Consider the following 62,148-nt stretch of genomic DNA (forward strand, 5'->3'; position numbering starts at 1 on the left):
AACTTGCTAAAGCCATTGAAGAAAGCCTTGAGTATTCAAACAGCAGGTACCCTTAACGTCTTTTAGGGTGTTATATGTGTAATATACATATATCTATACAAGCTGCACACACACACACACATATATATATATATATATATATTATCATTATATATCATAGTTACGTGGGAGTTTCTGGCTCCATATATCCGTTTCTTTACAACGTTGAACAATGAACATATATGGCAAGAGGTGGAAGATTTGGCCGGGATGAATTAGGTCCTGAGTTTCTCTTCAATATTTTAGCAGAAGATGCAAATGTAACTGTTCGAATTTAATTTCTAATAAATTTTTATCTTTCGAAAAAAAGAGAGCATATATGGCAAGAATTGAGTTCTTGCATGCCCCTTCCTTCCTCTGAAGATACATAAGTCACAAGTGAAGGGATAAACATGAACTTTTTTAATTGTCTCCATATATACAGGTTCGTTCATCAGACTGACATCATTTTCTTGTTCTTGCTCCAGGAGTCCTGCTCAACAAAATCAAATAGATAATGATAAAATTGTAAGTCAAATTTACTTTAGTTTTGATCATCAGCTTCATCACTTTAATTTTCTTTGACGCCAAGTTTTTTGGTCCCTGTGGTTTTGTTGAGGTTTATTGTTGGTCTCTGTAATTTGGACTGGTCCAACTGTGCTCCTTTTATGTTATTTCGGATTGTAAGAACACTATAAACTACTTCCGCCATGAAAATTTAATTGAAATTGAAAGGTGTCCTTGAATTACAACAACTTAATTACTAAACTACATATACAAACTACAGGCACCAAAAGTGAATCTTGAACAAACTACAAAGAGCAAAAGTAAAATTTAGCCTTTGTTTAACTTAAAATCGAAGTTATAAATGGTGATTCTACACCCTAGCTCCTCTGCGCGCCAATCCATTGCCTTGGGGGTAACATGCCAACCTCAAGGCAATAGATTGGGAGAGAGGAGTTATAATTGTGTTGGTTAATTTCCGATTATATAATTGTTTTCCAGGATCAACCTGATGATGTAGTTCTTCCTGTTGCGGCTGAGGGAGCATTGGGGCAGAGTTCTTCTAGCCAATCACATGGAACAAATATTGGGAATGTGGCAGCTGAAGGCTCTATTGGTTATGATTCTCTTGACTCAACCGTGGAGGTTGAGAAACCCTAAAAAGAAGTGGTGGCATAATGTCATGATCGAAACTATTGGATTGAATTTCGACAAAACCAAAAAAACTATTGGATTGAATAATTTTGGAAATGTTTGCGAACATATCGTCAAATTATTGATCAAATAAAAAACCCACATTGTTTTTTTTCTTTCACATTTCTCAGTTCTTTATTTCACATATTTTTTGCAATATTCTTTAACTAAATAGAAAGAAAAAAAAAGGAGAAATTAGGTTCTCATCCTTTTTTTTTGCAACTCCATTGATTAAAATTTATTCATTTTCAATTTTTTATCAAGGTCCTTGGGTATTAATAATATCATTAATTATTTTAATAATAAAATATTTTTTTATTTCTAAATATATTCATTTAATGTTAAAAATGTTACAATTAGTATATTTATATTTATGACTAAATTTTTTATCATATATTTTTAGTTTTAGTTTGTACCCATTTTTAATTTGTATTTTTTTTTAATTTGTACCAATTTTCTTTTCAATTTTAATTTGTACCCATATATTAATTTCTTTTTGTGCCCATATTTTTTAAAGTTTATTTGTATTTGTACCCATATAGTTTTTTTATTTGTACTTTTTATTTTGCTAAATGTACCCATACTAATTATATGTACCCATTAATGTAAAACTTTTTAATGTTAAAATGTACTCATTCTTAAATATATCAATTTTTTATATGTAAAATGTACCATTTTTTATATGTAAAATCTATTCAATTTTTTTCTAATCCATTTTTAAACTTATATAGGTGCATTCTTTTTTCTTTGATTTTAAAATGTATCCATTCAAGTTTAATCGAAGAAATTTACTAATGTTATTAAGCCTAATATCTTTTTTTTTCTTTTTTTTTTTGTGATTTTGAAGCATGTACCCATGTTTTGATACAATAATTTTTTTGGTTAATTTTGATGAATGTACCCATGTTTATATATATACACACACACAATAGTGTATTTATATTTTAATATTTTTAATCCCACAAATTATGGTTTTTTTATTTAAAATCTCATTTATATAAACAACTAAAATTTCTAATTTTTAATTTAAAAAATTGGCAACATACATAGAAATAAATTATCACATTAATTTCAGGGACCTCGATAAAAAATTAAAAATCAATTAGGTTTCAATCAAAGAATATTCATAGTTAAGTACCGTATCCAAAGGCTTCCTAAAAAAAGTAAAAGTTGGGACTCCTACGACCAAAAGGTAAACAGTTTCAGAAATCAATTCGGTTTCCAAAATTCTAAGAATTTAAGACCTATAAATATTTGTGTATGCTAGCGCAGTTGCGTCTATTGATATTCACTATTGCTGCTAGCTTTTTTTATTATTTTCTTTTTAATCGTCGGGTGACTTGCGATATGGAAGACGTCTTTCACGAGTCCCAAAGCTTTAATTACTGGCACGTTGATCCCCTTGACACACAAGTACTAGACCCCCTCGGCCCTCATGAGAAATATTTCCCTTGTGTTCCCCTGGAAATCTACTTTGAAGTCTCCAGAAACTACAGCTACTTCGACCGCGATCTCTCAGAAGACGGAACCCTAACCCTGGTGCACCAATCTGAAGTACAAGTGAGAAGTTACAAAAGCAAAATAGTTGATGCGTCCTGGTTACAAACAAGAAACGCATACGTCAGACCCTATCTTTCTCGGGTGCTGTCCTTTCTTAAAATCCACGAGGACGTGCACAGTGGTATGGTAGAGACGATTATAGAAGGGGGTATCCGAATTAGAAACTTGGATTCCAAGAAAGGTCCTAAAGTCCTGCGCCTGAGGGTTGGCATAAAAATATACCATATCCAGATTCGTTGTGAGGACTGCTCGAAACAAAGAGAACTCGAAAGGGATGCGTTGATCAAGAAGATGCTAAAGAGGGTTAGAGTGGTGGCTGATGCCGATGATGTTAATGAGGAGGAGAGAGGTCGAGGAAGAAAAAGACAACCCGTTGTGCGTGAAAGTGAGGTTTGCCCTATTTGTCTGGAAAAGTTTGTTGTGGGATCAGAGGATGTAACATCCATGCCTTGCACACATATGTTTCATGAAAACTGCATATGGAGATGGTTCAAACAGAGTCACCTTAATTGCCCTGTTTGCCGCTTCGAGATGTTTATTGAACTTGGATCACAAGGGGAAGGAGACATTAGGATTTAAGCTAGTCTAGTTAGCTGTTTTAATTGACACTTCGTGTTATTGTATTTTGTACAAAATATATCATTGGTTTCTTTCTTCTAAATATGAGAATGAATTTTCTGGACATGGTTAGTTATGTCACAGTATTTATTTAATTATGTGTGTATAGAGGATTCAGATCAAGGAACAAACATTTTGACAAATATTTTTATACTTTTTATAGGCTACTGCATACTCTGCATTTTCTGTTTCATCCAGTAGGTTATTAGCGACACATAATTAATCCAGAAAAAAGATGAGGAGTGATAAGTCAATACTTTACCATATATTTTACTCTAATCTTTGTTGTAATTTATTGGTTATTTTGTATGAATTTTGATACTTTGAATTATATTTCCAATGTAGGACATTCAACTTCAGATGAATTTTGAAGTGATTCCAATTGGAGGATGTACGTGAGTCTTTCAAGATGATTGTATCAAAATTTCAGATTTTTCTACTTAGCCGTTTGACTGTGGCAATGAAATAAAGGCCCAGCGCGCAGCTTTCTTAGATTTACGTTTATGGACGTTTTGTGTATTTTGAAGGTCAAGATGGCATATTTTGAGGAAGATTTCTTCTGAGGATTTGTTAGGGACGTCTCAAGCTTTCAAAAGAGACCTTTTAGGACCAAATCCGAGTTTATTTGGTTGGTCAAAAGTCCAATTTTCTGACAAATCCGAATTTCAATTTAAATAGGAAACCTTTTATTTCCTAGTTATCTTGTTCTATTATGTTTCCTAGTTTTTAGAAGACATTTTCTATGAGGGTTTTAATTTGGAGTAGTATTAATATGGCTTTTAGCCATTAGGGTTAAGAGGGACTACGCAACATTTGGAGAATTTAGCTAGACTTTGAAGTTTTGTATTTCAAGGTATTTTCTATCCTTTTTTCTATTTCAATAAAATTCCTTTTGTTTTATAGTTGTTCGTAACTAATTTCCATTTGCTAGGGCGAAGCATGATCCTTAGCATGAATATGTGATTTTATTAATTTTCTTATGAATGGATGCATGTTTGTTTTGAATTATTAATCATTGCGATTAAACTATCTAATTGTCTTAATGATTCGCGCCCATTAGGATTTTTAGACAAGTAATTTGATGCAATTTTTGTTGGAACATCACCCTGAAATTGAAGAGGGCTTCTAGTGATTAGTAATTGTAAGTTCACTTAAGGCGAACATCACGCTCTTAAAGGTTGCATGGTTTTTCAAAGAGTTTACACAAAGCTTAATGAGTCTTGAATGTTTATATTTGATTTGAATATCATAGACATATTGCATGTTAGATATACGTTTTCGCTTGAACATCACGAGGAAAATATGCATTAGGAAATCCTAACCTTCAAAGCATGTATTAGAAATTCATAAGTAATTGGTAAAATTGCATAAGATTGTTAAGGGGATGACAGAACCCTAGGCTTTTACAATTTGGTTTTCAAAACGTTTTCCTTTGTTTTCTTTACTTTGCTAATTTCTTTAACCTTTTTAATTAAATTCGTTTTTATTATTTTTAAATTCAAAATCAACCTTTTCGAAACTTTGTTCTAAATAATTAGCTAAGGATTAGTTTTGTTGATGTACAAAATCAGTTAGGACTTTGGTACAACATAAAGTGTTAAGTTTGTGACCTTCGCTAGATTACTCCGATCACTAGTGTGGATAAGTATGTAAATGGATAGTGACAGGGAAGCAAACACAAGATGTACGTGGTTCACCCAGATTGGCTACGTCCACGGAGTAGAGGAGTTCTCATTAATTGTGAAGGGTTTACACAAGTACATAGGTTCAAGCTCTCCTTTAGTGAGTACTAGTGAATGATTTAGTACAAATGACATTAGGAAATATTGTGGGAGAATGAACTCCTTTTATAGAAGAGAGCTTCTAGCTTTGTTCTGACATTGACACGTGTCGTGTTGTGATTGGCTTCCGATGTTGACACGTGTCGCGCTATGATTGGCTTCTAATGTCGACACGTGTCGCGCTGTGATTGGCCTCCTGGTTGGAGGGAAACTCTTCTGGGTCCTTGACGGTATAACATTGACTGGTGCTCGGTAGTTTCGAGATTGGTCAAGTATGGTGCAAACAGTGCTCCTCTAAGTTCCCGAGTGAGGGAAGCTCCTCACTTGGGGACTTGCAAGATCCAAGCCGCTAAGTAATCACAAAACTTCTAAGTACCGAAGTGTGGTATCGTCTTCACTTGCCTTATCTGTCAGATGTGGCATCTTTTCTGGAAGTACTCTTCCTTCATCCAGGGGTGGTATCTTTAATCGGTGGAGATGTACAAGGTAATGTATCAATTTCACTTGAAGCTTACTTGTAGTTTCAGGCTTGGTCAATCGCGATACAAACCATGTAATAGGAGTCCCCCAAGTCGCTGAGCTAGGAGATCTGCTAAAAGAGGTGACAGACAAGGTAAGCAATCAGAGCTTCAAGCAATCAATCCTAGATCAGAAGTTAGATTTCGAGTTCTGGCTGATTGTTCTCATTCTCCCTATCTTGTAGGCAGCATGAAGGATAAAAAGAAGAAAAAAGATAAGAGATGATATGAGATACTTTTGCTTTTGAAGAAGTAACTTTCCACAAGCTTATTCTTGAAATGGGCTGAAGGGTTTTCTAGTTTCCTCCAAAGTATAAGGCCGACTCAAGAATTTGAAGGTCAAAACAAGTCCATCAAATCAAGAGTTCGTTTGACCTTGATGATATGGGATACTTTTGTTGTTGACAAAGTAGTGGATGTGGTATGGCGAGGCTTTGCTCTTTGGCGACGTTGCTATCGAAAGGTTGTTGAAGTTTCTTGAGCTCTTCGGATAGAGCAGCGATCCCGAGCTTGGATTTGACTTAGACTCATCCGTCTGGATTATGCGGTTCTGTAGGGAGGGCGTCATGCTATAGTGATATATTCTAGCTCATCGTTGAATCTTCTGCTTCAATCTTTTGCATCGCATAAGTGGTGCACAACCTTTGCATTTGAATGGTCCTTCAGAGCACTACTTCTCAGCGACTCATCCATGCTTGGCAGCTTCAGTGTAAAGAGCCAATATTGTATCAACTGTTCTGAAGTATTTGTCGAAAGGATTCGTGACCTTGACAACAGTTGAGGATGAGTACTCAAGAGCAATGCTAGGTGAGCAACCAGGCAAAGGTTCCGGGCAATCAGTTCCAGATCGGAAGTTTGATTTTAGGTTCTAACGGATTGCTTTCTTTCTCCTTGTCTTACAGGTAATAGCAAGGGCAAAGGAAAAGACCAGGAAAAAGCATGATATGGGATACTCTTGCTTTTAACCCTGATGATATGAGATACTCTTGCTCTAGTGTGGCTTGTTTGCAGAGGTATTATCAATGGAATGGAAGATGAGTATTTCAAAAGGCTTCATTGGGAGTGCCCTCTCAGATATGAGGAATGGTTGAGCATTTTTGCAGGTCTGCCTGTCCGTGGAGGGTGGAGATTGACATATATAGAAGTTTCCCCAACAACAAGTAGTAATGCTATTCCTTTACCCTTCTTGGTCATAGCAATGTAGTGGGAGCTGCAAGTTTCACGTGTTTTAACTTTGTCAGAGCATTTTGACAAAGTGGTTTATGGTATCTGGAAAGCTAATGTTGTGTGTGAAGATTGTAGACAAATTTTATCCAAGGAAATTTGGCTCTCGAAGTTCGGAGAGCGGTGCCTTTTCGATTTTCGAACAAGCAATCCTGTTGGGGATCTGGCTCTCGAGATTCGGAGAGCGTTGCCTCTTTGATTTTTGAACAAGCAATTCTATTAGGGATCTGACTCTGAGATTTAGAAAGTTGTACCTCTTCGATTTTTTAGAAAGTTATCCTGGTAAGAGTCTGGCTCTCGAGATTCGGATAACGGTGCCTCTTCGATTTTTGAGAAAGTAATCCTGGTAGGAGTCTGGCTCTCTATATTCAGGGAGTGGTGTCTCTTCAATTATTAAGAAAGTAATCCTGTTGGGAGTGTTTTCTCGATGTGAGTTAAGGTTGGGCATTTTTGCCAGTCTGCCTTGCCACGAAGCACAGAGGTTGACACACACAAGGACTTTCCAGTTATCAAGCAGTGGTGCTGTTCCTTTACCTTTGTAGGTAATGGTAGGGTAGCTGGACCTTCAAAATTTATGTGTCTAAACTTTGTCAGAGATCTTTGGCAAAGTTATATGTCGTACACGAGGAGCTGGTGTTGCGTGTGGGGATTGTCGACATATTTTACTCAGGAAAATCTGCTTCTTGAAATCCGGAGAGTGATGCCTCTTCGATTTTTGAACAAACGGCCTTGCTGCCCTTTCTTTTATAGGGGTACCAATTGTGTGCAAGAAGTACGTTCAGAGAGTTATTGCTTGTAGGAATTTTCCCCTTATTTTCGTACTTCAGAGATTTATTGGACATCATTTCTCCTTCATCATTTCTGAAAATGTCTGGCCCATCCGACCGTTGTTTTGACTTGAACTTTGGTGAACAGGCAGCCATACCTCATCAAGACAACATATGACACCCATCATTCTTATCCCATACTGGTCCTCTTACCGTTGGGGACTCCGTGATGAAGAATGATATGACCGTTGCGGTGGTGGCCAGGAACCCTCTCACTTCCAAAGATAACAAACTACTTTCCAAACGGTCTGATGAGTTGGCTGTTAAGGATTCTCTAGCTCTCAGTGTTCAGTGTGCAGATTCTGTGTCTAATATGGCCCAACGCCTATTTGCTCGAACCCGCCAAGTTGAATCATTGGTGGCTAAAGTGATAAGTCTCAAATAGGAGATTAGAGGGCTCAAGCATGAGAATAAACAGTTGCACAGGCTCGCACATGACTATGCTACAAACATGAAGAGGAAGCTTGACCAGATGCAGGAATCTAATGGTCAGATTTTACTTGATCATCAGAGGTTTGTGGGTTTGTTCCAAAGGCATTTATTGCCTTCATCTTTTAGGGTTGTACCACGTAATGAAGCTCCAAATGATCAACCTCTGATGCCTCCTCCTTCTGGGGTTCTATCCAGTATTAAGGCTCCAAATGATCACCCTCCGGTGCCTTCTCTTTCTGGGGCTTTGCCTACTGCTGAGACTTCTCCTGAGTAACCTTTGTGAAGGCTCCTTCTTGTTTGTTTATTTTGACTCATGTATATGCACATATTTGTAACTTATCGGAGTTATCAATAAATAAGCTTTGCTTCATTTCAACATTTTGTGTTAAATACACCAAAGCCTTCTTCACTAAGTTCTTTGAATTTTTTTGTTTTGTTGAAGCTTGTATGTTGAAGCTTTGTGAGTGAAGCATGTAGGTTGAGGTAGTGCTCCCTTAATTTCCCGAGGAAAACTTCTCGATTGGAGACATGAAAAATCCAAGTCACTGAGTGGTCATGAGACTTCCAAGTATCAAGGTGCAGTTGCATATGGTAAGAGTCCCCCAAGTCTCTGGTCGAGGGAGTTGACAAATGAGGTGTCTTGCTAGTAGTCAAGTTTCCAAAGTAACAAAATTTCACCATTTTCCTTTCTAAATGGTAGCCCAAAACTCCTCTTTCATGTACATTTGTTATGAAAGTTGTTAGGCCCAAAGAAGGGGAAGTCTAGGCTCTCCTTTTTCTTTTTCTTTTTTTTAAAATTTTTGTTTTTGAATTTTCAAATTTTCAAATTTTGGAATTTTTTATTTTTTATTTTTTTTGAATATATATATATATATTTTTTGAAGCTTTGTAGGTGAAGTTTTTGGGGTTGAAGCTTTTGTAGGTGAAACTTTGGAGTTGAAGCTTTGTAGGTCAAGCTTTGTAGGTCAAGCTTTGTAGGTGAAGCTTTTGTACGTGAAGCTTTGGTGTTGAAGCTTTTGTAGGTGAAGCTTTGTAGTTGAAGCTTTGTAGGTGAAACTTTTGTATGTGAAGCTTTAGTGTTGAAGCTTTTGTCGGTGAAGCTTTGGAGTTGAAGCTTTGTAGGTGAAGCTTTGATGTTGAAGCTTTGTAGGTGAAGCTTTGTAGGTGAAGCTTTGATGTTGAAGCATTGTAGGTGAAGTTTTTGTAGGTGAAGCTTTGGTGTTAAAGCTTTGTAGGTGAAGCTTTGGTGTTGAAGCTTTTGTAGGTGAAGCTTTGGTGTTGAAGCTTTGTAGGTGAAGTTTGTAGGTGAAGCTTTGGTGTTGAAGCTTTTGTAGGTGAAGCTTTGGTGTTGAACCTTTGTAGGTGAAGTTTTTGTAGGTGAAGCTTTGGTGTTGAAGCTTTGTAGGTGAAGCTTTGGAGTTGAAGCTTTGTAGATGAAGTTTTGGTGTTGAAGCTTTTGTAGGTGAAGCTTTGTTGGGTACCATGAATTGATTTTGCTTCACACTATCTTGATCAAGACAATGTGAAGCTTTTGAGAATTTGTAGTTGCCCTCCATTTGTTGACGTTTTTGTTAGTGAAGCTTTTGTGGTGAAGCTTTGTAGGTGAAGCTTTGTTGAGTACCATGAATTGATTTTGCTTCAAACTATCTTGATCAAGATAGTGTGAAGCTTTTGAGAATTTGTAGTTGCCCTCCATTTGTTGGAGCTTTTGTTGGTGAAGCTTTGTTGTGTACTATGAATTCATTTTGCTTCACACTGTATTGATTAAGATAGTGTGAAGCTTTTGAGAATTTGTAGTTGCCCTCCATTTGTTGAAGCTTTTGTTCGTGAAGCTTTGTAGGTGAAGCTTTGTTGGGTACCATGAATTGATTTTGCTTCACACTATCTTGATCAAGATAGTGTGAAGCATTTGAGAATTTGTAGTTGTCCTCCATTGATGTAGCTTTGTTGAATTTCCCAATTTTTTTTTTTTTAGGAAACTAGAAATTTGAAAATGTGGGAGAGACAACATATACAAATTTTGCTTCCACACTGTTGAGTAAGAGATTGTGATGCAAGCCACACCTTGTAGTAGTCGAAGGTTTGGATGAACCATATAAATTGAATTTGCTTTGAACAATCTTGATCAAGAGTGTGTGAAGCTTTCTACGAGTTGTAGTGTTTGCATTGTTATAGAGGTGAAATGTCTGAAGCAGATGCAAGAGGGCTGAAGAGCTTGATCTTCGTATACCATGCACTGAAGCCGTTGTTGGCTTGCAATAAGACTTTGTTGGTGACTATAACTCTTGTTAGGCATAAGTGCTCCCCTAGTTGAGTTGTAAAGCTTGAGGGTTTTTTATTATTTGTGAATGCTAGGAGTTCACATGTACAAGTTGTACCACTCGTCTTCTGGTTGGTGGAATGAATGGTAAGTTGCTTTCATCACTTGGTTGGTGGTACGAATGTGAGTTCCTTCACCATTTTTCATCACATTTCATCACCTGGTTGGGGGCATGAAGGAGAGTACGGGTTGTACATTTCATCACCTAGTTGGTGGCATGAAGATGAGTTCCTTCTTCACCTGGTTGGTGGCATGAGTGACAAGTTACCAAATGATATTAGAGTACGGGTTGTACATTTCATCACCTGGTTGGTGGCATGAAGGAGAGTACGGATTGTACATTTTATCACCTGGTTGGTGGCATGAAGATGAGTTCATTCTTCACCTGGTTGGTGGCATAAGTGGCAAGTTGCCAAATGATATCAGAGTACGGGTTGTATATTTCATCACTTGGTTAGTGGCATGAAGGAGAGTACAGGTTATACATTTTATCACCTGGTTGGTGGTATGAAGATGAGTTCCTTCTTCACCTGGTCGGTGGCACAAAGATGAGTTCCTTCTACACCTTGTTGGTGGCATGAGTGGTAAGTTACCAAATGATATTAGAGTACGAGTTGTACATTTCATCATCTGGTTGGTAGCATAAAGGAGAATACGGGTTGTACATTTCATCCACCTGGTTTGTGGCATGAAGATGAGTTCCTTCTTCACATTTCATCACCTGGTTGGTGAGAATAAGGGCAAGGTCTCGAGGCACATTGTAGCAAGTGTCGAATGACACAAAGTATGTTGAACCCTTTCGAAGCACAATTGGCTTATGTATGGATGTGTTGGAATGTATGATATTTATGTATGAATGTGTGATTGACATAAGTGATGCTTATGAATGTTTTTCTATGCATGAATGGATCCATGCTTTCGATATGTGAACCATGTTGGTTGTAACACTTAGTATCACATACTATGTGTCAAAGTACACATGTTGAAACTCTAAGTTGGAGTATAGGGGTAGGTCAGCGTAGACCAAGTGTTCCAGTGCTAGGAATGCAAAAGACTCAAGAGAAGTTGTCTGAATTCCCTCTTCTTTAAAAATTTGCCGAATGGCTTGTGTGACAAAAGATCTCAAGCGGTTGAGAGTCAAAATATTTGTAATGTGTATGCCTTCTTATAATAGCATTTCCTTTAGTACCTAGTCATCCACTTTGAAAGAGTGAGGCTTGGCCCCATAGTCATAATAGTCGACGATACGTTCACCCCTGGTTGTCTTGATACAAACTTTTATCCTTCTTGTTGTAATAGGCTTGCTGAGAGTAAAAATCTTTCCTCTTACCATGAGACAAATACGTTTGATGACTTAACGAGTAGCTAAATGAGGCAGGAGATGATGCAATGGGTGTCTAAATGGTCAATATCTCTACACTTGGTAGAACTTGACTTCCACTTCCCACTTGTTAATAGGGGTTAACCATATGAGGGTTCCCTTGGTATGTCATTACTTTGGCGGAGGTGTGGTTGTAAACATGTATCATCACCTCAGAGTAATTCCTTCAAGTGTTGGCATTGATCATGTACTTGAAGAAACAATCACGTAGGCCTGCCATGAAGGCCTTGAGGGCGGTTTTGTCATCTACCTCAACGCAGCGAGAATACTCATGGCTAAAGTGACCAGCATATTCTCGTAGTGACTCGTTTGGCTTTTGGCTAATAATGTACAAGTCATTAGTTTACATTTTCGCCAGAAAGGGTGGAAAGGAAGAGAAGACATCGCTTTTTGTCGGTGTGCATCTGATATGCCATGGTGGACTCAAAGAGGTTAAGGTGTTCAATCGGGTTCTCCCTTCCAGTATAGAGTTGTAAACCAAGCTTTTGTTTTATCTTCGCTTAAAGGGGGTGTCGAGGATCCTCCTTGTGAGAGGGCCAAGCCTGGGTTGGTTCCAATTAGGTATCTCGGCCTGACGTTCGGCCTTCAACTTGTTTACTTCCTCAATGAGATGTAGGACAATGAAGTCTTGAGTGGAGTTATGTACCACTTGAATTTTCTTCTGTAAGTTTCCATCGCCTTTTGGAAGTAGGAAAGTTTGAGCAAGAACGTGTGGTTTTTCCTTGAACTTGCCGTACTGACTTCTAGGGCGAGTCTGTCGAATACCTCCAAGTCCCCTGTACCTTCATGTTCCTCTGGGACATGTCATTCCTTCCCTAGATTGGCAGCTGGCCTGGGTTATGGGAGGGGACCGAGTCTTTTAGAAACCCTTGGGTCATTGATCTTCAAGCTTATGTGAAGGGGATTCTCTCGACGTTGCTTTAGGAAGTCTTGACAGTCACGATAAACGGCTTTCGATCCTTTTAACCCTTCTGCAATGAGGTGTCTTCCTCCACTTCTCTTGCTTCGGGTCGAATCAGCTGGGTTGAGAGAAGTCTCATGTTAATCAATGTTTTGATGATTAGCTCGCTCCTCATCAGGGATACCCATGTCGAAGGAATGTGACCCTCCGTGTTGGGGGGCACCCAGATGATGGTTGATGTCCATAGAGGCAACAAACTTGTGTGTTTAAGCACGCCTAGTTTTGTGGAGCGTCTCGAAGAGCTTCTCTTATTATTCCTGAAGGATCTCATTCTTTATTGCTATCTTGTTGTTCTGAGCCTCCAGCTCATTAACTTTAGCTTGAAGAGCAACTCTCTTTCCTTCCTTCTTTCGTTGCTTCGCACTAGGTGCAAGAGGGGTGTCATTCTGTATGTTATGGCTTCCTTCGCTCCCCATGTTGGGAAGGGATGCCTGGTCAAAAGAGAGTGTACGAATGGTGGAAACCAACTTGACAAAGCTGAAGAGAGTGGGAATAAATGTCGTTTCCCACAGACGGCGCCAAATGTTGATGCACAAAATCAGTGAGGACTTTGGTACAACAGAAAGTGTTAAGTTTGTGACTTTCACTAGATTGCTCTGGTCACTAGTGTGAATAAGTATGTAAATGGATAGAGACAGAGAAGCAAACACAAGATGTACGTGGTTTACCCAAATTGGCTACGTCTACGGAGTAGAGGAGTTCTCATTAATTGTGAAGGGTTTACACAAGTACATAGGTTCAAGCTCTCCTTTAGTGAGTACTAGTGAACAATTTAGTACAAATGATATTAGGCATTATTGCGGGAGAATGATTTCCTTTTATATAAGAGAGTTGTTAGCTTTGTTCTGACCTTGACACGTGTTATGTTGTGATTGGCCTTTGATGTTGACATGTGTCGCCCTGTGATTGGCTTCTTAGTGTTGACACATGTCGCGCTGTGATTGGCCTCCTGGTTGGAGGGAAACTCTTTTGGGTCCTTGATTGTCTAACGTTAACCGGTGCTCGGTAGTTTTGAGATTGGTCAAGTATGGTACAAACAAGTTTAAATACAAACTATTCATTCAATCCATGTGAAAAATGACATTGCTTGAGCTGCTACAATAACCTTGTACTCAAGTATTTTTAAGTGTTTTTATCCCTACTTTTGCAGATGGTAAAAATCCTATCAAGGAGCTTCGCACAAGGCATCTGTAAAGGGCTGCATGTTTTACAACTTTTTTTTGTCAAAGCATGTTTTACGCCTAATCCCAACAACTTGTGCTAGTTCTGACTTACTCTCTAAATATCGAACCAATCTGGTATTGTGTACCTTACGAGTTTGAGTTTTCTTGCTTCATCCTTTTTAATGGGGTTCCTTCTTTGCAAAATTTTTGCTTTTCTCACTATAAGTGAACTCCGTAAAAATTGAATTTTCAGAATGATTTTTTTATGAATCTTCTGTGTGTATATGCATCTGATTTTCTTTAACTCGTACTCATGAGAATTTTAACTATTTTGCAGGTCGCACTGGTGGCAACGGCAAGCCATGCGGCTACTTTACTGCTACCTCAACTTATTTACCACTGGAACTTGATTTATCAAGACACACCAATGCGAAGAGCTCTCAGTCAACTTGTCCAACCAAGTTTGTATTTACAATCCTGACCCATAGAGCTTATAACATCATGTTTTACTAATACGAAAGTTAAAAGAATAGAAAAGAGTGATTTGATTCTTTGTGATGGGATTTTAAAGGGATAGGGATAAATTGAATGAAATTGGAGCTGTCTCCATAAACACTAGCAATCTCCGCACCTGCTATGCATGTGTTTAGGAGAAAGTTATTGCAAGATAGAGAAAAAGTAGCGAGTGGGAGAGAAAGTGGATATGAAAACGTATTGAATTATAATAATGCGTTTGATTGATTTTATTTTTAATTTTAGTAGAGTGATGTTAGTGGGTAAAATAGTTAGTTGTTAGGGGAGAGAATTATTAATGGGGATCAAATCTGCATCAAAGTGCACAGACATTGCTTTTGACCATTGTGGTAAAGCATCATATTCATGCCTTCGATTTTTTTTAACAAATTTTAAAATAGTCCTAGAGAGTTCTCTTAATATGCGGTCTAGATAGAATAATTATTTTGAAATGTGTGTGCTGATCAAGAACATTCCAAAGAACCTCCTAAAGCCAGGGCTCAATAAGAAAGGCAAAACATATTTCCAACGTCCGATGTTGCACTACTGTATGATGAATCAAGTGGTCCCTCCCGGTGTATTATTTGAAAAAGAGTGACAATCCCATTTTTTTTTTTTGTAGATCATAGGTTGGTCCAAAGAAGGAGAGTCGGCTAGATCATTGATCAGGGAAAGAGTTGCTTCTCCACGCATGAGTAAGAGTTGCTTCTCCACGCATGAGTTTTCAATTCAAAAATGGGAAAGGGCTATGTTAGTAAGCCAAGCAGGCCGCGTTAGTAAGCCAAGCAAGCCAGGTTCCCGGACACTACGATAGGACGTGGATCGATCATGACGAGAATGGACTTCTCCGTAATGTAATAGAAGAGTAACAGTCCAGTTCCCCGGGCTTTCTCCCTTCTCTCTTATTTGGGCATGTTCATTGTATTTTCTCTTAAGTTGGGTTGTGCTTTTACTCACTATTCTAAAAATCAGCCTAGGTTGTGGAGGACCGATGGGATTTATGCCAAAACGTGGAGAAAATTGGGTAAAGACTAGGCGGGTTAGGTGGGCTAGGCTCATAGGCAGAGGCTAGCTAGTTCCATTGTTTTCATTTTTTTTTTAATTAAGTTAAAGAGTTTTCTAGGTAACCTAGTAAATAAGAATCCACATTATGAATTAGTGAGTTTTTTAATTTGGTTTTTGGTTTTGGGGTTTTCTTATTTTTGCTGCATTAGTTTGTGATGATGACAATGTTATAATGGCTGAAGTTTTAAGTTTTTAACCTTCCCAAATTCTCAATGCAAGTATACTTTTTATTTTTTAGATTGCAAGTAGCGCTTATTCATATGTTATATTATAAATTTAATTAAATCTGCTTAGTCTGCCTAACCACTAGGCCCAGCTAGCAACCCGACTAGCGCCTAGTTTTTTTTTTTTTTGAACAAACGATATTATCTACACTAAAAGGGTAGGGGGAGTGGTTAGACTTCATAATGAGCTAGCAATAATGTGCTTCAAATTCACCTATAGCGAGAAACAAAACTAAGGGCTGGTTTGATATTGTTGTGCTTTGAAAAAAAGCTGCTGTGGGAATAAGCGGCTGTGCTGTGAGAATAAGCGGCTGTGAAATAAATCAGCAAAGTGTTTGGTAAACTTTTTTGTAAAAGTGCTTTTGAAAAGAAAAAAAAAGCAGTCTGATAGTGGGTCTTTTCATTAAAGGAGCATTGTAGCTTCGTGTGCTTTGAAAAAAAACCAGTTTTCCAAAGCTGCAAATAGCAGCTTCAGCTTTTTCCTTTGATTTCAGCTTATTCTCACAGCAGCTTCCAAAATAAGCCATTTTTTTTTTCAGTTTACCAAACACCTAAAACCCTCACAACTTTTTTTCATGGGTGCTTTTTTTTTTAAGCACATCACTCCCAAACCACCCCTAAGACCTCTCAAGGCATCTTCCAAGGACACATGGTGATCTTTGAGCAACCTATTTAGTCTCACCTGTTCGATATTTATTGAATAATTTAATTTCGCATCTAAAAGTAAAAATAATAATTGTCATGGAGATTCTTGCGTGGTGAACACTTGATAAGTCAATAATTATCCAGCGTGATTAGTAACTGCTCTAGCTTCCCCATGCCCTTTGCCATAGCAGAACGGATGAACTTGCTCTTACCTGGGCTTTTACTTACCTTTTCTGGTTTCTCCGCTCTCAAAATCATAAATTGAACCAAAAGTCCTCTAGTATCACATGTAATTGAATTAAAATTTTAAGCGATTTGTCATTAATTTTTAGTTAATCTGTTTAGGGTTATTTAAGACCATTTTTGAATGAAAAACTCTTACACTATGTTTGGATGAGGGAAATAAACTTGAAATTTGAATTAAAGACAGAATTTATAAATTGACATGCACCAATTCCCTTATTTGGATTCATAAACATAGAAATTTAGAATTTCCGCATGGAAAAAAACTTGGAATTTGGGACCTCCAATTCCCAAGTTTAAATTCCATGTAAATAGGTGTCATTTTCCAATTTATATGATTGAGTGTTTAAAAACAACAAATTCTGTATTCAATTCCATTGTTCTTTTAGGTTACCCAAACAAGAAAATTTACAAATTCTATAGAATAAAATTTCATTATTTAAATTTCCGTCATTTTAAAATTTCTTAGTAATTTTAAATTTCTTCATCCAAACATAGTGTTAGATCAACCCCCTTTTGCGTTTATTGAGAAGCCCTCGAAGTCAACTTGTTAGAGTGGGAAGCAACTTGTTAGAAGAGGAGTGAGGAGTTGAAATGTCTGATATAACCTGAACACAAATCATGTGCAAGGCAAACTTATTTTGAATGAAAACTTAAAGAAGTTAAGGTGAGATAAAATATTAATGATTTTGATAAATTAATATGACAAATTGCTTAAAATTTTAAATCATATGAGAAATTAAAAAATGTGTAGACATTTAAAAAAATTCCCAAAGTATTAGGAGTGATGCTATTTGTATAAACAAAATTAGCGCACTTGTTGGTGTACTTTGTGATAAAAGTGAATCCTATAATGATATATCTATTAGAGAGTAGACCATTAAATATGTCAGATTTGTATGTCTAAATAATTTTATTGATTTTAAAATAGTTATCATGCAAATACTAATGTGAGAGCTTTTCCGCATGAAATTTAGATTTGGTCTCTTAATAACTCTTCATTTATATATTTCCAACATGCTTCTTATCATGATCTAACCTATAAAAATATTTCTTTGGACCAAAAAAAACCTATAAAGATTTCCTTTGCCAGTACTCTTCACTTAGCCTATAGTACTACTCGATTTGAGTTTTTCTTTCGAATATCTTGCCACACCGTTTGTCTAACTGATCTAGTGGTAATGCTCGACTGCTACTCTCATGTTTTCTCATATTATTTTATTGGGTAATGTTATAGAAATCAAAATTTTTTTCCCACCCTTATTTTTTCTTCTTTTAATTTCACTCATTTTATCCACTTTAAAATACATAATTCATTGTGGCAAGACGAAATTGATGATATAGAGTGTGCCACTCGACTTTCTCTCTTAGTTTTACAAGATAAGCGCCAACATATTGAAATCGGTGGGGCTGATTAAGCCTAATGATCTAATAAAAGCATGTTAACAATGATTCAAATTAGGTACTCTCTTTTTCAGTAATTCATGAAATTAACTATTGCAAAATTTGTTACTTTTAAACTAGAGAATGAATCTGGGTGCTATGATGAACAATATCGTAAGCAACTTCCTAAAGCCATTGAAGAAAGGGAGTTTTAATGAAAAGTTCGCGGTACTATTCACTTTAATGAAAAATCATATTTTTACACTAAAAAGTCAAACCTGGTACTATTCACTTTACCCTTTATTTTGTCCTTATCATTAAAACTCAAAGTTTTCAAGCTCTTTTCTTTAGTTTTCTTTTGAAGAATGAAGTTTTAACGAAAAGTCCGTGGTACTGTTCACTTAACGTCTTTTTGGGTGATATGTGTATATATACATATATCCATACAAGCTGCGCGCGTGCGCGCGCGCACATATATATATCATTAGATATCATTAGATATCATTGTTAAGTGGGAGTTTCTGGCCTCATATGTATCCTTTGCTTTACAATGTTGAACAATGAACACATGGCAAGAATTGAGTTCTTGCATGCCCTCTCCTTCCTCTGAAGATACATAAGTCACAAGTGAAGGGATAAAAATGAACTTTTTAAATTGTCGTCCAGGTTTCGTTCATCAGACTGACATCATTTTCTTGTTCTTGCTCCAGGAATCCTGCTCAACAAAATCAAATAGATACTGATAAATTAACAGTAAGTGAAATTGCCCCATCTTATATGGTAATTAATCCTATCCTATGGTACATAATTTTCATTTTTTGGGTCCAAGTATAGTAATTTTCAGAATCAGGCATCAGCTACATCACTTTGATTTTTTTGACGCCGAGTTTTTTGTCCTCTAGTTTTTGGACTGGTCCAACTGTGCCGCTTTTATGTTTTCAGATTGTAAGAACACTAAACTACTTCCGCCATGAAAATTTAATTGAAATTGGGAGGTGTCCTTGAATTGCAACAACTTACTAAACTACATATACAAAATAGACACAACCAAAAGCGAATCTTGAACAAACTACAGAGACCAAAAGTAAAATGTAGCCTTTGTTTAACTTAAAATCGAAGTTATAAATGACAATTCAACACCCTGGCTCCTCTGCCAGTCCATTGCCTTGGGGGTAACATGCCAACCTCAAGGCAATAGATTGGCAGAGAGGAGCTAGAGTGTATTTGCTGAGATTGTGTTGGTTAATTTCCAATTATATATCATTGCTTTCCAGGATCAACCTGATGATGTAGTTCCTCCTGTCGCAGCTGAGGGAGCACTGGGGCAGAGTTCTTCTAGCCAATCACATGGAATAAATATTGGGAATGTGGCTGAAGGTTCTATTGGTGATGATTCTGTTCATTCAACTGTGGAGGTTCAGAAACCCTAAAAAGAAGTGGTGGCATAATGTCATGATCGAAACTATTGGATTCAATTTTGGAGATGTACGTATGCGAACATATTGGCATGAAATTATTGATGAGATAAAAACTCCACATTGTTTTTTCACATCTCTCTCTTTCTTTCACATATATTTTTGCAATATTCTTTAACTAAATAACAAAAAAGTTGGGACTCCTATGACCAAAAGGAAAACAGTTTCAGAAGTGAATTCGGTTTTTAAAACTCTTTAGGATTTAAAACCTATAAATATTTGTGTGTGCTAGCTGTTGCGTCTATTATTCACTATTGCCGCTAGCTTTTTGTAGTTTCTTTTTGATCGTCGGCTGACTAGCGATATGGAAGACGTCTATCACAAGAAGAGCCAGAGCTGTTACTGGCACGTTGATACCCTTGACACACATGTACTAGACCCCCTCGGCCCTCATGAGAAATATTCCCCTTGTGCTCCACTGGAAATCTACTTTGAAGTCTCCAGAAACTACAACTACTTCGACCACGATCTCTCAGAAGACGGAACCCTAACCCTGGTGCACCAATCTGAAGTACAAGTGAGAAGTTACCAAAGCAAAATAGTTGATGCGTGCTGGTTAGAAACCAGAAACAAATACGTCAGACGCTATCTTTCTCTGGTGTTGTCCTTTCTTAAAACCCACGAGGACGTGCACAGTGATATAGTGGAGACAATTATAGACGCTGCTATCCGAATTAGAAACTTGGATTCCAAGAAAGGTCCTAAAGTCCTGCGCCTGAGGGTTGGCGTAAAAATATACCATAACCAGATTCGTTGTGAGGATTGTTCGAAACAAAGAGAACTCAAAAGGGATGCGTTGATCAAGAAGATATGCTAAAGAGGGTTAGAGTGGTGGCTGATGCCGATGATGTTAATGAGGAGGAGAGAGGTCGAGGAAGACAAAGACACCCCGTTGTGCGTGAAAGTGAGGTTTGCCCTATTTGTCTGGAAGAGTTTATTGTGGGATCAGAGGATGTAACGTCCAAGCCTTGCACACATGTGTTTCATGAAAACTGCATATGGAGATGGTTCAAACAGAGTCAGCTTAATTGCCCTATTTGCCACTTCGAGATGTTTATTGAACTTGGATCACAAGGCGACGGAGACATTAGGGTTTAAGCTAGTCTAGTTAGCTGTTTTAATTGGCACTTCATTTTATTGTATTTTGTACAAAATATATAATGGGTTTCGTTCTTCTAAATATGGGAATGAATTTTCTGGACATGTTTAGTTATGTCAAAGTATTTATTTAATTATGTGTGTATAGAGTATTAAGATCAAGAAACAAACATTTTGACAAATATTTTACACTCTTTATAGGCCAATGCACGCTCTGCATTTTCTGTTTCATCCAGTAGGTTATTAGTGACAGATAATTAATCCAGAAAAAAAAATTAAAAAAAAAATTGAGGAACTTCACACAAGGCATGTGCAAGGGGCTGCATGTTTTACAACTTTGGCACTTTAGTTTTGATTTCCTCTATAAAAATCGAACCAATCTGCAATTGTTTACCATACAAGGCTGAGTTTTTTTGTTTCATCCTTGATTGAAAAAAAATGATTCCCTCCAGAAAAAAAGTAGTTCTTTTTAATGGGGCTCCTTCTTTTCAAAATCTTTGCTTTTCTAACAGTAAGTGAACCCCGTATAAATTGAATTTTAACGATAATTTTTTTACGAATCTTTAGTGTATGTGTATTAGATTTTCTTTAGCTCGTACTCATGAGAATTTTAACTATTTTGCAGCTCACACTGGTGGCAACGGCAAGCCATGTTACTACTTTACTGCTACCTCAACTTTACTACTGGAACTCTATTTTTCTAGACACACCAATGCCAAGAGCTCTCAGTCAACTTGTCCAACCTGATTTGTATTTACAATCTCTGACCCATGGAGCTTATCCATCATGTTTTGCTAATACGAAAGATATATAAAAGAATAGAAAAAAAAAAGTGATTTTATTCTGTGAAGGGTATTTAAAGGGATAGGGATGTATTGAATGAAATTAGAGTTGTCTCCATAAACCCTAGATATCTCCGCACATGCTATGCATGTGTTAGGAGAAAGTTATAACAGGATACAGAAAAGGTAGGGAGTGGGAGAGAAAGTGGATATAATAATTATAATAGTGCATTTGATTGATTTTATTTTCAATTTTAGTAGAGCGATAGCATTCGTGAGTAAAATAGTTAATTGGTAGGAGTGCAAAATGAGATTTTTGAAGTGTCAATAATAATTTCCATTTTAAAATAATCATTTAATTCTAGAGAGTTCTCTTAATTTGTAGTGTAGATAGAACAATGATTTTGAAATGTGTGTACTAATCAAATGAATACCACAAACAATATTATAACAATCATGAGCAACTATTAAAACTGCAATTCTCTTTGACTAGCCTCTGTACACGCGCTCACACGCATGCGAGGGGCCATTTTTTTAATCAAGGGCGCTACGCGTTCCTAAAAATATGTTGCAATAATTGACTTTTTAACAAACTGTGCTACATACTAAACTTTTTGATTATCAATCTTTTTTTTAGTTAACATCTTTCTAAATAAAAGAAAGTGAATGATAATAAAAGTTATGAATCTATCACCAGATTTGCTTGGAGTATCTCGTTCAATATTTCTTTGTAATGCAAGCTTGTAAAAGTATATTCTATATAGATTTTGTAAATAGACATGATTGTAATAACGAATTCAAGCTCAATGAACAATTTTAGTCATTAATGTGGAGGACGGGTTGAAGCAATTGAGCATGACCTTCGAGATTGCTCTTTTGCTACGGCTGTTTGGTTCGCAGGGTTAGGCTTGAGGATTATTGTCTTTGATCACCTAAGTATAAAGGCTTGGTTGATGCAAAGTGCTCGCTCTTTTCTTGTGGCAAAGTTTGAACTACTACTTATGATTTTATGGACCTATGGAAGAGCGGAATGAACTACTATGGCAAGGAAAGCAAGTAACTCCAGTTGAGCTCGTTATGAATGTCGACGATTGGTTGAAAGTTTATAAGCAATGCCATGGTCAGAGAAACCCTTGCACTACTAGTGTGCGACAGAGATGGGCAGCGCCCAGTGATGGTTGGCTTAAGTGCAAGTTCGACTGTGCGTCGGTTGAAGGCTCGAAAAGAGGAGGGTTTGGAGTCGTTGTAAGTGATAAAGAGGGTTCCTTTGTGGCTGGGATGGCTGGTAGCAGCGATTAGGTGACCTCTTCGCTGCTTGCTGAATTATTGGCAGCAAGGAAAGCCACCAGTTTCTGTAAGGAAAACTTCCCTGAAGACGTTAGATTGGTGTTTGAATGAGACGCAACCGCTGTTATAGCAGCCTTGAGGAGGTAGGAGGAAGAACTATCAAACGAAGGCCCAGTTCTGAACGACGTTAGATGCTTGTTGCAGGAGTTCGTCCACTACGATCTATCTTTTGTACGTCGAGATGCCAACAAGGCTGCTCATCGTCTGGCTCGTGTGGGATTTGGTTATGGAGATGAAATAGTTTGGTTTGAGGAACCACCCTCTTTAATTGTAGATGTTTTACTAGAAGACCGTATTAGGTAATGCATGGATTGTACTTTGAGGGATAGATCTCCCTTTATTTGTATGAGACACTCTTTTTCACTTTGACTGGGTTGAAAGCTTGGGCAAGGTTTTTATTGAGGCACTTTATGCACACTATCCCCCACGTTTGTACGTTATTTATTTCAATAAAATATCATACCTTCTCAATAAAAAAATAAATAAACAGTCTATAGAGATAAATTTATTGTCAAAAGGAAATAATGAAATATAACTTTCACTCTTTTCCTAGGAATACATTAAAGTGATACATAAATTTAAACTTACTTTCAATGCACTCATGATTTTGCATCTTCAATAATACAAACTACAAAGCCTTTTTTTCGTATAAGGATAATAAAAATTTCCTGGATTGGCTTTCTTTTCTCCACGAACCAATAAAGTAAAACATTGTTTTTATTTTATTTTATTTTTTTAAAAATTTATTGATCTACAATTGCAATATATGAATAATCAATTTATCAGAATTGCATTTCTTAATAGAAAAACTAACACAAAGTAAAGGGATTCTAAAAAGAAAAAGAATATATAAACCAAGCCAAGTTGAAACTCTTGTTACAACCACAAACATCTAACTCTTTGATCCGAAAGCAAACATCAATACTCTCACATCCCAAACCCAAGTGAATAAGTCATAGAAAGCAAACCTAATACTCTTGTATAAAAAACTGAAATTAGAAGATAAATAGCAATTGAACAATAAGAGACTTTGCGACTGAACCCCCCACACCTTGTGCAGCTATTACAAATAAAGGATCATGATATGAAGAATTATGGTTCTTTCTCAAATTGTTGCAAAGCCTCGTATAATCCTTCAGCGCCTCAATCCTTCTTTGTATATATGCGAAGGAAAAAAAGGATACACCGCATAACCATATTAGTGAAAGCTAATTCCACTTTATGGGGCTAAAATGGTGTTCTTTGTTGTAATTACAAATTAAAATGAACTCACGCAGATTCTGCACCAAGAAAAAAAAAGAGACTGCAGTTCCTACCAAATTAAAGAAAAAAACTAAACTATTGATTAAAAATCGATTAAAACATTAATCAGAGACACTTTTGTCGTTCAATGTGATAGTATTCGTGCAATATAAAACGTTGGAAAGGGATTAAGGTTGTGAAGAATGTGCATTTTAAGGTTGATTGGCTAATTAGGGTTGTTTTAACTCTCTTCAAGAGGTATTGAACCTGAAATTGCTTTGTGAGGGCAAGATGATCCATTAATCTTCATAGAGATTCACAACTAAATATGGCCTTATTATTTTGTCATCATCTCCACTGTCTTCTTGAGGACTGCTTTTGCTGCTTCAAAATGTCAGAAACCTAGTCGAATTCATCAAGTACATTAGACTTCCAATTACTTAAGAATATTCAAGTTGAGATATAACATTGCCTTTATTTTTCTCAAACTTGCATCCAACGTCAAAAGGAGTTGCAGCAGGTTTGCAGTCAAATTGACCAAACCTTCGTAATATTTTTTCCGCATAATGGGACTCTGTAAGGACACATCCTTCACTATTTCTCTTAATTTGAATTCCTAGAATGACATCGGCTTGACCTAAGTCTTTCATGTCAAAAGTTGAATTCAACATTTTTTTTGTTTTGTTTATTACATCCTCCTTATCAATTTCCATTATGAGCATATCATCCACATACAAGTAGACAATAACACAAGTTTTATCATTACTCTTAATGTAGACACATTTATCATATTCGTTTATTTTGAACCCATGTGTCAACAAGTATGATCAAATTTCTCGTGCCATTATTTTGGTGCTTGTTAAAGTCCATATAATGTTACTTAAATAATTTGCACACTTTGTTTTCTTGCCCTTTAAGCACAAACCCCTCAAGTTGTTCCACGTATATATTCTTCATCTAGTTCTCCAGTTAAAAATGTTGTTTTTACATCCATTTAATGTATATCAAAGTTGTATACAGCTGCAATCTCTATTAACGTCCTAATTGACATTATGCAAGAAACTGGAGAATAGGTGTCGAAATAATCCAACCCTTCCCTTTGGCGATAACCTTTGACTAAACGTGCCTTGAACTTATCAATGGTTCCATCCACCTTAAGTTTCTTCTTGAAAATTCATTTATGACCAATTGGTTTACTACCAGGAGGTAAATCAACCAATTCTTAGGTTCCATAATGGATTCCATTTCACTTTTAGTTGCTTCCTTTCATAAAGGAGTCTCGGAAGAAAATATTGCTTCTTTAAAAGTTCTAAGTTCATTCTCGGACAAGAAAGCAATGAAATTTGGTCCAAAGTTTTTAGAAACTTTGATTCTTTTTCCTCTTCTTGGTTCCACATCATTTTCTTGAACACCAGAAGAAGAGGCCTCATCATGACTATGATCATGAATCCTTTTTTTATTAGAACCAGATTCTTTTTCTTTGTAAGGAAATATATCCTTAAAGAATTATGCATCTGCCGATTCTAGTATAGTGTTAACATGAATATCAGAAATCAAAGATTTTACAAAAAGGAACTTATAAGCAACACTATTATTTGCATATCCAATGAATACACAATCAATAGTTTTAGGTCCTAATTTCGTTATTTTTGGTAACGAAACTTGCACTTTTGCTTAGCAGCCCCACACTTTGAGGGTTTTATAAGTGGGTTTATGTCCCTTTCATAGTTCATAAGGTGACTCGTCCGTCTTCTTTTGAGGAACTTTATTCAATATGGTATTTGTATTAAGTAAGGCTTCACCTCACAAACTGTGTGGAAGCCTAGAACTATTTAACATAGAATTAATCATATCCTTGAATGTTCTATTTTTTCTTTCGGCAATACCATTTTATTGTGGTGTGTATGGAACCGTTGTTTGATGTATAATTCCATGTTGTGCACAAAAATCTGAGAAGACAGTAGACTCATACTCTCCTCCTCTATCAAATCTAAGTGCTTTGATTTTTCTCTCAAGTTGATTTTCAACTTCGGCTTTATATGTTTTAAACATATTCAAAGCTTCGCCCTTGATATGAATCAAATAAACATAGTAATACATACTGCAATCATCAATAAAAGTGACATAATAATTCTTTCATCCACGAGTTGGTGTGGATTTAAAGTCACAAAGATCACTATGAATTAATCCAAGTAATTCATTTGATCTTTCCATAATTGACTTTCTAGTTTGCCTAGCAAATTTGGATTTAGTACCAGTCTCACACTTATGATTAAAATCAATTTCGAATTTAGGTAATAATTCTAATTTAACCATTCTTTGCACGGAACGAAAATTAACATGTCCTAATCTAGCATGCCAAATATTAGAAGACTCAACAATATAAGTAGAAGCATTTATTTTATTAGCACCATCAATGGAAATTACATTGAGTTTCGCGAGGCCATCAACCATATATCCTTTTCCAACAAACATCCCACCTTTGGTAAGTACAAATTTGTTAAATTCAAATACAAGTTTAAAGCCCTTAGCAATCTGAATAGGCCCATAAACCAAGTTCCTCTTTATTTCAAGAACATGTAGCACATTCAGCAAGGTCAGACTCTTTCTAGATGTGAATTTGAGTATTACTTTGCCTTTGTTTTCAACTGCAGATGAAGCAGACTTGCCCATATACAGCTTTTCTCAAAGGGTAGCATGATGATATTCAATGAACAGATTTCTGCCAGCGCTTAGTAGCACCAGTATCCATCAGTCATTCACTCACATTCGAGACCATATTGACCTCGGACACAACAGCAGCTAACTCTTCATCGATGATTGCCATGTTAGCATGGTTGTTGTTTCCGTTGGCATGATTTCCACCTTTACGATGATAACAATCTTGTGCCTTGTGACCAGATTTTCCACGCACATAGCAGACAAAATTAATCTTCTTCGGATTCTTGCCTTTAGGTGCAAAGGCAGATTGTACAAATTGCTTGGTTTTCAGAGCCTTATTCTTCATCGGCTTGGCCTTAGAGTTTCCTCCCTCAACATAATTTGCATTGGCTTCAATGGCAGTAAACCCACCAGAACGATTTGCCTTTCTATGGTCTTCTTCCACTCTTAGCCTCATAATCAGATCCTTCATATTCATCTCAAGACACTTGTGCTTGAGATAAATTTTGAAGTCATTCAAGTAAGTTGTTAACTTCTCGATTATTGCCCCAACTTGGAAATGCTAATTGATCTCACATCCTTCGGAGTGCAGTTCATAGATTAATTTCTGGATTTCTTCGACCTGAGAGACAACAGATTTTGAATCCACCATTGTATAATTGAGAAACTTACCTATAACAAATTTCTTTGAATCGGCATCGTCAATCTTATACTTTTTGTCCAAGGATTCCTACAACTCCTTTGCAGTCTTGCACAGAGAATAAATGTCATACAGATTGTCATCCAAACTATTCAGAATATAGTTCCTGTAACAAAACTTAGAATGATTCCAAACTTCCATTGCCATGACAGTCTCTTTTATCATTGGATTCTCATTAGACTTCGAAGCTTCTTCCTCGACAACATGAGCGAGATTCATGGTTGTCAGGAAAAACAACATCTTATGTTGCTATCTCTTGAAATCCAGCCCTTTGAATTTATTAGGCTTTTTAGAGTATTTCGGCAGCCATATTCATAGTCATTGATTGTTGATCCAATTTTTGTTTCAAGATTGTTGGATATATGTCACAATTTGTGACAAACTTATATATGCTAATAATAAATGCAAATAATTTTTTTACAAAATATAAACAGAATGCAATAATAATTAAGTAGATAAACAGAAGATTGAGGCTTGCGTATCACAATGTCCTTAAACAGAAATTTTGTCCCTACTCAGTGCTTGTAGTTCTACGGATGTCTGCTTCACCAGGATTCAACGATCAAGTTAGAATTCCAGCACCAGAAAACTTAACTTCTGGCAAATTTCTTTGTGGTTCTCTCAGTAAGAAGGCTTTTGATTGTAGAAAGAGAATTATGTTTTTTATGTGTGCTAAATGCCAGGCAGATGGATGTATATATAATATGATTATGCATGTTTGCAATAGGTATGAAGAAGGGATGCATTTGTTGGGAGAGAGGGGTGTTTGTTTTCTGCCTTCTTTCACCACACTTCAGTCTTCATCTGAAAGGATGAGTCTGTTTGTAAAAAAATAATTAATTAATTAAATTTGAAATTAATTAAAATTAATTAATTAAATCTGAAAATAAATAATTTAATAATTTAATTATATATTAATTATCAATTAATTAGTACACCCCAAAGCCCAACTCCAAGGATGAGCCCAATATTATTCTCCATGGTCTATCACTCCAATAACTTTGTATAAGGGACAAAGCCTTATAAAGTGAGGGGACCTTTTAGTGGTGAACAATGTGGGACAATGAAATTCTACTCAAAATTTCCAACATATCTATGGTCACGAATGACTCCCTGAAAGTCCCATTAGAAGTAAAAACAGAAGCAAGTGTAGCCAATTGGCAGCTGCGAAGCCACAATTTGTGGAGAGATTTTTTAGTATGCTGGAAATACAGTCTGATACACTAATTTTATAATACAAATAGTTGGATATCTAAAAAAAAAATTTAACCACTTGTATTATGACATTTGGTGTATCGAAAACACATACTTGATGTACCGTTTTGTGTTCCGATACTTAGAAAAATTTCTCCTATCTGTGACACAGGAAATTTGGCGCGGGGTCCATCATATCCATGGACTGTGGAGGGTGCCACATCTGCCAAACTCAAAAAGTTTCAAGAGATAATAAAACCTTTCATTTGCCTCCAATTGTTTAAAGCTCCGAGCTTTTGGTGAGCTTCTGAACACTTGAAACTCCACTGCGATGGAGGCTTGCTCTCTGCTTTCACCAAATGTGACCGCTATTCCCTCCTCTTTATCCCAAAGTAGGTTTGCAGAAAAACCCCTTCTGCGTGGCCAGATCCTCAAATTTTCCAATTCCAAGAGGTACCCAAATGCCAGGAAGCTTGGATTTCTTCATGTCAAAGCTCAAGCTTCAGGTATGTAATATTTCTTTTACTGTTTCGTTGAAATGGGTTTGTTATGCTTTTAATTTTGATTAATGATATGATGCCCCTTTTCTTTTGTTCTTCTGGAATTTTTTATCTTATTATGATTTTACTATTGTTTATTTGTTCTATGTATTTGTAAAAAAGTAGTGATGATATGATCCAATCCAACAATCAAAATGTGCTAAAATTTTACCTACTTCACCACCTGCGTCATGTTCCCTAATCCTCCTGCCACTGCTAGTTCTGCAGATATTTTGCGAGAGAGCAAACTAGACCTAGAAAATAAGCTACATTAAGGGATCGTTTGGGAGTGTTTCGGTAGAAGTGATTAAAAACGATTAAATGTATGTGTAGAGAAAGGAAATTTTGTTTTTATTAATGGTAGGAAGGGACTGATGTAGGAGCACTTTTAAGTTATCAAACAAAAGCAGGTGTCATTTGCATTTAGAGAGACGAAATTTCAATATAGTCTAGAAACCCTACACTTACGGTAAGATTTTGAGGCTTGTGTCACCAATGTCAACTAGTTTCTCCATTAACTTCGAATGCACCATTATAGTCTAGCACTTTGCACTAGCTTCCCATTTAGGATGTGAGGCGTACTTAAATTAGATATACTCTTGGAGATGTTATTTATGAATCAGTGCTTGTAAGAGTATATATGCTACTGGCTTGCATAAGCTGGCTACAGAATGGTGAGGAAATTATAAAGCATAAGGAAGTGCCTTAGAACGTATTCAACCTACTTCAAGTCACAATCTTATCTTACCTATATGTTAAAGAAAGTTAAGGGGCTTTTCCTCTGTTTAGGTGTGTGCTGAAATGGTAAATTGGTAATCACCGTAACTCCTTCCTAACCTATCTGTAACTGATTTGTACTGTTTTTACAAGGCACCACAAAGTTCAGCTCAGAGATAGTTGAGCCAGTTTCGGAAAAAGGAGATATTAAGGATGAGAATCTTGCATTTGTTGCCGGTGCTACTGGGAAAGTTGGCTCACGAACAGTAAGGTTATCATTTGCTGCTTGCTCTGCCTTCAGGTGATTTTCTTTTCCAACCTGAGACCTGTTTTATTAAATTTCTAAGCTTTCTTAGTGCGATTCAGGGAGCTTTTGAAACTTGGGTTCCAAGTCAGAGCTGGTGTCAGGAGTGCTCAGAGAGCACAAACTCTTGTGCAAGTACGAATTTGATTGGTGATACTATAACTTATGCACCACTTTCCTTAATCACATTTATACTGATAAATCAATTCATCTGCAGAGTGTTAAACAAATGAAGCTCGACGAAGGGATTCAGCGTAAGATTAAAGACTTTAGAACTATCAATTTCTTATTGCATTTGATTTCTATAAAATTTTCAGAGAAAAAAATAAGGAAAAGGTGAAAAAGAGGAGCGAGATAAAGTTTGGATAAAGAGATATTACCTTAACAATATTTGCTTATAGAAAATAACAGGTAGCTTTTGATTTTTAGCCCAGCTGTAGAAAAGCTTGAAATTGTGGAGTGTGACTTGGAGAAACCAGATCAGATTAGACCAGCATTGGGCAATGCGTCAGTGGTCTTGTGCTGCATCGGTGCCAGTGAGAAGGAGGTTTTTGATGTTACTGGACCATATCGAATTGACTATCTAGCTACCAAAAATCTTATTGAGGCAGGTAAGCAAGGGTTTTGACTGGTGGCGGGTACAATGTTACTTATATCTTTGCGTGATGTAACTATTTTGACTTTAGTCTTATTTATCTTGCTTGATTTGCAGACCTAAAAGAAGTTACAATGAAAACATTATGGCTTATTGCACTACCCTCCACACACACACCCTAGAGCCTTCTCTTTTTATTTTATTTTAATAGATTTGTGAATATTTTTAGTTTCCATTCCCATAAGTAGAACTCTTCAAACACCCAGGATCGAGAAAGTTTTCACTTTTATTTTTTTGGATTAGCAAAGCTTCTGAAGCATGTTACTCGAAAAAAAGCTTCTGAAGCATGTTTGGTATAACTTACAGTTATTCTAGGAAAGTATTCATCCAGTTTTGACTAGCGAGAACACGATGTTCTTTTTCTGCTTAGCCGTTTAGGTGATCTTTTGCAAGTACAAACAGTTATAGATGGGAGGAGTGCAAAGAAATGGTGCCAACTGATCTTTGTATTCAGAATATTTTCAAATCTTGACTGTCTATTCAGTTATGTTTTTTGAACTTTTAAGATAAAAAATGTGAAAATCTTGAGTATCTATCAATGATGTGCAGCAACTGCAGCAAAAGTTAACCACTTCATATTGCTTACATCTCTGGGAACGAACAAGATTGGATTTCCTGCAGCTATTTTAAAGTAAGTCTTCAGGCTCATGGTAGAAATTTGATATTATTATCATTTGTAGCTTGTCTATGTACTCGAAACTCTAGAGAAACAGCTTCCTTTTGTTTCTTTTTTGGGTGAACTCACTGAATTTTCTCTTCTTTTATAAAGCTTATTTTGGGGAGTCTTGATTTGGAAAAGAAAGGCAGAAGAAGCACTGATAGCCAGTGGACTTCCCTACACTGTGAGTATTCACAGCATTTGCTGCAGAAAAATCAATGAAATAGATAGGTTGTAAGTTGCTGGATCGTTGAGTTCTTATCTGCGGTCTTCTTCAGATAGTGAGACCAGGTGGAATGGAGCGGCCCACTGATGCTTACAAGGAAACTCATAATACTACCCTCTCAACGGAAGATACTTTATTTGGTGGTCAAGTTTCAAACCTCCAGGTATTCCTTCTGTAAAGATTACTTAATTGTGCACCATGCTGTGTCGTTTCTGTTTTCAGCACTAACTCATGAAAAATAATTAGAAACCAAAAGTAGTAACATCGGCCATATAGTCAGCTTATTCAAAACAAAATACAAAGCCTCTTTCTGAGGCTCAAACACCTGCGTTTTCTTTTTTCTTCTTTCTGAACAAGAATAATAATTTGGTCTCCCATGACTGAGTCAAATGCAACAGTTTTTCACTAGATAGTTTGGAAAGTGCATCAATTGTAATTTTGCGCCATATATATGTTTTCTTCTGCGGATGAAAAGACTTCACTTAGTTAAATCATTTTTCTGTACAAATGATAGGCTAATTACACTAAATTCATCTAAACTACGGGAAGGGGGCTCGAACTTAAGTGCAAAGGGTCAAGCACACTACCCTACCCAACTTGGCTAAACCCACATACCTTGTAAGTTCATTAGAAAGTATAAAATTGAACATCTGTATTTCACTTCTGTCCTACCTTTGATTGTATTAATGTATGTTCTTGTATAGAGACAGGCATGTTGGATTGCGTTTTATGTACTGTTAAAACTCAAATGTTTTTGTTGTTTTAACTGTCACATCAGTAGACTAGAGATAAATCAAATATTGTCCTGATCCTGGTGCTTTTGTTTTCGAAATAAAATTTCTACTCATGCTGTCCATAACTTAACATATATCTGAATTTTAGAGAAACTTGGAATTTATTGAACAACTGTAAAAGTATACTTCTATTTATCAATTCAGGTGGCAGAGTTACTGGCCTCTGCAGCCAAAAATCCCAGGCTTTCTTACTTCAAAGTAGTGGAAGTAATTGCGGAAACAACTGCTCCGTTGACTCCCTTGGAGGAACTCCTCGCAAAGATACCATCTCAATGTGCTTACACTTACACACCAAAGGTTTGTTTGTTCTTTCTTTTGCTAACATTTAGTAAGTAACTAAGGAAATCTTTAGTCCCTATTTTTCCTAAAAGGGCAGAAATGCATTTGAGTTTTATATGTGAGTCTTCAGCTGCCAAGTGAACCTTGGAGAGTTCCCTTATTGCTTCGTGTATTATCTAGCTTTCATTCTTTCACCTTTCCTCATAACAAATATTGTTACTCCTGAACATGAATATCTCTGTTCTTTTATTCAAACAAGTAGAAGTACTTTACCTTTTAACTGTCAGAGTGAAATTGACGCTCTCTATGGTGTCATCAGGAATCATCTGCGGCACCCACAGCTGATCCAGAGCTTTCTAAGAGTGCCAAACCACCAACATCTCCTACTACGTCGCCAAGCACCACGGATCTTGCCACCAAAGCGAGTGATACAGACACCACACCTGCAGAATCAGTAGCTACCCCTCCTCAGGAAGCTTCAAAACCCATCATAGAGACAGAAAGCATTCAGACAGAAAAGAAAGTTACAAGGGCTTCCTCGCCTTATGCTTCGTAAGCTCATAATATAGACACTGAAAACCTCACCTTATGCTTCGTAAGCTCATATTATAGGCACTGAAAATCTAATAATCTAACTTTCTTTTGACAGAACAACATTGCACTGGTACAAAACTATAGATCTTTCCACAGCTTTCCAGAGTCTGTTGTGGTCTCCATATATGTTAAATTTCAAGTCAATCCAATATCTTTAACCAGTTCTTATCTCTGTTATTATGAAATGTAACAACTTCTGCGAATGAGATAAAATCAGTCTCACAATAATTGCTAATAACAAGCCCTCTTTCACCTTACATTGTGTAAGCTACTTCCAATGCTTTCCTGTCACATCATAGATATGGGACAATTTCTGTATGATGATATGATTTTTTATAGTTATGAGGATTTGAAGCCACCTAGCTCTCCGAGCCCAACACCAAGTGCTCCCAAGAAAACGCCTTTGGATGCCTCAACTCCGGTAGAAGTTGTCACACAATCAAGTGGAGGTAATGATGTTCCAGAAGCTGAGACAAGCAGTGTTGCCGAAGAGGTTTCTCCCGGGGATTCACCTCATTATCATTCACCCTACCACGTGTAAGAATTTTCTCATATTTTTATTTTTGTATTCAAAATAAGTGTTTTTTGCTTCTTGCTACTTTGATCATTGTGCTCTTAAATTTGGTAAGTGCACAATCACTAATGCAATGATCTTGTAGGAAGTAACTACAAGAGTTTGTTGATTGAACAGATGTTTACCCTTCATATTATATAAGATTCGACTCAATGAATTATTGATTTCAAATATTATGTTAAATCCAGCTATTTTGTGTCAAATATTAGCCTTTCCTGTGAGTTATATTGTTCTGAGAAATAGGGATTGAACTTATTGTTGGTGTTTTATATATCCAAAGAAGAAAAAGGAACTTATTGTTGGCGTGCTATGTTTCAGATACGACGACTTCAAGCCCCCTTCATCACCATCTCCTACTCCTCCGATCGTATCAGTTTTCTCAGCACCAGCTGCAAACAATGGATCCCCAATCGATACCTCAAACAGCACAGGGCAACTTCCAGCAGAAAATAAACAAAGTGAGGAAGAGCAACATACCAAACCAAAGCCAAGACCGCAGTCACCTTTTTATATGTAAGCTTCTTCATGGTTGCACTTTTGTAGGTCAACGGGATTTCATAAGATTGTTTTTACTATAATAAGTACACAAGGAAGAAACGTATTTAAGGGCTCGTTTGGAAAATGGCTGAAAGAGTTTTTTGTAAAAAGTTTTTAGAACCAATTTTTAGTATAAATGCAAGTGAATTCTTGGAAAAGTACTTGAAGTGCTTCTTACAAGAAGCACATAATTGGTGTTTCTTGCAGGAAGCACTTTAAATGCTTAATGAACCCGGAAACATGTTTTCTAAAAGCGCTTTCAGTTATTGTGAAAACACTTCCAAACGAGTCCTTAGTCATGCTTCAGTGCCTCAGCGGGGAGTACAAACTAAAACTACAACATACTCCTAGCTTATATGACAGATTTTGGTTTAGGACAACTTTATGAACCCTTGAGGCTTATAAATGAACAGGTATGAGGAGCTAAAGCCTCCAACATCACCAATACCAGTACCGTCCCTAAAATCCTAGAAAGTATCACTGCCATCAATGTTTACGAGGTAGTGATCCCGAAACTCTTCATACTTTCCATCTTCTGAATGAACAAAAGCGGAGTATTTCTGGGTCGTGTGAAACTAAGCTGTCTGTGCAGGTTCACATATTCACGCAACTAAGCACTCCACCGTAACAGCAGCATTGGAACAAACGTGGACTTTGCATCAGGGTGTCGGCAAGTTTGTTTTAATGTTCATGAAGAGGAAGCAACTGAAATTGCGGGAGTATTATTCATGGATATTCGAATACCAACATTGTATATGTTACAGTTTTATCTCTTAAATGTTTCTTTTCTTCTTTCAGATTATGTACACAATATGCAAAACCCAAACAACCTAATCTGGTTTTAACAAATGAGTCCTATGTTTTTGTAGTTTTCAAAAGTTTGGTGAGTGTGACAAAGGGTGGGTCTATATGGTGGGCCCAAAGCCAGCCGAGCCAAACCAATCCGACTGGTTTGGTTTGGTTTTTAACATGACACAAGCGTAATTTTACATCGAACCAAACCATTCAGATCAAAGTCTAGTTTGATTTGCTTTCGCCTATATGAAAGCGCAGAATAGAATCAAACCAACTATTTTACTATTTTTCTTTTACACGAGACATGTTTTAGGATATTAGATTGCAAGTTTGTTACTTTGAAGAAATGTTAACGTTTAAATAATCAAATTGCGAGTTTGTTACTTTCATGAAATGTTGAATATGGTTAGGATATTAGAGTGTTACATGTGAAAGGGGCTAAAAGAAGAAAAGGGCTCAATCTGCTTCCTGTGAGCCCAAAAAGCAAATTTTCCAGCTCAGCCCAAAAACGGAAACATTCACTCCCCCAAAACATCCCCACACCAACCACCAAAACGAAAGAAGGAAGACTGGAGGGGCTTTTCAGGGTTTTCGGCCGGCGGGGAAGCTGCAACCGGCCAGAGTCTGAGTGGGAGGAGAAGTAAAACCCGAAACAGTGAAATGGGTACAAAGCAAGACCCGACCGGAACCCAGAGAAATGGCGTTGGGCCATCTACTGCTCTCGCCTACCTGGATCCCAAATACTGGTAATTTGTAATCTTCCTCTTTCCCTTTCTTTTTCTCAATCAAGTTCATAGTTCCATTGGTGTTGTTTGTTTCAGGGACGAACGATTCTCCTCTGAGGAGCACTACGAGTGGCTCAAGGACTACTCTCACTTCCGCCACCTCATCCAATCTCATATCACTCCCAATTCCTCTGTAACTTCACTCTCTCTCTCTCTCTCTCTCTCTCTCTCTATATATATATATATATATATATGTGTGTGTGTATTTCTTGGACATGTATCTTTTCTAGCTTAGTAACCGGCAATTATGTCTGGGTCTGGAGTATATTATGCTAGGAAGATGCATAGAGAGAATTGGTTGAATTGATTGATTGGTTATTCGAATCGGGTTGAGTTAAAGTTATGAATGTTATGATATAGATGGATAGTTTAACACTTTATGTGGGAATTGTACAGACTGTTATTTCTTGCAGAATATCGCCTATTTCATTTGCCTCAATTGTCCTGAGCTCCTGTTATGCAAATCTTTTCGAATGAACAAAAATTGTCGATTCATTTGCATCGACCTTATTTTTATACTTAAATAAGAATATGCATCATGTTTATTGGTTACATTTAGAAGGGTCGGATAAAGCAGTGGTGATGAGCAATGACTATAATGCAGGTGTTGGAGCTGGGTTGTGGAAACTCACACTTGTCCGAAGAGTTGTATAAAGATGGGGTTACGGAAATAACTTGCATTGATCTGTCCGCTGTTGCCGTAGAGAACATGCAGAAGAAGTTACAGTCTAAGGGTTTTAAAGGTGTGCTGTTTGAACTTTGATATTCTACAAACCATACACACTAGAATTATCTGCTTGTATACTGATCCTAAGACCCTACCTATTACTTTTCCCCGTGTTTCAATTGTGCTAAAGTGATTTGCGTTCAAGGAAGACCCTACCTATTACTTTTCCCCGTGTTTCAATTGTGCTAAAGTGATTTGCGTTCAAGGTTTTTGATGATTTTCTAAATTTACAGAAAGAGGAGTTTTTGGTCCAAGTTGTTTATAGTTAATGATTGGAATTTGATTATGAATAATTAATCACTCTATACAAGCAGCATCAAAGGTAAAAACTGGTATTGTAAAATTTGTGAATATATTATACCTGATATATATACTGTGCATGTACTTGTATACCTCAGTACGTCTGTTTATTTATTTTCTGATAAGAGATATGCTACGGTGTGCGTTCGACCTTAGAAATAACTTTCTGACAATATGTAATGGCTAAACGGTGAATGTGAATAGTAGTCAGGGCTTGGAACAATTAGTATTCATTACTTACAAACTCTTTATGAGGACAAATGAAAATCTGTCAATTATCTGTTTTGTTTTTTGAGGTAATGGAGAGACAGCAGAATCGAAATTGTTCGCTGCTACTTTAAACTGCGTAATCTGGATTGAATCTTGTCTTTTGGGAGGACATTGGTATGCTATCTCCTCAATGATTTTCGGTGCTCCTGTTCCTAATTAAAAGTTTTTTCTCATCCTCAAGCATAATGAACAATGGACTTCTTTGTCTCTCCGTTGCAGTTTTTCTTGTTTCCTTGGAGCTCATTATTAAATTCCTTCAATTGAACTGATTCTCGGAACACAGTCGATTTGCATTAGAGAGAAAATCTTATTTATCTTTTCCAATATTCTTTATTATCAGAAATAAAAGTTCTGGAAGCTGACATGCTAGACCTGCCTTTTAGCAACGAGTGTTTTGACGTTGTTATTGAGAAAGGAACCATGGTAAATTTACTATTTAATATGGTTTTCCTCAAGTTTTGTCCAATTTCAAGTTATCAGTTATTACTATGATCAATATAATTGTGATTTTTTCCACCACCTAAACCTTAAGTGGGAAGGGTATAATGCTTAATCTATTTTTGATTATGAAGGAGGTACTGTTCGTTGATAGCGGTGACCCGTGGAATCCACGACCTGCAACAGTAACCAAGGTCATGAAAATGCTTGAGGGTGTTCATAGGGTTCTGAAACCAGATGGCATTTACATCTCAATTTCTTTTGGACAGGTAATATACCTATGTAGTAAGTTCATAATACTTTTCCAAGTTAGAAAACCTATTGTTCTTATTTGGATTGTTGTCCCGCAGCCACATTTCAGGCGCCCTTTTTTCGATGCTCCACAATTTACCTGGTCTGTGGAGTGGAGTACCTTTGGTGATGGATTTCATTACTTCTTCTATACATTGAAGAAGGTCAGTCCAGAATCCAGATACTGTTTTGTGTGCTCGTCGAGGCTTATATCAACCTTTTCCCTTGCAGAATCGACCATTATGTGATTAACAGTACATTAATGTTTCAGGGAAGAAGATCATTGGATGATAAAGGATCTAGTAAAGAGAAGTTAGAGACTCCGTCTATTTGTCTTTTTCAAGATGAGTTAGAGGGCGAAGATTATCTTTTTCGAACCAACATTGATGAACTCAATAGTTAGACGAACTGATTGTACCTTGTATTCATTATTTTCCTGGTGTAACATTCATTTGATTGCATCTCAAAGCCGAGTTAAAACTAATTATATAACACATTTAACCTGTAAACGTGCGTTATTTATACGAAATTTGTGTTTCCTTTTCTTCTCTGTGCCTGATTTGGATTTTTTTTCGGTGCAATTAACTACTCAAAGGTCTTGTGTTTTCATTTGAATAACTAAATTGTATAATTATTAGAGGAGACGGGCCAAAAGGTCCACTTCCAACAACAGAGATGATGTCTCCAAATTCATAATTATCACATGCACAATTCGGATCACAAAAAGGTGGGATATTTCAACGTAAACAGCAATGTAATTGGCTGTGGTTCCTTGAATAGTAGTTTGGGGAGTTGTATCTCTACTCTTGAATCACATCATAAGTATTCCATGAACAGAGTGCAGCCCAAGCAAGGAAGGCTCCTTTTGCTTGACTCTTGGGATTGTGCTGGGCAGTCGATGACGATTAAAAACAATAATTAGAGCCAACACAACCAGGAATTTTCATGAGGGTGGGTTATGATATACGTTTTTCCTTGTATTGTGTGCGGGCGGCTGATTGGTGTTGTCTTGGAAACAGTTACTCTAGACCTGGCATTTTGGACCCGATCCGTTAATATTAGTATTTGAATGGATGCTTAACGGGTCAGGTCGCTAACGGATGAACCCGTTAAATAACGGGTTAATTTGGGTCAACCCGTTAGCACCCGTTAGTTGATGATGTTTTAGTAATTTCAGTAAAATCTTAACAACAAAAAATAAACTCTATGGAAAAAAAAAATAATTATAATTGTTAACGGGTGAAACTGGTGATCCGTTAGTTTTACAGGTTGAATTTGAGTGACTCATTAACTTAACGGTTCGGATTGAACCCCGACCCGTTTACCGGTCTACTCTAGAGGAAAGGCTTGAACCCTCGGCCTTGTGCTTAACAGCCACACTCGAACCAACTGAGCTACTCCAGCTGCTTGCTCTCAATTTCAAAACAGTTTTTCTTGTAATAAAATGCTTTAAATAGTTATATTGATGGCCAGTTCGGAGCCCCGATTCTGTATTTGGTATTTACAATATTAGTCGAACATACTATCGAAGAAGGAGCAATCGGTAATTTGCTGGAAATCATAACATAATACCTGGTTTAATCATAATGTCTCAAGTTCAAATATGTCGTGAGTTAGATTCAACAATATTATAATGGTCTTATTATTGATTTAGCCCAAATTCCCAATCCCGATAAAAACAAGAATAAGCTTAAGGCCATAAATATCATCAACTTTTTATGTGTGATTATAAATTACCTGACGAACATAGTGTATTGATGTTTACGGATTCTAATAACTAGTAAGATGGTAGTGAGTAGTGATGAGTTTATTTTTTTATTTTTTGAATAAAGTAGATTAGTATTTTTAGTAGCGATGTTGAGACACTCAAAAATCATTCGATGTATATGATACCTTATTAATTAGTCGAGTAGAAATAAGAATAACAAATTTAATACAACGCACTAAAAGAAATTGTTATACACTCTCATAATAACTATTATGCACACTTTTTTTATTATCTTTTTCACTGATTCCAATTCAAAATGACTCTTCGCAATTGATATCAAACTCTTATTAACTCACTACACGATTTAGCTCAATTTTACTCTCAATATTATCGTGTACAATAAAAAATTATTCGTAAAATATGGTAAAGGATAAAAACAAAACAAAATCCATTAAATTAGTTGTTTGCTAACATTTCAAGTACCTTTTTTTGTTTGTGATCAAACTCTTAGAAATGAGGCTACTTACTATTACGATGTAATGATATTTTTCTTCATCTGTAAATGAGAAGTTTTAAGTTTGATTATTGTCAAGAAAAAGTTAAACTAGAGTATTACTACCTCATTCCCTCAACGTAAAAAAAAAAAAAGAACGCTGGGCAGAGTGGGAGTGAGAGACAAGCATAAACCAAAGAGGCCTCCTCCGTCTCATAATAGTTTTCCCTAATACTCTCTCGCATTGAGACGTTCCAGTTGAGTTTCTTCGCAGCCCAACCGCTCCAGACTCGCACCCAAAATCCACCACTTCTACTAGATCCATCTCTCCACTTCCCCTACCAGCTCAAACGACGCCGTCCAGCTCCTCCATCCCCCTCACCAAACCCTCGTCTTCCAAATTCAATCCCAATCCCAAAATTCAATCAATCCTTTCAATCTATCTTCTCTCTTGGGAAGAAACCCCCAATTCGTCCCTACGTGAATTCCTTACATGCGCGTACTGCCTGTTCGTTTCGATTGCAATTAAAAAAAAAAATCATTTTTTTCTGAATTTTTTTGTTAAAGTTTCGATTTTTTTGTTTGGGGGGAGATAAATAATCCATGGAGGATTGCTTGGTCAGCGACGAGGAGTACTATTACTCCGATCAGGACTCTCTCGACGTCATCGAGAACGAAGACTGTGATCTTCAGTGGATTCCCCCCAAGGGCGCCACTACTAAGGTTTTCTGATTGTTTTCTGGGGTTTTCAGCTCTTTCCAGCAATCAATAGGAGTTGAATTTCAATTATTTATTTACCGTAATTTTTTATGGGTTTTCATGGTATTAATAAAATCTGTGTATATTTTGCTTGTTTTGTTTGTTTGCGTGCATATATATGTTGTTTGTTTCAATTCGGAAAGACCTAACTTTTTGGTGTATTGGAATTTGGGTTGCTTTTCACTCTCTTAATAACTTTCGCATTTTTTTCGACATTTTGTATCATTATTGCTGTTGGGTATTTCTTTCAAATAAGTTTTGGCTCTGTTGTTCTGTACTTATTTGGGAGTTTGATGGTGTTTCTGTACTGTTGCAGGTGATTACCAAAGAATCTCTTTTAACTGCACAGGTAGGGAAAGAATAGTTCTCACTGCTTTGCTATAAATCCTCGCTAATATGTGTTACGGTTTAAGATAATGTTTCAATGGGGTTGTGTTTATGCAGAAGGAGGATTTGCGCAGGGTGATGGACATGCTATTCCTTAGGGAACACCATGCCAGGACTTTACTTATTCATCATCGCTGGGATGTTGATAGGCTTTTTGCAGTGTATGTAGATAAGGGAAAATCTTGGTTGTTTGCTGAAGCAGGTGTAACTGTCGTTGAGCATCACGATCTTGATCCATCACCTCCCAATTCACCACTAATGTGTGCTATTTGTATAGAAGATGTTCCTAGTAATGAGACGACAAAAATGGATTGCGGACATTGCTTTTGCAACACTTGTAAGTATTGTACCTGTCTTTTGCATTTTTGAATGTTACCATGTTTATTCTGTTGTGGTTTTGTACGATTATTAGTATGCGGTTCATCGAATGGTATTTTTGGATTTATTCTTCATCCTGTATTTGTGTATATATATATATGTAGTAATATGTGCATGCTTAGGTCTCTTATTCCATGTGCTTTCTTATTCCATGTGCTTTGTTTTTCTATCATATAGCAACTGTCATAAATTTAACATTCTCTATCTTATTTAGGTTGGACAGAGCATTTCGTCGTAAAGATAAATGAGGGTCAAAGTAAGCGCATTAGGTGCATGGCTCACAAATGCAATGCCATTTGTGATGAAGCCGTTGTCAGAAATCTAGTCAGTAAGAGGCATCCCCATCTTGCTGAAAAATTTGACCGTTTTCTTCTTGAGTCATATATTGAAGACAATAAAAGGGTTAAGTGGTGCCCAAGCACTCCTCATTGTGGGAATGCAATACGCGTTGAGGATGATCAGTTTTGTGAGATAGAATGTTCATGTGGTCTACAATTTTGTTTCAGTTGTTTATCACAAGCTCATTCACCTTGTTCATGTTTAATGTGGGAGCTTTGGGCCAAGAAGTGCCGAGATGAATCAGAGACAGTTAATTGGATCACAGTTCATACAAAACCTTGTCCTAAATGTCACAAACCCGTGGAGAAGAATGGTGGCTGCAACCTTGTGAGCTGTATCTGTGGACAAGCATTTTGGTGAGGGTTCTTTCTTCTTTTTTCCCCTTCCTCTTGCTCCCTTCAATTGATGTACTTGTATTATCGTTTGTTTCTTGTACTTTTAACGTTCTTTGTAACTTGATGCATGCCCTTGCCATTACAGGCTTGACAAACTTAAAAATGAGCAAAGATTTGCATTATAGTTTTGATATCTTTTGACTGCTTTTGGAGGTATGAAACTGATTTGTACTTTCTTTACACTGGATGCCAGTTGGCTATGTGGTGGAGCGACTGGTCGAAACCATACATGGTCAAGTATTGCAGGTCATAGCTGTGGTCGGTACAAAGAAGACAAAGAAAAAAATGCTGAGAGGGCAAAGCGGGATCTTTACCGGTATATGCACTATCATAACCGGTACAAAGCTCATACTGATTCCTTTAAGCTTGAAAGTAACTTGGAGGAGAGTATACAAAAGAAGGTGTCAATTTCAGAGGAGAAGGATTCGAATCTCAGAGATTTTAGTTGGGTAAACAATGGACTCTCCAGACTTTTCAGATCAAGGAGGGTTCTTTCATATTCGTACCCATTTGCTTTTTATATGTTTGGAGAAGAGCTGTTTAAGGATGAGATGACAAAGGAGGAAAGGGAAATAAAACAAAATTTGTTTGAGGACCAGCAGCAGCAACTTGAGGAAAATGTTGAGAAATTATCCAAGTGTTTGGAGTCGCCTTTTGATCAGTATAGTGAGAATGAAGTTATGGATATAAGGATGCAAGTGATCAATCTCTCAGCAGTTACAGATACCCTATGTCAGAAAATGTGAGTGCCTGAAAATATCTCGATATAACTCTCTACAACATGTAGTTATTAATGTATTTGTGTATATATGTGATGCTCATCTACACATGTTATTTAAACTGTATGCAGGTATGACTGTATTGAGACTGATTTATTGGGCTCTCTACAACTTGGTATCCACAACATAGCTCCTTACAAGTCAAAGGGCATTGAGAAGGCATCAGACCTTCCCGTTAGTTGGGTCAATAATGCTGATAAAGGTCCAGCGTTGCATTGCGGCACAAGCGGTAAAGTCGATTCCATGAATCCTTCTGCCTCCCTTGATGTCCTAATTAACAAAAAAGAATCAAAAGTATGGTATTCAAACATCTAAGCATTATTGAGTGTAGTTGAACCTATCAACTTTTTATGTATCATTATTGTGGTATACTCAGGAGCCGGATTGCATGCTGAAATTTTGTTATAAATATTATGATATTTAACAATGATAGGTTATATATTTGACTATGCCTCATCTTACTTATGTTTTTACAATACAACTTAAGCATGTATCTTCATCTGCCGATAGTGTTTTTGGTATGTCTAGCTATAGCTTAAAAATATATAGTCTTCCCTTATTTTCAATGGTTATTTGTTAGCTTATGATCAGTTTTTTTGCTGCTTAGGTAATGTTTTAACCTGAAGTTGATATCAAAAATTGAAGGCTTTTTTGCTTCTTCTGTGGTCAGCTTCTTTCACCTTTCTTGTAGTTGTATAGATTATTGAGAAACTTATATCTGATTGGTATCCCGGTAGAAAGATAAGAAACTTGGACCTTTCTTTTACAATGTCTAGTGGCTATCACATATTTCCTATGTCTTTTTATCAGTCTAGTAGCTCTTCCAACTAGCAACGCATCGTATCTTCTTGGCATTGTGATTTTGTATTTTCCATTGGATAGACTGTACTTGTAAAACCCTGGTCTGCAGCAGTCATATGACTAATTTTTCCGATGAACAAAAGCAATGTAATGTAGTTATATTATTTGTTCTTGGTAGTTAAAAGAAATTTGTTGGGGGTGCAAACCATCGACATTTCTTTGCTTTCCTGTCATGTTCAGTTTAAAGAAGAATTTCATAATATCGTGTCTTGTATAGGACATGATGGACGCAAAATAGAAAACTCAGGCTAACATGTCTAAGATTTTACTGATACACTTGTAATGCAGGAGGATCGACAGAACTGGAACAACCTTCAGGTTTTGGAAGTTCAGATGAGAGTGGATGCTCTTCTCGGAAGCGTGCTAGGAAGGAGGGTCTTGGAGGTGGTTTTGATCTAAACTTGCCAGCAGAGGTTGACAGATCTGATTCATGAAAGTCGCGCGCTTCCTACAGAAAAAAGGTGTACAGTCTCTAACGTAAGACCCTATTTTTCTATGATGGTATTATCATTATTAAACACATAAGCACTCTAAGTTCTAAGCTCCCAAGTGCTCTGAGTTTTCCCATTCTTATCCTTTTTGCTTCCATCTGTTTCTCGTGGAAGAGAAATTCGGAGATCCTTGTATCTAGATCCATTTCCTTTTCGAAAATGCGTATTTTGTAGATAAAGTTATGGGGGTGCTTTTCGGGGGAGCTAAAATGTAAATTTTCCAACTGAATCATGAGCTATTCTTAAGTTATCTTGGGATAAAATTCAAAATTTTTGGAGACTGGAAATAATCTAACTCGTATAATTTTTTTTTTAGGACGTCGGTTTCTTGTATTTCTTGCTTTGCTTGTTTTTTTGTGTGCAAGTAATGAAAAGTCGATAAAAGGAATGATTCTACATTCATGTAATTGAACTGAAAACCTACACACTATTTGCATTCGGTGGCAACCCAGCCTACTCAAATCCAACACTCACTTTGGATCAAGTGTTTTATAAGGTAAGCATACATGGTGTAAATTCATAGCCCGAATTAGAAGTCGGGCAGGCAAATACGGGTCGGAGAGTTTCCAACCCGAACAGACTACGTAGATATCTATACATGTGTATTCATTTACAGTGTATCACTATTATCGGTTGCACTTCAGGTTTATATTAGATTTTTCAACTTCATTTCGAGGGGAAGTTTTTCAGCATCGAACTTACGGTCATGTGGTATTGGCAATCCGCTCATGTTGAAACGCATGTATATCGGTGACTCCTAACTCAAATTTTTTGTTTTATCAATACTACACCTGTATATCGTTGACTCCTAACTCAAATTATTGACCCCTTCTCCCGTATTATAATAATACGTTAATTGGTGACTCTGTGTGACCGTGGCCGGCAAAACATGGCATGAAGATTGTGTTTAAGAAGCTCCAAAATCATGGGGGAAGAGGCATAAAATTGGATCCGTACAAGTCCCTCAATTTAGAAAATCAAGGAAATTTGAAATTTTGTCCAAGGGGAAAAATTTTGTAAGTAATTTATAATTTAAAAGAATGAAGATAGCTATACTTAGACCATCTTCAATGGTTGGGTTAAAAATCAAATATTTTAGTCCGGAAAATTTAACTTTTAGTCCAAAAACAGTTTTTCTGCTCCAATCGTTCTACCTTAAAATTTTAGTCCGGGTTTATTAAAGAATGAACTTAGGTTTTTTTTTGTTAAATTAAATTTTAAAAAAAATGTAGACTATCGTAAATTAATTTTATGAACATTTTAATATAAAAAATTTTAAATTCCGATAAATATTGAAAAATTTAAATTCCGATTTCTGGGCTAAATTTTGGGGGGAATCTGGCATTGGTTTAGCATTTAGCATTTAACCCAAAATTTCCCCTGGGGTTGGAGTGGGTTTTGGGGGGGGGGGGAAGAATTTGGGGGGTAATTTGGCTTTTAGCCCACTATTGGAGTTGGTCTTAGCACTAGAAAGGTCGTACCCAGTGCACAAGGCTCCCGCTTTACGCAGGGTCTGGGAGAGGTGAATGTCGGCTAGCCTTACCCCCATTTATGGAGAGGCTGCTCCCAAGGTCTTAGCACTCATTAATTAAAAGTAAATAAATTTTTGTTTTTAACAAAAGATATTATCTATACTAAGGGGTAGAGAATTTAAAAGTAAATAATTGAATCAACTAGGATCAAACCATGTCAAGTGACTCAACATCCTCTTCCATCCTTCCAGACTCTATCCTCCAACCTTTTTTTTAATTTTAAAAAGGGGTCCACTTTTTCGGGGGTTGAGAAGACTCACAGAGGCATTTCAGCCTCTCGCTGGCCACCATATTGTGATTCACCAGGATGTACCGTGTGAAATACGAGCCTAAAATTCATCATCAACCACTAAGTCACCCCGTAGTGGTTGACTCTACACTCCAACTTGGCTTTCACACAACCTAAAAAATAACAAGACGGTTTGGGTCCTAACACTTGATTTAACTTCATTTGTTACCTAATACAACAATATATACACCACGGGCTTAAGAATTCATGTTAGGCCTCATGGCAACCGGTAATCCATAATAAATTGATATCGAACTCTTCTTTCACAAAATCAAATTTAGGTCCTCACAATTTTAAGTGAGGAGGAATTCACTAGGCCGTAGGCGATATCAATTCTGACACACCCCGACCGAGATCAAGGCATGTTGGTCGTCACGTGAGGGTGACGTAGTCATGTGCACATTGCGGAAGCAACTAAGATAAGAAATATACGAATATTTAAAAACCGAAACTACTAGAGTGCATTAGAAAACAGGAAGTGTTAGGAGTCAATTACAAAAGTAAATTCTCCTAATCAGAGCATAATAAGTCTAGGTGCAGTCTAGTAGGACAAGTACTAGTTTTACAGTACTAGGAATGTCCTACTATTATTTAGATATGTCAGAACCGCCGAAATCCTCAGGGCCACCGACAACAAGCTTACCTAAAACCTGGAAGGGCGCAAAACAGAAAACGTGAGTGGGCAAAAACAAATGCTTTACAAAACCATTTCATTTATCAACATATCTAACCCATTGCTGTAAAACATGTATAATTTTTCCTAGAATTAAGATATATGCATATACATAAATATATATGTAATTCTATCAAATCAAATCATGTTTCACATAATCATATTCATATGTATGCCAAGCCAAGATATAACAGAGTAAGTAATTCAGGTAAGAATAATTTCATATAAATATAACATGTTAGCCGGAACCCCTGTGGTAGCATGTACGGCTGAATTCATAGCTTAAAAGTCAATCTAGCCGGAGTCACTACAATGACCTATACGGCACTATACTGCACAAGAGTCGGAACGAAATGAAAATGTCTGTATGACAATAATGGGTGTAATATAATCATGCTCAATGCTACTCACACATAATAGTTGGGCGATAAATCGCTAGTCACCTACGAGTCAGAACCACCTAAGATAGTCTATACGATAGGACTGTGCACCTAAATTGGATCCAATATGAGCATATGGTGCGGGATGTGACATAAAAAAAAGGCATGTGTCATATCTCTGGCTAAATCACAATCACCCTAGCAGCAGTTTTATGAGCTCAACATTATTTAATCACATATCGCACACCATTGATAATTCACATAACCAAACATAACTCACCTGAGCTTACCTGAGCGTCCACAGCACTACAATTATATATATAATGCATCATATATCAATTCATATATGAAATATAAATTCATATGAATGGCATTTAAGGCATACTTTCATTTAAACACATATTTCTGGGAAAATATCAAGTGTGTATATATATATATATATATATATATATAATGAAAACCAAAAGCCCACTCACTGATATGTCAAAGGGTCGTAGCCCCCGAGTCGTCCTTGAACACGCTCGTCCTCGGGATAAGTCTCACATATATGCGAATTAACTATAAAAACATTATTTAAAGCACATAGGCAAAACTAGCTAATAACTTCTCATACAATGCTCAATTTTGGTATTTGAATATACCACAGTGACCTACACAACCTCAGGATCATTCCCAAATTTTTAGAATATTTTTCTAACCCCTCACGCGCCGCCACGCGCCGGTGAGTGCACGACAACACGCGCGGCCACGTGCAGGGAATCCTAACAGATTCTCTCACTGCCGTTAGGAATATTCCGTTAAAACCCAACGGTAACTGTTAAAGATGACTAACGACGTTAGCATATTCCGTCAATCTTGACGGAAGATACTCCTTTATTCTCCGGCGAGTCACCAGTTGCTGGCGACTTTGCCGGTTTCTGGGTAAAACTTTAAAATGCTTATTCTCCTTCGTTTCTTCACCATTTTCCACAAAATTGGTATCAAAATGAAGCTAATAACATGTAGAATCATGTTATATAAGTTTCAAGGCTTAACTTTTATTAGAGTTTCCCCGAAAAAGCTCGATAGTTTGGCTTACCTAGATACACGTCGATCTCAGCCCTTCGACGTCCATTTCCTTCCAACGAAATACCCTGAGACTCGTGAGGACCTCTTTAAGCTTCCTATAAGCTTCAAATTCCCTGAAAAACAATATTTCACGTATGCATGAACAGTGACAAAATCGGTGGTTCATGGTTTGATGTGAAATCGGAGGATTCCTTACCTATAAATGGTACCAATTGATTCGTCTGAGCTTCACGAACACAAAGGTGTGCTTAAGTCCCTCGATCTGTCACGTTTCAAATGGTTTTGGGTGATGTCCTTACAAGAGAGAAGAGAGAGAGTGAGTCTGAGAGAGAGATAGATAGTACGGGAAGGAAGAGAAAGGATGTGTGTTGTGTGTGAGCTCCACGTGGTCACCACCCAACCAAGGAAATAACATCTAAGTCTCCAAAATAAGTCACACACATTAAAATTTCAACATCCAAGGATAAAACCGTCATTTTACATCACCGATAACAATAATTCGGGACGGCATGTGACAAATTCAATCTGTTAAACCCGATAACGATGAATAACCGTCCCAATATGGCGGATTTGGGAATGAAATTCGGTTATTTTTTGGTTACGGGGAAAAACCATGAATATTGATTCGGTTATGGTTTCAGATATGGTTATAGGGGTTTTCGATCGTTATCCATTCCTGAATCTGCTTCAAATAATATATATATATATATATATATATAATATAACGTATATGTATATTCATAAGTATTGGAATTATTTGATAGTTTGTTTAGCCTTTCTCCCATAGTGATTGTTTTATTTGCTTTTGTCATCTCCTTCCTTTTTTCATGGGACCAATTTGCCTTAATTTGCTATCATATTTGGCTTATCAAGAACACTTACATAAAGTATTGTTATGTTTTTGATGATTCGGGTGTGGATATTTGATGACGGGAATAGTATCTATTAAATTATAATGCGTAAACGAATAATATTTTTTTCATTGATAAAGATGGATATAGTCGTTAACCGATGGAGATTTTGTTACTCGGATCTGTTACTCGATGGTTAATTTGTGGCTACGGATATGGTTAATTTCCATGTTTATGGGGATGAATATGTCATTTCCGTCCCCAAATTGAACGGTTGCCATCTCTAACTAGACCTGGCATTTTGTGTCGTGTTTCTTATGTTTGTGTTGTTTTCGTGACATACTCGATATCTTATTGGGTCGTGTCGTGCAACACTCGTTAAAGTAAACGAGCAATATGACCTGACCCAAAATTGACCCGTTAATATTATCAGGTAATAAGACTCGACCCATTACCCGTTTAAGAAAATATATTTTAAATCAATAAATAATAAAAATAAAAAACATAATTTGACCTAAAAAAATAGAAAACATAATACTAAATTAGTATATACACACCACATTGTCACATCGAAGCATAAAAAAAAACGTTTGTCTTTCAAGTATTACATACTCCAAAATAAGAGTCTAATGAAAAAACATTAGTACATTAATATAAAATACCAAATGTTCATGGATATGCAAAATGAAGGGAGTTACATTTCAAAGTTGGGAAATCTTATACGTTTATATATGCTTTCACATTTTTCAGACTTGTACATTAATGATTATGAATTTTTTTTATTTTGAACTCCCTTAAAAAAATATTTATGAGGGTTTATATTGACATGCCCCGATCCCGATGTCTAGAGGACAGCGAGATGGCCATGTGCTAGCCAACACCCGAGGGTGACGCAAGTCATTTAATGAATGCATATGCCGAGAACATGTGAAACATGCATATAAATTTCACGCGAACTACACAATGTAATATTCATATACGAACCTTACCAAAATAATATAATAATATTCAATCGTCAATAAAATGCTAGTGATAATGCATGACATGTTCAGAGCATACATCTAATTTAGAATACAAGTAGAAGGTGTGATAGAAAGTGCTATTCCAAGTGATGTCAAAAGTAGAGAAGATGACACGATATTGATAGGAGCATATTTATACGACTTAGTTAGCTTGTTTTCTTGCTTTTAATTAGCTAAACTATGATAATTATAGTGTTTAAAGTTATTTTCGTGCAATTTCAGGTTTTAGTGTCAAAGTATGCAAAAAGAAGCAATTTGGAACATTCTAGAGCATTTTTGGGCCAAGATTGGATTGTGCAAGCATGGAGGCATGAGGATGGACGAATTTGAAGACAAAAGAGGCTATGAACATGCTAAAAATCTGGTGAAACAAATACAAGTTGCAAGAAGGGATAAATTTCTAGAAGGATTGACCAAAACTTCACTCAAAACCAAGAAATTCTTCAATGCCGTGGGCATTGATTCACTTTCACCAGAAATTTGAGTGATGATGCAATGCTTAAATCACCATGACATGTGAGTGGATGATGCAATGCTTAACTCACCATGACATGTGAATGGATGACTCAATACCTAACCCACCAACAATTCCCACTCTTTGCCTTGCTCACCTACTCAATTCCACCAGAATTTTGTGTTAAACAAGTCCATCATTTTCCTATAAATACCATGGCAGCAACCTCATTCAAATCATCCAGAAATTAACCATTCTCCAAGCCTTCCCTTGCCTCTCCTTACATATCTAAACCTTCCCCATCCATTCCTCCATATAACCAACCATTCAACCACCATAACCACCTTGTGCCGCCACCATTGAAGGAGAGGAGAGGTCAGAGGCAAAGGGGCTTAGAGTGAGAAAAGGCAAGGAGAAACTGACGGGAGCAACACAGAGAGCAAAGTTTCACTCCATTTTTCTTGGTTTTATCTTCTCAAACCCATGTTTTACTTTTGGTTTAATTTGAAAATAATGTGTAACTAAATTTATTTTGGCTAGAGGTTAATTCAAAGCCATGAATATATTTGTAATATGAATTGATTACCTTCAGTTGTGATTTCTGAGTTGTGATTTAATTTGCTTAACTGCTTGATTGATAACTTATTTTTGTATGTCGATTAAGAATGCATACTTAATTTACATGCATGAATTTGATGCTAGAATATAAGTGAATTTCACCTAATCGTTATGAACTTATATTCACAAGTAGTGAAGGTTGTTATCCACAATCGTGTTAAGTGAATTCTAGGCTGGATTAACATGCGTATTCCATAGTTATGAATGCCTAGTCAATGTTTATGATTTCCGTTGAACTTAATGATCTTTGTTGAATGTCTCTATCATGCGTATTCCATAGTTAGGGACTTTGATGAGGAATAATTTGGTTGTAATGCGTATTCCATTCAATCCAATGAATCTAGGGAAATCTAAGAGTTAATTTAAGCGGACCTAATTAACTTGGAACATTGTCATTCACAATTTATTGAAAGAACAACTGAAAATCAATTTAGGTTGCATATGTGTCATGTGTGGAGAAGAACCCTCTAGCTAGTCCGTCACCTATCCTTTCACCTTAATTTCATGCTTTTGTCAATTCTGTAATTTATTTAAGTTTAATTTACTTCTCGTCAAAACCAAACCCCCCCATTATTAAATTATATTATTTAGTTAGTTTTCATTGTTGTTAGTCTTTTAATTCAATTTCCGTCCATTTCAATTCCTAGTGTCTAATTTGATTGTTTTCATTATTTTGAGTCATTCTAAGTGTGTTTCGAGTTATTAGAGTTTTTAGCCTAGTTTTGTGTCCTTGAGTCTTGTTTAATATTTTTAAATTAATTTAGAATAGATTAGCAATCCCTCCTAATCCCCGGCCTAGAACGATACCTTACTTACATCTATACTACAATTGTCAAAAAGAGGGTTTAATTTGTGTGTCAAGTAATTTTCACATCAGATATCACTGGTAGGGGAATGCCTCATAGCTTGGATCGTATGCCTCGTTCCTAGGTCTTGAGGGGGTGCAAAACAAAACATGAGTGGACCATGTTGATACATAAGTAGTACTAACATAATTATTCAACAATGTAGTAACCCCCAAAGTTTATGAAAACTCATATAGCATAATAAGTAATAGGTTTTCCGAAAACCCTAGCATGCCATAAAACTTCATAAAACATATATCATATATAGTGTGCTAAGTAGTGGTATCAAAATCGCCTGAAGGCAAGTCGTTTGCCCGTAGGCATATCATTCGCACGTAGGCAGGACATACGCCTGTAGGCAGGACATATGAGTGACCACCAAATAAGCACAAAAATCATTGAACATAATCTTTCCAAAGTATAAGTATAATATATCTCAATGGAGCTCAGTAGCTCAAACATCATATCATAAATCATGTTTATAGTATATAGTCATCAATCATATATACTACAAACAACATAAAGTCGATAAAGCATGAAATATCATACAGCGTAAATCCAATTTACTCATAAACATTTCATAAAACATAACCATTAAATCATGCTTTTCATGTATGCATTTCTAATAGTAAAATCATGCATTTTAGAAGGGGTTCCCTCACTGATACTCCGTCGTCAAAAAGCCGTGCGAAAAAGGAAGGACGAAAACGCCGCTAACAACCGCATCTAAGCACATAAAAGAGTCTAAATAATAGAACTCTACCATAACGATTGAATTTCAAAAAACAGACGTTATACACGGATTCAGGACGTTGGAAAACATAAGGGGAGACCTTAGGTACCCCCACGCGCTGATTTGGGTCCCCATAAAGTTGGCTAGAAAAGTTGTCGGCGTCGGTGTGGACGGCAACAGAGCACAGTACCTTCAGTGGAGGCACGTGTGCTCCATGCGCATGCCAAGACAGGCGCCCACGCTCGCCCATGTGTATGCCCACGCGTCGACTGGATATGGGCTCTAATTGGGTTTGGGCTTGGGCCTGGACTTTGGGGTTTTGGGCAGGGCTGGACAATTGGGCAGGGTAATAACTTGGGCTTGGATTGGGTTTTAGGGTTATCGGGTCGAGTCGACCCGGTTTCAGGCCAAGGGTTGGCCGGTTTCTGGGCAAGTCTTTAGACGCTCATAACTTCTCCAATATTCAACTAAATCGAGTTATTCAAAAATGAAAGTTGTAGTACTCAATGAGACGAAGAGAATGGTTCCTTACATGACGACTAACTTGCCATGATTTGACCAAAAAATGCCTCGAACGTGGTGGTGCTCGCCGAAAAACTGGGAAAAGTTACTCCTAACTATTTTCTGTGTTTAACACGTATGTACAACATAAAACAAGTTTCGATCTACTCTTAAAACACATCCCAAGGGTTTCTAGAAGCTTACCAACATCGGGAAATTTATGAAAGGGGGAATCCGGGTAGGGTGAGGAGATAAGGGGACAAGAATCCCATATGGGTCCCACGATTTGCAATCTAAGAACATGTAGGACAAAACATCAAAACTATTCGAAAACGTTCAACGTTCGAACGTAGAATCTTCGTTATAAATCTGATTTCGAATCCGTTCGCGCCTACGCGTTCGTGGCGATAAGTACATTAAAAATCATGTAATAAAATTAAAACTACACGTTTCGACGAGACGGCCAAGCAAAGTCAACTCAAGGGCAAAATGGTAATTTCATAAGTTCGTTAATATGAAAATACACTAAATTTGGGACGGGGTTTCACATATATGGTTTTAAAAATTCAAACGACAATGTACCCATACTCAAAGCGTAGAAGAAGCGATCACGAGCCTTTGCATATTTTTTTCACATTTTTTCGCACTTGTAAATTAAGTATTATAATTTTTTAATGTGTTTGGTGTTTTTAAATTACTTGATATTTTTATTTTTAATGTGTTTTAATTTTTTTTTAATCTCACTCTTTGCCTATAGTATATACTATGAAAATAAATAAATAAACAAAATATTTTTAATTTTTTTATATAGAATAATAATACAATAATACATATTTAATATATAATATTTACATATACACTATGACTATTGTATTTTATAGTAAGTTTTTTTAGTACTTTTAAAAATTAGAATCATAAAATAATATTTTTCTTATCGTGTCGAAACGGGTTACCCACGTGTTATCTTCATGTAAACCTGTTAAGGATTTGTTAGTAAGGTGTTATTATCGTGTGACCCGATAATGATTCGATTTATTTTCGTATTATTTACGTGTCGTGTAAAAATTTGCAAGGTCTATCTCTAACTAAGTGGCAACTAATCTTAACCTTTTGTTTTGTTTTGTTGATACAACAATATTATTTACACTAAGGCTTGAGAGGAATACATTGGTATCGAACTTGTTATTTACCAGATTTAAATCTAAGACATCTTACTCATACGTGAAGAAAAAATACCACTAGACCGTGATACTAAGTGGTAAACAAGTTTAATTGCCATCAACCCGAGCCAATAAGCCCCAACACAAATCCACGTTTTAATTATAAGTTCAACCATCACTTAGTATTGCAGTATAGTGGTATTTCTCTCACTTGTAAGTGAGAAATTCTAAATCGAATCTTGTAAATAGCGAGTTCGACACCAATCACTTCGCCCTACCACTTAATATAAATATACAGTTGTATTAAAAAAATAAAAAATGGTTTCAACCAAAAAGGCCAGGTCCGTAATACAAAAGTTTTGGGCAACCTTAAATAAATAATACTTGAAAGCCCAAAGAAACGCATAAGTCGACTGCTCCTGAGCCCACAAATGGCTTTGAATATCTCACTCTCTGTCTCTCTCTCTCTCTCTTTACGGCATCGTCCTCTTTCGCAGCACAGCAAGATCGTGAATGCTCTCACGCTCTGTTTCTCTCCTTTACGTGAGTCCAGTTTCAGCTCTTGTTTTCTCCGTTACTATTATTATTATTATAACTTTTGGCTGAACTTTTGGGTTTTTTGATCTCTCTGATTGTCGTTACGATTGGAATGGGGAATTTAATTTTTTATTTATTTTTATTGTTTGGGTTCTCTTCGCTTTGGTTGATTCTCCGGTTTCTGGGTTGGATATACGGCGGGGTTTTTTCGCCATTGCTGCACATCAGCCTCACTTTGTTAGTGGAGCGTGTGTGGCTGTTCTTCCCAAGAGGGATTGAAGCTTTGGGTTTAGGGTTAGGAGCCATTGAAGAAGGGTTTAGGGTTTTTTATTTTATTTTCGTGCCGATTGTGATTACAAGTAAAATATTGGGAAATGCAGAGGGATAATGGTTGTTCTTTTTACTTGGAGATTCAATTTATTGGGTTCTTAGGGCATATGAAAATACCCTCTTTGTAATTTTACAGACGATGAATTTATTATCGTATGAAGCAGTGAAAAGATGAATGGGTAGAAAACATATTCAAGAGGAACAAAAGTGAAATTTTTTCATTCCACTCCATAAAAGTTTCGTTTTTATTTTATTTTATTTTAAATTTGATAGCAAACTCAAACCAGACTTTATGGATAGTAAACATATTGTTCAATGATAAGATTACGGTTGTGTTTCTGGTTGTAGCTTATTTGGACTTGTGTGCTCATTTTGTATTTTTCTGATGTAGTATAAAGATAGAGGCTTTTGTGCTCAGCATTCAGTAGTGAGATCGAGTTAGCTGTCTCAGCAATTCAGATTATTTTGGTTACCATATAGTACTATGTACAATCAGTTTTTTGCCTATACTTTCGGTTCAAAGTTAATACTGCAAGTTTTTTTTTTAATAAAATAAAATTATTTGCGTATAAATTCATTCTTCCCTAGTTGTTGATCTGGGCTGCAACAGTTTGTTTATATCTGGTTCTTGTTAGTGCTAGTATCTGACTTCTTTTTTTTCTCTTGATATGTTGGTTTGTACAGTCCATTCCTTTATGCATGTTTATTCACTACTAACATATGTAATCAAATTATACTTGCTTCCCCTGCTTTGGTATAGAGAGTACTTTAATCTCTTGACGTGCTTATACTATATACAGATCATTGTACAATTCCGTAAGTAGCTGCCAGTGGTTAGTCAAACTGTATATCATTTGAGCTGTAATATTTTATCACATTCAGATTTCAGAGTCTCAGGAATAGTTGTGTAAACATTGTCCTTGTTTTGTGTTCAGTAAGTTGCACCCCACAAAAGAGAGAGAACTGACCCTCAGACCGTGAGAGACAGAAGGAAACACTACCATGAATGCTCCAGACCGATATGAACGATTTGTCGTCCCTGAAGGGACAAAAAAGTAATTATAATCTCTCTGGAAAAAATTTCAGCCCCTTTTTGAAGTATAAAGTCTGAATCCTTATTTTTTTTCTCTTTGTAGGGTGTCATACGAGAGGGACACGAAGATCATCAATGCAGCATCGTTTACAATTGAGAGAGAGGACCACACCATCGGCAACATCCTCCGCATGTATGCAGGCCTTTTCCTTTAGTTCAAGTTTTTATTGATTTTGCAACTTTTTCTCATTCTTAGATCACTTGTATAAACTTAACAAAACCCTATTTTATAATTTCCTTTGAAAATTGTGGCATTCAGGCAGCTACACAGGGACGAGAATGTTTTGTTTGCCGGCTACAAGCTTCCTCACCCCCTTCAGTACAAGATTATTGTCAGGGTTAGTTTTCCCAATTTAATTCTCTATGATTACCTTATCCTCCGCAACAAAAAAGAGGAAGGAAAAAAAAATGCTAATCATGAAATGAGAAGTAGAAGTGCTCATATAATGTTGTGGTTGTGACCTGAACCTGTAAATGGTGTTTTTGTAGATTCACACAAGCAGCCAGTCTTCACCAATGCAAGCATACAACCAGGCTATTAATGATCTTGACAAGGAACTTGACCATTTGAAGAGTGGTTTTGAGGTAATGCTTTTTGATGCTTCTCCTTCTCAACGCTTGCTTTGGTAAAACTCTTACTGAGTGTTGGTCCAACTGAATAAAGGCGTTGAGAATGCTTTTGAGATTCGAAACTTACCCCATATTTAGCATTTTTTGAGATTTTTAATATTGTGCTTCTGTGGAGCCCTCTTCTGTTAAAAATGGAGTGAACTTCAGTTTCATGGTAGTTCAATCCTAACGATTCATGGTGTCAAATGAATCTACTGTTATATTTCTACCATCATAGGTCTAGCGGATAATGATTGATATCAAGCATCTGAGAGTATAAGATTATGAAATTGTTATTATGTTCGACACAAGTTCAAAAATATTTTAGAACAAACTGGAGCATAAATGTTCAACACAAGTTCTAAAATATTCATGTGAAAGGATATGCTTCATTTTATAAGGCTGTTAAGTACTATGAATGTGTCATGAATTTTGTACTTAGGAGTACAATGAGTGCATTTACATTTCAAAATCCCGTATGCAGGCTGAAGTTGCAAAGCATTCGGTGGAGTACTAGTAGGCATCATTCCGGATCTGTAAGGAACATGTCAGATAGTGACATCCGACTGTTGTCTTCTTTAATTATGGATCAAAGTACTTTGTGTGAAGTTTTTATGTTTCGCTGTATCATGAATGTTTATGGATAGTTATGAAATGAGATGAGGATGAAGGTGCTAACAGTTTCTTGAAATATGGTGTGCATTGCTTCTTAGCATTACTCGTATATTGCACGTAGTTAGCTTTCAGGTCATGCAGTAAATTCACGCCTCCTTGTGCGTGGTCGTCTGCATCTGTATGTCATAAATTTTGAGAATTACGACGCACACCACGTATATTGCACGCTGTAAAAGGTCAGGCATGTTTTGTAACCCCTTTGCTGCTGCTCATGTGTGCAACCTGCAAAAGGTAACTCTGAAATTTAGTTATGAATTCACCATTTGGGGTGTTCCCCTCTTGTTCACATATCATGAGAGAGTGGAAATTGAGGGTAAAAATGTGGTTAAAATATATGAACGTACTTGACTAAATGTGTACTGTTATGAAACCTGCTGCCTGATTTACACAAACGACACTCGGTGGTAAAAATGGGGAGAAAATGAGTGTTGAAAATTTAGGATATGTGTCAACTGTCAAGGTTGGGAGTTTATTGGGCCCTTGTCATACCTAATCAAGAAATTTGTAGACTATAATCTTGATTTGTGATGGATAAACATTTACGTTGAAGGGAATGAAATCTTATATATATATATCTTAGAGGAAATTGTAGTAATGGTCATTCAATATCTTAGAGGAAATTGTAACAATGGTCATTTAATTTTAACCTAACTGGAGTAATGGTTCCTTAACAATGGTCATCAAATTATGCACTTTGGTTCATAGCCCTGAGTAATACTGAAAGTGAATGCATGAATTAAAAATAGAAAATCGAACAATCGTAGAAATCAAATATAACAGCTAAAACACTCTTAGCAGTTAGTGCTACTTAACATTGGAGCCGGACCCCAAGTTATGCATAAGGAGAGTAAAATGTATAGGTTCTAGTTTGGTGTTTGTTCTGCCATTGCATTTTCATTTAAAATGAAAAGAAGCTAAAATGTTGTCTGTAAAATAAGAGGCAGGATTAGAAGAAGAAGATGTTGGAAATTTGAGTAGTTTGAGTAGAAATTTTTTTGTTCCACATTGGTCATTCCCAAAAGATTTTATCACTTTATAAGGTCTTGTCCTTTATAGAAAGTGATTGGAGTAATAGTCCTGGAGACTAAAATTGAGCTCACATTTGGGGTTGGGCTTTGGGGTGTACTAATTAATTGGTAATTAATATATATAATTAATTATAATTAATATATATTTAATATATATTTAATTGTCAAAAGATGGGCCTTGGGCCTCTTGGGCTCTAATAATTAAATTAATTAATTATTTTCGGAATTAATTAATTATTTTTAATTTCGAATTTAAATTAATTATTTATTTATTTTTACCAATAGACTCATCTTTTCAGATGAAGTTTGAAGTGTGAAAACGCAGAAACAAAAACACCCTTTTCAGCAGATGTCTTCCAACAGATGCATCCCTTCCTCATACCTGTTGCAAATAGGTATAATCACATTATATATACATCCATCTGCATAGCATTTAGAACATAGAAAAATCATAAATCTTCTCCTGCAATCCTAAACATCCTTACTGAGAGAACCACATTAATATTCGCCAGAAGTCAATTTTCCGGTGCTGGAATTTCTGACTTAGATCGTTGAATCCTGGTGAAGCAGACGTCCGTAGAACTACAAGCACTGAGTAGGGGCGAAAATTCTGTTTCAAGGACATTGCGGTACGCAAGCCTCGATCTACAAGTTGTCTGTTTTTATAATTCGTATTTTAGTTTATATTCTGTTAATTCCTATTGCATTTATTATTTATTAGCATATATAAATTATCACAGATTGTTAACATACAACCAACAGAAGAGCCCTAAACAATTCGGACGATGCCTCATTGGCTTGACCAAAAAACAAAACTTAATTTGGTTCCAGTCCCTTGGGGAACGGGGAACCTCGCCCTGCATGTGTTTCCAACGTATAGTTTTGAACTTTCATTGCTGCTCAAGATATATTCTTTTTATATCTAATTTTATTTGAAAATATTATCTTTAGCCTATAGTTTACTGCGTTACCCTCAGTTTTCACAGAAGAAAGATTAATATTTTAAAATAGAAGTCAGATTGATTTGTGCACATATTATTTTGATAAGAACTTAACAATACATCTTTGCAGATTTGAACGTAACCAAGTTGGTTAAAGCCGGCGTACTATCAATATTTTTAAGTTTGAATTCCTTTCCCTTTAATTTAGATTGGACATTAAAACAACGAGATTTTCTAATATAGAATATATTATACACCGAAATCTTTAATCTTTGCATCTCTATTCATTAGTTCTTTAGCCGCACATCCGCTTTTCGGTGCATGCTATACACCAAAATATAGAACTTAACCATACATTAGTATTGTTTTACCCATTGAACGTATCTTAAGTATTATAAAGTGAAGGAACTTTCTGTATAGTTTTCTGTACATTGACCTTCTAAATGTTAAACAAAAAACACAATGACTATTTTAATTGAACACAGAATCATATATGGACACAGGCGTATGCATCTTTCGAAATTTCACCTTTTCATTGCAGCATCTGTTTGCATTAATTTTAATGACCTTGGTTTTTGCAGAATTTTTGTTAGCTTCTAATTAAACAATGTGATTAGAAGCAGAGCCCAATGCTTTAAATTTTAAGAGAAATGTAAGCATGTCTGTTAGTTTCTTTGGAAATGGATAATTTGGCTTGCTCGAGATTATAAATGTGTTTTTTTCTAAATTTTACAATTTGCAACCCCATCGATACGTGAAATCCAAGCATCTTTGTGACTTCTAATTTGTTTGCTTGTTAAGACAGTAATTAAACTATAGATGTTAATTAACATAATTTTTAGGTAATCACAAATTAGAAACTTCCTTAATTACAGTACAAGACTGAACTGCATTTAGGTCATATAGCATTATAGTACAGCACACAGTTGACCACTTCGCCTAAGAAATCAAATCGGATCCAAATATGCATTTGCAAGGTAGATGAGTAATTTGTTTGGATGTTCAGGAGGATTATACTTGCATTAACGGTCCACAATTGTTAATTATCTGAGTCGTTCGTTACTGTATTATGTGCATGTTTCGTTATAAGGCTTACGTTACCAGTAACAGTTAGTATGTGCACAAACAATTGAGGCTAACAAATTAACTCACGTTTACCACTACGATTCTCGAGTTTAAAAATATAGGCAAAAAGAGAGTACAAAAGAAGTGTAATTTGCATAATCAATTGGTAAAAGAAGTCTCGAAGATTGCTTATAACCTAAAACAAAGAAAAGAAACATGTAGGGACACAATGAAGTTGAAAATTAGAGACGAACAAACAAATATAAAACTAAGAATATTTTTATTTATTGAAAACAGAGAAGTACAACCAAGATAACTACATAATTCGACTAGACTACATTTAAACAAATTTGATTTTCATACTAAACTACAAACTATGTTTATAGAGAACAATAAGAAACCTTAATTCAGATAGATTAGGTCTATACTCAAACAAAAAAATTAATAACTGTATTTCTAGTAATGACAATGTGGTCAATCCCCTATCTCCCTAGCATTACCCTTTCTCAAAGGGTAGGGGAGACCAAATTTTAATACCAAATTTATAAATCAAATGATGTGTCAATAATAAGAAATAAACACGTTAATCAATACTTCAATAATAATTCAATCATCAACATCTACATCATCTAATTTACAAATTTAATTTGAAAATTTAGTCATGCTCACATTACTTTTTCTCAAATTAGATTAATGTCTCAAAGATTGCAAAATTTATTATTCTTAATTTTTTTTTTCTGTATTTTTACTTTTGGGTCTTGGTTTTAGTTCCAAAATTTATTAACCACCTATATTTTAATAAAATAAAATTTTCGGGGTCACATAATTTAATAATTTTCTTTGATAAGAGTTCTCCCGAAAAAAAAAAAGGTTTTTTTGTTTGTTTATGCCAAGGTCATCATGAAGTTGCAAACTCGACCATAACGGCCATTTATCCCTTGAATTTAGGCTAATATGCAAATCATCTCAACATTGTTAATTAATTTCTTACACCTTCTTTTGGCTAAATTTATAAATCATGCATTCGGTATTACTCGTTGTAAAACAATGCTCAATATTGGTGTTGTCGCTGCCCAAAAGCAAATCCGTAATTTCATCA

General features: G+C 36.3%; 5 protein-coding genes and 2 long non-coding RNA genes across 14 annotated transcripts; 6 read left to right on the forward strand and 1 right to left on the reverse strand.

The window, feature by feature from the left end:
- The first annotated feature begins 2,562 nt into the window (after positions 1-2,562).
- Positions 2,563-3,354, forward strand: LOC126584230 (uncharacterized). The gene has a single exon (XM_050248680.1). The coding sequence runs from the start codon at positions 2,563-2,565 to the stop codon at positions 3,352-3,354; it is 792 nt and encodes a 263-aa protein (XP_050104637.1).
- Positions 3,355-28,842: 25,488 nt separating this feature from the next.
- On the forward strand, positions 28,843-35,317 carry LOC126586759 (protein TIC 62, chloroplastic). Of its 2 annotated transcripts, XM_050251701.1 has the most exons (15): positions 28,843-29,078; positions 29,982-30,099; positions 30,195-30,267; positions 30,350-30,386; positions 30,567-30,743; positions 31,337-31,418; positions 31,557-31,629; positions 31,724-31,834; positions 32,610-32,762; positions 33,064-33,296; positions 33,394-33,408; positions 33,678-33,875; positions 34,231-34,425; positions 34,863-34,949; positions 35,042-35,317. In XM_050251701.1, exons 1-14 carry the CDS (start codon positions 28,904-28,906, stop codon positions 34,918-34,920), a joined length of 1,698 nt encoding a protein of 565 aa, XP_050107658.1. In that variant the 5' UTR covers positions 28,843-28,903; the 3' UTR covers positions 34,921-34,949; positions 35,042-35,317. The 2 variants fall into 2 exon arrangements, with proteins under 2 accessions (XP_050107658.1, XP_050107659.1); XM_050251702.1 differs by lacking the exon at positions 33,394-33,408.
- A 428-nt stretch (positions 35,318-35,745) lies between these two features.
- LOC126586761 (uncharacterized) lies at positions 35,746-38,600 on the forward strand. The gene is made up of 7 exons (XM_050251703.1): positions 35,746-35,990; positions 36,066-36,162; positions 36,634-36,772; positions 37,667-37,749; positions 37,899-38,033; positions 38,115-38,219; positions 38,327-38,600. The coding sequence occupies exons 1-7, from the start codon at positions 35,905-35,907 to the stop codon at positions 38,456-38,458; spliced, it is 777 nt and encodes a 258-aa protein (XP_050107660.1). The 5' UTR covers positions 35,746-35,904; the 3' UTR covers positions 38,459-38,600.
- Positions 38,601-40,419: 1,819 nt separating this feature from the next.
- Positions 40,420-44,935, forward strand: LOC126586619 (probable E3 ubiquitin-protein ligase ARI2). 3 transcript variants are annotated; one of them, XM_050251526.1, is made up of 7 exons: positions 40,420-41,364; positions 41,460-41,739; positions 41,995-42,475; positions 42,708-43,256; positions 43,365-43,522; positions 43,901-43,958; positions 44,443-44,591. In XM_050251526.1, exons 1-6 carry the CDS (start codon positions 41,134-41,136, stop codon positions 43,915-43,917), a joined length of 1,716 nt encoding a protein of 571 aa, XP_050107483.1. In that variant the 5' UTR covers positions 40,420-41,133; the 3' UTR covers positions 43,918-43,958; positions 44,443-44,591. The 3 variants fall into 3 exon arrangements, with proteins under 3 accessions (XP_050107483.1, XP_050107482.1, XP_050107481.1); XM_050251525.1 differs by lacking the exon at positions 43,901-43,958 and having other exon boundaries at positions 40,421-40,979; positions 41,332-41,364; positions 44,443-44,935; XM_050251524.1 differs by lacking the exon at positions 43,901-43,958 and having other exon boundaries at positions 40,421-41,364; positions 44,443-44,935.
- A 1,624-nt stretch (positions 44,936-46,559) lies between these two features.
- Positions 46,560-53,837, reverse strand: LOC126584907 (uncharacterized). Its single transcript, XR_007610182.1, has 4 exons — positions 53,816-53,837; positions 48,784-48,849; positions 48,598-48,700; positions 46,560-47,116 (listed from the first exon to the last, which is right to left on the reverse strand). It is a non-coding gene; the product is annotated as an uncharacterized LOC126584907 (long non-coding RNA).
- LOC126584908 (uncharacterized) lies at positions 50,584-51,531 on the forward strand. Its single transcript, XR_007610183.1, has 2 exons — positions 50,584-50,944; positions 50,982-51,531. It is a non-coding gene; the product is annotated as an uncharacterized LOC126584908 (long non-coding RNA).
- Positions 53,838-55,176: 1,339 nt separating the features above from the next.
- On the forward strand, positions 55,177-58,031 carry LOC126587575 (DNA-directed RNA polymerases II, IV and V subunit 11-like). 5 transcript variants are annotated; one of them, XM_050252660.1, is made up of 7 exons: positions 55,224-55,314; positions 56,439-56,471; positions 56,574-56,693; positions 56,775-56,864; positions 56,991-57,069; positions 57,221-57,316; positions 57,825-58,031. In XM_050252660.1, exons 3-7 carry the CDS (start codon positions 56,641-56,643, stop codon positions 57,855-57,857), a joined length of 351 nt encoding a protein of 116 aa, XP_050108617.1. In that variant the 5' UTR covers positions 55,224-55,314; positions 56,439-56,471; positions 56,574-56,640; the 3' UTR covers positions 57,858-58,031. The 5 variants fall into 5 exon arrangements, with proteins under 5 accessions (XP_050108618.1, XP_050108616.1, XP_050108617.1 ...); XM_050252662.1 differs by having other exon boundaries at positions 55,243-55,321; positions 56,436-56,471; XM_050252661.1 differs by lacking the exon at positions 56,439-56,471 and having other exon boundaries at positions 55,177-55,314.
- Positions 58,032-62,148: the final 4,117 nt, after the last annotated feature.

The sequence above is a fragment of the Malus sylvestris genome, chromosome 10, assembly GCF_916048215.2.
Source record: "Malus sylvestris chromosome 10, drMalSylv7.2, whole genome shotgun sequence".
NCBI lineage: Eukaryota > Viridiplantae > Streptophyta > Magnoliopsida > Rosales > Rosaceae > Malus > Malus sylvestris.

Coding starts and splice junctions, on each gene's coding strand:
- LOC126587575 (XM_050252661.1), top strand. CDS start 56,641: ATGAATGCTCCAGACCGATATGAACGATTTGTCGTCCCTGAAGGGACA. Junction 56,694..56,774: donor GTCCCTGAAGGGACAAAAAA/GTAATTATAATC, acceptor TTCTCTTTGTAG/GGTGTCATACGAGAGGGACA. Junction 57,070..57,220: donor AGTACAAGATTATTGTCAGG/GTTAGTTTTCCC, acceptor GTGTTTTTGTAG/ATTCACACAAGCAGCCAGTC.
- LOC126586759 (XM_050251701.1), top strand. CDS start 28,904: ATGGAGGCTTGCTCTCTGCTTTCACCAAATGTGACCGCTATTCCCTCC. Junction 29,079..29,981: donor TGTCAAAGCTCAAGCTTCAG/GTATGTAATATT, acceptor TGTTTTTACAAG/GCACCACAAAGTTCAGCTCA. Junction 30,744..31,336: donor CAAAAATCTTATTGAGGCAG/GTAAGCAAGGGT, acceptor AATGATGTGCAG/CAACTGCAGCAAAAGTTAAC.
- LOC126586761 (XM_050251703.1), top strand. CDS start 35,905: ATGGGTACAAAGCAAGACCCGACCGGAACCCAGAGAAATGGCGTTGGG. Junction 36,773..37,666: donor ACAGTCTAAGGGTTTTAAAG/GTGTGCTGTTTG, acceptor CTTTATTATCAG/AAATAAAAGTTCTGGAAGCT. Junction 37,750..37,898: donor TTATTGAGAAAGGAACCATG/GTAAATTTACTA, acceptor TTGATTATGAAG/GAGGTACTGTTCGTTGATAG.
- LOC126584230 (XM_050248680.1), top strand. CDS start 2,563: ATGGAAGACGTCTTTCACGAGTCCCAAAGCTTTAATTACTGGCACGTT.
- LOC126586619 (XM_050251524.1), top strand. CDS start 41,134: ATGTTGTTTGTTTCAATTCGGAAAGACCTAACTTTTTGGTGTATTGGA. Junction 41,740..41,994: donor ACATTGCTTTTGCAACACTT/GTAAGTATTGTA, acceptor TATCTTATTTAG/GTTGGACAGAGCATTTCGTC. Junction 43,257..43,364: donor GATACCCTATGTCAGAAAAT/GTGAGTGCCTGA, acceptor AACTGTATGCAG/GTATGACTGTATTGAGACTG.